Source organism: Contarinia nasturtii, unplaced genomic scaffold (genome assembly GCF_009176525.2).
Source record: "Contarinia nasturtii isolate CC-2019 unplaced genomic scaffold, AAFC_CNas_1.1 Cnas_scaffold_78, whole genome shotgun sequence".
In the NCBI taxonomy this organism is placed as follows: domain Eukaryota; kingdom Metazoa; phylum Arthropoda; class Insecta; order Diptera; family Cecidomyiidae; genus Contarinia; species Contarinia nasturtii.
In genome coordinates, this window is record NW_022197436.1 from 4,944,962 (window position 1) to 5,011,592 (window position 66,631).

At 33.8% G+C, this 66,631-nt stretch overlaps 7 protein-coding genes and 1 long non-coding RNA gene across 29 annotated transcripts in view; 1 reads left to right on the plus strand and 7 right to left on the minus strand.

The window, feature by feature from the left end:
• The window catches only part of LOC116343692 (cation-independent mannose-6-phosphate receptor), a 64,490-nt gene extending 59,637 nt beyond the window's left edge, over positions 1 to 4,853 (minus strand). For 2 of the 3 annotated variants that reach the window (XR_004201357.1, XM_031771936.1), the window contains exons 1-10: positions 4,344 to 4,853; positions 3,474 to 3,684; positions 3,206 to 3,369; positions 2,637 to 3,068; positions 2,454 to 2,572; positions 1,985 to 2,357; positions 1,763 to 1,891; positions 906 to 1,019; positions 128 to 283; positions 1 to 59 (exon numbers count right to left, since the gene is read on the minus strand). The exon at positions 1 to 59 is cut by the window's left edge and continues 118 nt beyond it. Coding sequence is in view for 2 of the 3 variants with exons in the window: in XM_031771936.1 (XP_031627796.1) it covers positions 1 to 59; positions 128 to 283; positions 906 to 1,019; positions 1,763 to 1,891; positions 1,985 to 2,357; positions 2,454 to 2,572; positions 2,637 to 3,068; positions 3,206 to 3,369; positions 3,474 to 3,684; positions 4,344 to 4,427 (1,841 nt within the window). In the remaining variant the exon portion in view is untranslated. Of the gene's footprint in view, positions 60 to 127; positions 284 to 905; positions 1,020 to 1,762; positions 1,892 to 1,984; positions 2,358 to 2,453; positions 2,573 to 2,636; positions 3,069 to 3,205; positions 3,370 to 3,473; positions 3,685 to 4,245; positions 4,270 to 4,343 lie in introns of those variants that run through there. The other variant, XM_031772050.1, reaches the window with a different exon arrangement.
• A 345-nt stretch (positions 4,854 to 5,198) lies between these two features.
• LOC116343856 (nucleosomal histone kinase 1) lies at positions 5,199 to 7,728 on the minus strand. Its single transcript, XM_031772177.1, has 8 exons — positions 7,249 to 7,728; positions 7,111 to 7,180; positions 6,849 to 7,045; positions 6,573 to 6,785; positions 6,311 to 6,500; positions 6,135 to 6,239; positions 5,657 to 6,034; positions 5,199 to 5,571 (listed from the first exon to the last, which is right to left on the minus strand). The coding sequence occupies exons 1-8, from the start codon at positions 7,501 to 7,503 to the stop codon at positions 5,339 to 5,341; spliced, it is 1,641 nt and encodes a 546-aa protein (XP_031628037.1). The 5' UTR covers positions 7,504 to 7,728; the 3' UTR covers positions 5,199 to 5,338.
• An 881-nt stretch (positions 7,729 to 8,609) lies between these two features.
• Positions 8,610 to 10,782, plus strand: LOC116343932 (histone H2A.V). Its single transcript, XM_031772299.1, has 4 exons — positions 8,610 to 8,797; positions 9,131 to 9,208; positions 9,473 to 9,586; positions 10,507 to 10,782. The coding sequence occupies exons 1-4, from the start codon at positions 8,795 to 8,797 to the stop codon at positions 10,690 to 10,692; spliced, it is 381 nt and encodes a 126-aa protein (XP_031628159.1). The 5' UTR covers positions 8,610 to 8,794; the 3' UTR covers positions 10,693 to 10,782.
• A 1,128-nt stretch (positions 10,783 to 11,910) lies between these two features.
• LOC116344076 (SPARC) lies at positions 11,911 to 15,773 on the minus strand. Of its 2 annotated transcripts, none has more exons than XM_031772504.1 (9): positions 15,638 to 15,773; positions 13,721 to 13,811; positions 13,545 to 13,637; positions 13,185 to 13,275; positions 12,710 to 12,972; positions 12,492 to 12,641; positions 12,282 to 12,429; positions 12,172 to 12,224; positions 11,911 to 12,100 (listed from the first exon to the last, which is right to left on the minus strand). In XM_031772504.1, exons 2-9 carry the CDS (start codon positions 13,787 to 13,789, stop codon positions 12,053 to 12,055), a joined length of 915 nt encoding a protein of 304 aa, XP_031628364.1. In that variant the 5' UTR covers positions 13,790 to 13,811; positions 15,638 to 15,773; the 3' UTR covers positions 11,911 to 12,052. The 2 variants fall into 2 exon arrangements, with proteins under 2 accessions (XP_031628364.1, XP_031628441.1); XM_031772581.1 differs by lacking the exon at positions 15,638 to 15,773 and adding an exon at positions 13,880 to 14,109.
• Positions 15,774 to 21,016: 5,243 nt separating this feature from the next.
• LOC116344973 (ras GTPase-activating protein-binding protein 2) lies at positions 21,017 to 26,356 on the minus strand. Of its 4 annotated transcripts, none has more exons than XM_031774177.1 (7): positions 26,042 to 26,356; positions 24,698 to 25,274; positions 23,955 to 24,069; positions 23,603 to 23,857; positions 23,337 to 23,522; positions 22,978 to 23,216; positions 21,017 to 22,893 (listed from the first exon to the last, which is right to left on the minus strand). In XM_031774177.1, the coding sequence occupies exons 2-7, from the start codon at positions 25,193 to 25,195 to the stop codon at positions 22,567 to 22,569; spliced, it is 1,620 nt and encodes a 539-aa protein (XP_031630037.1). In that variant the 5' UTR covers positions 25,196 to 25,274; positions 26,042 to 26,356; the 3' UTR covers positions 21,017 to 22,566. The 4 variants fall into 4 exon arrangements, with proteins under 4 accessions (XP_031630037.1, XP_031629773.1, XP_031629955.1 ...); XM_031773913.1 differs by having other exon boundaries at positions 23,955 to 24,129; positions 26,042 to 26,353; XM_031774095.1 differs by lacking the exon at positions 26,042 to 26,356 and adding an exon at positions 25,812 to 25,918 and having other exon boundaries at positions 23,955 to 24,129.
• A 3,011-nt stretch (positions 26,357 to 29,367) lies between these two features.
• LOC116336830 lies at positions 29,368 to 31,799 on the minus strand. Of its 8 annotated transcripts, none has more exons than XR_004200749.1 (8): positions 31,507 to 31,798; positions 31,137 to 31,212; positions 30,742 to 31,059; positions 30,535 to 30,659; positions 30,412 to 30,443; positions 30,155 to 30,285; positions 29,966 to 30,095; positions 29,368 to 29,895 (listed from the first exon to the last, which is right to left on the minus strand). It is a non-coding gene; the product is annotated as an uncharacterized LOC116336830 (long non-coding RNA). The 8 variants fall into 8 exon arrangements; XR_004200747.1 differs by having other exon boundaries at positions 29,966 to 30,285; positions 30,742 to 30,859; positions 30,942 to 31,059; positions 31,507 to 31,796; XR_004200753.1 differs by having other exon boundaries at positions 29,966 to 30,285; positions 30,942 to 31,059; positions 31,507 to 31,799.
• A 2,558-nt stretch (positions 31,800 to 34,357) lies between these two features.
• Positions 34,358 to 37,135, minus strand: LOC116336809. 3 transcript variants are annotated; one of them, XM_031760957.1, is made up of 6 exons: positions 36,715 to 37,135; positions 36,471 to 36,658; positions 36,153 to 36,403; positions 35,640 to 35,808; positions 34,776 to 35,293; positions 34,358 to 34,702 (listed from the first exon to the last, which is right to left on the minus strand). In XM_031760957.1, the coding sequence occupies exons 1-5, from the start codon at positions 37,034 to 37,036 to the stop codon at positions 35,273 to 35,275; spliced, it is 951 nt and encodes a 316-aa protein (XP_031616817.1). In that variant the 5' UTR covers positions 37,037 to 37,135; the 3' UTR covers positions 34,358 to 34,702; positions 34,776 to 35,272. The 3 variants fall into 3 exon arrangements, with proteins under 3 accessions (XP_031616817.1, XP_031616833.1, XP_031616825.1); XM_031760965.1 differs by lacking the exons at positions 34,358 to 34,702; positions 34,776 to 35,293; positions 35,640 to 35,808 and adding an exon at positions 35,859 to 36,028 and having other exon boundaries at positions 36,091 to 36,403; XM_031760973.1 differs by lacking the exons at positions 35,640 to 35,808; positions 36,153 to 36,403; positions 36,471 to 36,658; positions 36,715 to 37,135 and adding an exon at positions 35,348 to 35,390.
• A 2,146-nt stretch (positions 37,136 to 39,281) lies between these two features.
• On the minus strand, positions 39,282 to 60,665 carry LOC116338030 (talin-2). Of its 7 annotated transcripts, none has more exons than XM_031763066.1 (16): positions 60,512 to 60,661; positions 53,132 to 53,286; positions 52,632 to 53,030; positions 51,960 to 52,151; positions 51,760 to 51,838; positions 51,009 to 51,512; positions 50,823 to 50,911; positions 49,692 to 49,780; positions 46,811 to 49,403; positions 46,171 to 46,719; positions 44,544 to 46,076; positions 44,284 to 44,474; positions 43,613 to 43,729; positions 42,934 to 43,449; positions 41,536 to 42,635; positions 39,282 to 40,350 (listed from the first exon to the last, which is right to left on the minus strand). In XM_031763066.1, the coding sequence occupies exons 2-16, from the start codon at positions 53,265 to 53,267 to the stop codon at positions 40,152 to 40,154; spliced, it is 8,286 nt and encodes a 2,761-aa protein (XP_031618926.1). In that variant the 5' UTR covers positions 53,268 to 53,286; positions 60,512 to 60,661; the 3' UTR covers positions 39,282 to 40,151. The 7 variants fall into 7 exon arrangements, with proteins under 7 accessions (XP_031618926.1, XP_031618958.1, XP_031618967.1 ...); XM_031763098.1 differs by having other exon boundaries at positions 60,497 to 60,661; XM_031763107.1 differs by lacking the exon at positions 60,512 to 60,661 and adding an exon at positions 58,750 to 58,920.
• Between the last annotated feature and the right edge of the window lie 5,966 nt (positions 60,666 to 66,631).

The window sequence follows — 66,631 nt, forward strand, 5'->3', positions numbered from 1 at the left end:
GTGGCCCATTCAAATTCGTAGTGACATTCATTTGAAATGCTTTGTAATATTGGTGTTCCCTGTACCACAAAAATTGTCACCAAAATTAAAAATAACAGCCACAATATGACAGTGCAAAATAAAATACCTTTCCCGCTGCTGGATCGCAATAGAATTCAATTTGTGATGATAGTTTTGTTTGTTTGTCCTGTGGACAGACATTTCCATCGAAATATTTCAACTGTGGTCTCGAACCATGTTCCGTACGAACAAATGTTAGCGAAGCACGAGGATATCCCAAACTCTTTTTATCAAAACCACATAACAATTTTAGTTTAATAATAAATTTAAAAAAAAATTGAGATTCAAAAATTAAAAAAAAAAGACTCTAGAACAGTAGTGTGCGAGGAAAATATTTCAAGGGTGGGCTGATTTTTCGAATCCAAAAAAAAAATCGGAAAAAATCCTCTCGGAACCGAAAACCCTAGCAAATTGAAAGAATTCTCCTCAATTTTCTACATTGATGAGCTAAAAAAAAGGTCTTTACTTTTTGAATCAAAAACTCTAGCAAATTCGAATAAATTTCTCATCCAAATCACAACCCCCCCTCCGCCCACTACTGCTCTAGAATGAATAACCAATCAATATTCCATTCAATTTCAATGAAAATACGTCCAATTCACATATTTAAAAAAAAACTGCATAAAATTGAGAAATTCTCTAAATTTGAATTTTATATTTATGCAACGTAGAACAAAACGCGACCGACACATCTTCAAAGAAAATTCAATGAAACAAATCCAAAATGAACGAAATAAAAAAAAAATTGACGTGAATTAACGACAAAAATTGACGAACAAAAAATTGACGGAAAAACTGAACAGAGAAAAACCACCAAATCAAATGATTGATTAAAATACACTTACTTGCTCTTGTTCTGGATTTTTTGTGCCATTTGTTATTGCACGACATGCTGCAGAATTGGCATTGCAGCTGAGTCCGTATTGTGGCACGAGTGGTTTGCAAACATTCAAATAATACTGAAAAAGAACAGGACACAATGAATTTGAGGAACGACAAAAAAAAATCAAACCATTTAAGCAAATAATAGCATCAATCGCTGTGCGAGCTCCATTGAAGTATATTGTTCAGTAGACTATGCTATTCTCATGATTTGTTTAATGTAAATCTCGCATTGTGAACATAGCGATACTCATTCTCGATTGTGAGATATGCGTATAACAAAAAAGACCGTGCCGATATCATAGACAAATTTAAGTGAGATTTATAATTGAAATCCGAATAAAACGTGGTTTGGTATAATCTCGGCCGTTTATTTAAACCATGATACCAAATGAAGTTCACAGATTTGCTATTGATTATTATTCATTTGACTAAGCAAGACATTGAAGATGTAAACGAATGTCGATGCGAATAAATATACTTCATTTCGTATATTTTACGTATGAATAGGAAAAGTTTATATTTTGCGAAAAAACTGCCATTCTCTACAAAATCCAATCTCAATTTGAATGACATCGATATAGGTCACATCTACACACGTAAACCATATCAAAGAACAATATTTCTCTTTTATCACAATTCCATTCATAAGTGAAACAATCAATGGTAAATAAAGCAAAAGTATGTTGACAATTGCTTTTGAAACTTTTTGACGATGAGGCAGGACCTACGGCCTTTAATACATTCATTTTTATCGTCTCTAAAAAATTCTCTTTTAATTTAAAATTCTCGGCCGAATGCTTGCCACACAAAAACTTACCAATATTCCATTTGGTTGCTTTGATTTAATTGTATCATTTATTCGTGCCAAGTAATTATGTGTGCTACTTTTAAGTGGAGTTAAGTCAATCTCTTCATCAGTGTATATATTATGAGCTTTGCATTGAATCTAAAAATAAATTTTGGTATTTTTAAAATATACGTACTTTATTTTTCGAATAAAAAAAAACACATTTTCAAATGCCAAATAGTTTTTGCTCACATCATTTCTGCACACCAATTCCGTTGGAAATTGAATAAGAAGCGTACAGTTCGTGTCTTCAATAACCTTTGGGCCAGCTTCGATTCTCTCGTGTTCACATGCAAATTCAATTTTTGTTGTCCATTGTTGTGTATCACAAGCCGAACCACTTTTATACAAAATATATGGTGCTTCGTTTTTCTCTTCCGACAATTGAAGTTCACTATTAACGATTCCAAGCGATGCGGATTGGCCTTTTTGGTCACCAGTCACCAAACAAGCACCGGCTTTACCATTGCATGGTTCTTTTGGTTCTGAGCATACGCCAAAAACATATGTCTGATTTCCATGTTGTACTCGATACGATTGACCACTCAATGCATTCAAATCATAACTGCAAATCAAAACATCAATCAAGATAAATATTGTTTAAAATTGAAAAAAAAAAATGCGAAGAAAAATATATATATATTGAAATGTGCAGTCTTACACAAATCCAGTAATTGGATCAATTGTACGGCATGGAGTTACTTGGTTACATGCCAGTGAGGTAATCCATGTAAAACTATGTTCACAATCTCGTTCGCCAGTATATTCGGGTTGACCCAACTGAAATTGAAATCATTTTGTATATAACACAACAACCACATTTACATTCAATGTCTGAGTATACCTCAATCATCTCGTCGCATACAAAATTGATGATGGATGTAATATATTTATTGGTTGTTGCATTGCATTTCTCATCCGATGTGAATTTCATAAATAGTTTTCCATTTTCATACGTTGGATCGGTGACCGTTGTACCATAATTTTTGAAACGCTTTTTCACATCTGGTTTGGATTTATTGTCTAGACATACGCTGACATTTGGTGGACACATTTCATTGTGACCGTATAGTGTTGGTTTGCAAATATTTATGAGAAATTCGGTCTGATTTGGTCCGAGAACCTTGTGATTGTAGTCACTCAATTGCATCAAATTGAATGTGTGGTTGGTTTTTGGATCTTTTGCTGTGCATGTATTTGTACTCAATGGTCCTGACAATGGATGGCATGCATATCTTGTTCTCCAAATCACTACAAACGCACATTGGTCCTGGCTCTATTAAATTGCAGAAGAAGAAAATATGAAGCAAAACAAAAATGAAGAAAAAAAAACCGAACAATTTTTTTAAGAAATGAAAACAACGCGATTAAGAAATATTTTTTTGCGCAAATAAAATTACTGTTTCAACTTACATATGGCATCAGAATAGTTGGGCTTGAAATATGCGATGAATAATCACAAGTCGTTATAATAAGGAGACTAAATGTTTCATTTGTATCTTTATCACAAACATCACCGGTAAAATTGAAGTAGATGCGACCATTTGTGTAAATTGGTTCTGCATCAAGTTGAGTGCCTATTTTGCAAAAAAAGAAGACAAAAAAAACCACATATTGATAGAAATTGTAAACAAACACCATATATTGTTTCTATAGTTTCAAACGAGTTTAAAAAATTTACCGAATTTAAGTTGTTTGCCGTTTCGAGTAAGACATGCCGCCGATTTAGCACCCGCACATACTTTGGTCAAGTTGCCACAAACATTAAATTCAATAAAATCTTGACCTTCGCCGTTTATCCTTAAACCAAGCTCCGAATGCAGTTTGCTTAGATCGAATTGTGTTCCATATACGGGCTCGGTTAGTTTACATTGACTACCCTTGACATCACCCTGCAAAAGCAAACATACACAATCCAATAAGAATAAAAAGCGAAAGTGGAAAAAGCCACACTGCGATGGAGATGCCCAATATAATTTTAACACATTGTAATGACGTGACTTTGTTTACACATTGAAATTATATTTAGTCAGTGCTGTAGCGGTGTTTTTTGTATCGATTGTTCTACGTCAAGACAAAATAAAAAAAAAAGTCAAATGAAAATATGGAATCGCAAGACAGTGCAAGGAAAAATTACTCTTGGTCTACTACGTTGTATTATGATAGCACATTAAAATTCGATTAATTCCAATTGAATGATTTTCATCATTTGACATTTATCATTTCATTACACCACAACGCAATTTCTGCATTTCCATTTAGTCGCTGTCTTTTTTCTTTTCGCCTAGTATTGTTTATAAAAGGTGCCCGCTTATAATTTCGTTCTTGATGTCAATTGATAAGATATAAAAAAATCTCAATTGCGCAAATATGGAAAATATATTTCACATGAATTCCACACTTTTGAGAAAACACTTATGAAATTGGTTTGAATAAATGAATAATTCACCCACATTTTTCATCTTTAAATTCGGTCACATGAACTACTTTTAGTTTTGGAAAAACCGTGCCGATTCAAAAAGAAAACAAGTGGTCACGACCGACAACTTACAGAATGATCCTCATAAAATGTTACGTCAGCAATCACAATCAGTTTCAATAAAATATAACTATAAATCACACTTTTTAACATCATCTTAAAAATATAAATAGAAAAGCGCTTTCAATTGAACTAGCATTGAATCACAAAGGTTTTTCTTTGACTTGACTAATGTGTCTTGTTTTCCTATTATTATAACTGCGTTCTATTTGGCTGATTGCGACTTGTGTGTATCTTCTAGACTCTAGCACTCCTTTTGAAATGTTTGTTTTTTTCGCGTTTATTTTTTTATTTTTATTTTCACTTGAATGTATGTTATCAACTCGACTGTGAGTAAGCGCGCTCTTATATTTTGCACACACATATGTGTCACCTGTCACATCGAATTTCGGTATATATATTAAATATGTGTATAGGTTTGGAGTTGTTTTTTTTATCTTTAAACAATTGCCGCTTTCAAGCCGTTCGCTTTAACAATGTTTTCAATTTCTAACGAAATACACGAAGTGCGATATGGTTTTTGGCATGTCATTATTCTGACAGTCATTGATGAATGTTCATGTGTGACTCGCTTCATACTCAATACAAACAAACACATATTGTGCGGCGCGAATAGAACGAAACACGAACGAAAACAACAACAATAATAACTTGTAAACAAATATCAAAGGAGACTGACAATTGTGTGTAATTCAATCTTAATTACTATGATGTCTTTGACTGCGATTACAAATACTGGTTTCAATGGCACACCGAAAATGCATCCGACCAAAATAAAATCTCTTAAGCAATTATAATTTCCGAAATTGTGAAATGAAAAATCAATATAAATGCAATTTTATTCACTGAATTTCAATTTATTTTTCGCTTTATTAAACATGTATACAGCAAATCGAATTTCGAATTTTTTTTTTCTTCTTTATTTTAACCAATGAACAATAAAAACAAGCACTAAAATCAACCTTAAATGAATGTATTGTGAGTTTCAATATGGTATTTAATGTGTGCTATTTTGTTCGTGGACTTGTGCGTGGTGCACGTTTGTATACTTTTGTCGTTTGAACCATGAAACTTTTGTCACTCGGTGGAATTTCGTCGGTTGATTGAAAGCTTTGATTTGGACTGTCCACTGGTTCCGGTTTTGGTGGTTTATTCTTCTTCCGTTTTACGCTGACTACAACATTCGCATCAAAACTGATATCTAAATCCAAATTTATGTTGTACGTCTTATTAGTTGTACCTGAAAATGATCAGAAAAAGGCAATTGTATAGGATTGTTGTGTTATACCAATAGTAGGAAAGTAAAGGAGATAATTTCTGTTTACCTTTCTCTTTGTTGACATGATTGTTTACAACGACTGATGAATTTGTAGTGGTTGTTGTTCGACCCGATGACGCTTTTGTGGATCGAACTTGTGTTGATACTTTGCCTTTGTCGACCAACTTTGTGTTGGTACGTACTTTTTTCGATGGCGATGGTGAATCCTCGCTTGAGTCAATAACTACATCACGTTTACGTGAATTTTTTCCTTTTGGTGATATATTTTCGGCATTATCTAATGCTTTGGCAGCCGATTTTCCGGACGGTCGACCAACTTTTGGTCGTGATTCCTTAACAGGACTGGCCGCAGCTGCTGATGCTCTTTTAGATGCTGCTGACGATGATGATGTCTTGAATTCCAAATCACCAGTATTGGTTTTACCTAAACCGGACCGGAAAAAATGCAATTATATAGGAGTTTTGAAAGAAAAATTAATAGAAGGTCTCAATGATATAAATGTGAATATTAAGAGATGTTTTACCGAGCGTTTTTAGGCCGTCGACGAAAATTTTGCGACACTTTTCATAGTCTGGTTTTTCATCATATTTCAGTTTTGAAACGTATTTCAAATAGACAGTGATTGGTTCTGGAAATGAAATTCGAAAAAAAAATCATTAAAACTGAATTATGATAAAAAATGAATTTGTTTTTTTTTACCTGTGCATTGTTGGCTGGCAAAACAACTTTTAAGTCGTGTTTCAATGTTTGACATCAACTCTTCTTTTGCCTGTTGCACTTTAATTGGTGTTCCAAGTAATTTATTCTTTTCCCATGGTAATTCACCGCCTGCCCATTGAATCACATTGTAGGCCAGAATTTCGAAATCGCCACGCATCGTTGGAACACCCTGATTCAGAAGAAAGATCACCATGTCAAATGTAAAAGTGTTACGAAGTAGAACAAAAAATGTGTCTATTACCTGATGGGCATCGCGTGATGTATATTCGATTGTTCCGTTGTGCATTTTCTTCGGATCCGGTTTAAAATCTTTAGTTGTGAAATGTGATGCCAAACCAAAATCAACTAAATATGCTTGATGGCCACCATTCTTTCCCAAACCAAGCAGCATATTTGTGGCCTTCAAGTCCGCATGGACATAAGTGCAATCGTGAATGTATTCATACACATCGATCTATCAAGCAAAAAAAACAATATGAAAAAACTGTCAATTTGTTGGTTAGATCATTATCAATACCATTTGAATGGCCAATCGGTAGACAGTGTGCAATGGCATCTTTCGATCATTTTTCAAAAACAAACTCCATATATCTGAACCAAATCGTGGCATAACAACGAAACGATGCTTCTTCTCATTTAGATCGTGTGATCCATGTCCAACAAAATGTGGCATTCCGAGCGCTTTCAGATTTCGTTTCTTCTTGAATGCTTCGACTGTAAATCAGAATAATTTTTTACATTTTTTGCTATTTTTTTAAATTATATAAATCAAATCTTACTGTCTGCTGGTTTTGCGTTGCGCATATAGAAATGCATTTCAACAAAGAGTGGCCCATTTCCATGTGGTTCCTATAAATTCGATATAGTTTTATAAAAAAATTCCAATAATTTAATTTTTCAGCCAATTCAATGCATACCACTTTAACAACATATTGATAATCTTCATATTTTTTAGTTGATTCATTGGCTTTGCAAGCACAATAAATTTCACCAAAACCACCGACACCAATTGACGGTCCAATTTTCCATTGTTGCTTCGATAAATCGGTAAAAACCATTCCCAGTGGAATGCTCTCAGGCATTTGGTATGCATTCGCTTTTCGTTTAACGGCTGGTTTTTTATTTGGCGCCTTTGACGCTGTTGTCGCTTTTGATGTAGATGCCTTTGGCATTATTGTCTATATATATGCTATAACAACTCTTGAAAATGAAAATCATCAACCAAACAACCAACGAAATGATTAACTATTTGAATAGCAAATGGCACAAGAAATATAACGATATTATTGATAATTGAATGCACACAAACAAAACAAAATTTTCAAAACAATTTTTTATGAAATTAAAACGTTTGAATCATATTTTGGTTGATGATCTTATTTTAACCGTATGAATATGAATAGCTTGACATAAATGCCGCTCAATGCTGTATAATGTCAATGCAGAATACAATCGAAAAAATACACCAATGGATGCGTTTAGTTCGCGCCAAAATTATACGTTAAATATTGTGCAATCGACATTTAGTTCAGGAATTTTTCAACGAATTTTGTTGGATATTTGTTGTTTTTTCTAACAAATATTTACTAATAGATACTTTAATGTCAGTATATGCATTGAAAATTAATTTAAATAGATTAATTGGTTGTTTTTCGAAGTCTAGGTCAACAATAAAATGACAACCTAAAAATAAAAACAAAACGGCTGTACTTCATGAATATTTTAACGCATTAAGAATATTTGATTTTTTTTTAAATAAAATTTATTTTTTCCTTTGTCCTATAGATAATTCAATACAACCAAGTACCAAACAATAAAATATTAAACAAATCTAGTTGTTCTAAAGTATATCGAATCTCATACGAACGATTCCTGTACATTACAAACTCAATTTATAATCACATATAATTTGAAAAAGCAGAAAAAGGAGGGCGTATCTGCGTATAATATGCGATTATAAAAAAAAGAATTATGAATATTTTCTTTTTTCGTGACAAAATTACTCATTCTATTTGAATTGCATAATCTTATGAAATAGAAAAAAAAATCCAAATTGATTTCAAAGGATGTCATAAATAACGATAAAAGATTCAACTCATAGATGTGCTATGTTGTTCGACTGTCGACATTGAATGCATTCATCGGATTGTTTTCTTTCGTCTCGTTTGTTTTTACGTTCGTTGCCAACTGAATAATGACGAAATGCCATATGTATCAGACAACACTAATAAGCAAATGTATTTTCGCGGCATCATCTTTTTCAGTGCTTGGGCTTTTTTTCACTTCTATTTAGAACTCGGCAGCGAACAGACTGAAACGCTTTGAGTGTGTGCGATACGAAAATTATATTGTGTGTATATTTTTGGCGAAACAAAATACAGATTTGTAATTTTCTGTGAAACTAATTGAAAGTTATTTCGTTCGAACGTTTTGTAAATCGAGAAAAATTGTAAAAAACTAAAAATGGTAAGTGAATTTTGTTTGGATTCTATTGAATATTTTGGTAATTTATATTTATCGGGAAATGGAAAGCAAGAAGAAGAAAAAAAATGCGCGAAATTGATTTTGTTGGTATAGAATATGAGGGGAATAGATAAAAAAATGAAAAATATATTAATTCGATAGAAATTTTGTGTTTCATTCTAATTGCTAATTGCGCTCCAAAACCGATATGTGTACTCTTAACCTTAATTTACCGCAAAACGGGAAATATTTTTTCTTCGTTGGTATCGAAGGGGCTTGGTAGTAATCATTGAATTGAGTGTGTGTTTATTTAAACGGAGTGTTTCTTCTTTTCAGGCTGGTGGTAAAGCTGGTAAAGATTCAGGAAAATCGAAAGCAAAGGCCGTCTCACGCTCAGCACGTGCAGGACTTCAGGTAATAGTTGCACAATTTTTTGAAAAATTGAGTGAGAAAAGATGATCAATTTTTTTTTATCATACTTTGAGCGCTAATTTCGATTACAACAACAATTTTTTTTTCTCCAATGTTATTATATTTTTGGCGCTCTGTCATATTGTCGCTAGTGCTTACGCTACCATTTTTTGTTGTTGTTTTTTTTTAATTCTACATTTGTGTTTGTATATCAACATATATATACATATTTTTATATATATATGCTCTTTTTTTTTTGCGCTATAGTTCCCTGTCGGAAGAATTCACCGGCATTTAAAAAATCGCACAACCAGCCATGGTCGTGTTGGTGCCACCGCCGCCGTTTACAGTGCCGCTATTTTGGAATATTTAACAGCCGAAGTGAGTAACATTTACAAAGCATTTCTACATCTTAATATTCATAAAAGGTTCAATTGTGCGTTCATAATGGTGTTGATTGCCGCCATTTTGTTTCTTTTTTTTTTAACGATTTGTTTGTGTTTTGTGTGCGCGTTCTTCATAAATTTTTCGGATCGATTCAGTTATTTGTGCCAATTTTATTTACATTACATGTATCGTAGAAAATGTTATCATTCGGGGAAATTGTAATAAACATGGTTCGGTTGTGTGTGTGTGCTTTTTTTTTTGTTTGTCCGTTTTCTCTTCCTTCAATCGCGCGCGCGTGGCATTCTATTCTCTAAATGCATTCATTTTGAGACGTTTTGAGTGTTAAAGCGAAGCGAAGCGATTTGATGTTGTGTGTGAGAAAAAGAGATGCACAAAAACCGTTGGTTCCATTTTCAAATGATTTGGCGTTGTTTTGCTATCCTCTACTCACCCTTCGTCCAAGCGTAAACGAAGTGCGTTACTTTGTTATGTATTCTATGCATGTGTGTGCACGCTCAGGCAATAGAGAATGATGTAAAAGTATGTATGTGTGTGTGTGTACAGTCGCTGTATTGAAATTGTATACGGCTTGCAAGCAATATGTGCTTGTGTAAACTAAGTGCATTTTGCCGCCAAACAATAGTGCTATCGTTCTATCTCCTTCTCACTATCGTCGAATAACACTTTATTTTAAATCGCAATACATGCGTCTGTGCGTGCTCATTGCATCGTTTCAGTAGTTATGTTGCTCATTTTTAATCATTTTGTTTGTTATTTTATAGTTTCTCATAGAGCTAAGAAACGATTCGATAAGGCGGCTTTCAAACAATTTTATGACCATATCGACCGAACTTTAAATAAACGAATTTTAACGGTTTTTTTTTCTCTCCTCTTGATTACGTGTGCCCTTCTAGGTATTGGAATTGGCTGGTAATGCCTCAAAAGATTTGAAGGTAAAGCGTATCACCCCACGTCATTTGCAGTTGGCCATCCGTGGTGACGAAGAATTGGACAGTTTAATCAAAGCAACTATTGCTGGTGGTGGTGTCATTCCACACATCCACAAATCACTCATCGGCAAGAAGGGAGGCCCAGAATAACCAAATTAATCATAATCGACGAATCCCATTACAAACAAACATCCAGAATAATTTCTTTTTTTTTTTTAAATAATTCTACTGCAGAGAAATCACTTAATCGTAGCATTTAAAGAAAACAAAACAACCAACAACTGTTTCATCTTCTGAATCAAATAATTTATTCATTTTTTTTAACGATGATGAGAATCATGAGTCACATTCATTTCAAATTCAAATCAAACAAACAATAACAAAACATTTCTTTTTCTTTTTCAATAGACTTTTCAAAATTCCACTTTTCATATATATAGAAAAAGACAGGCCAGACAAACAACAAACAAAAGAAAAAAAAAAAGAAAGAAAAATAATAATTTTAATAATAATAATAACAAGTGTGTTCTTAGGAAAGGGTTTTCTATTACAGACAATTTTACAAAAAGAAATTTGTTTTCTTACCACATTCTTAAGTTTAATTGCGGAAGAAGTTTTTGATAATTTTCATTATCGACGATTTGTCAGAGAAATTGTTCCCCCATTAGAATCATAAGACATTTAACAATCATTTTTTTTTGCTGTTTTTGAGAAATTAAATGAATAAATAAAAAACTGTTTAATCGTAATTAAATATAGAAAACAAATAAAGAACGGAATGAAAAAAGCGAAACAAAAAAAAAACCTCTACACAATATTAATGTTAAAACATCCGAAAATTCTCTTCAAGACAAGTAAACAACAATCAACAAAATGGTAAATAAAGGCTAATTAATATTGTAATTTGAATACAATAATAGTTCAAATGGTAATTGAATAAATGCGAAGAGAAATTACTGAGAATTAAATAATACACAAGAAAAAAACGTACTGATTTAAATGAAGGAAACAAACAAACTAATAAAGAAAACACACATAATGAAATGGAAAAACAATCGATACACGAGTAGTTCTGATATCGCAACATTCATCTCTTAGATTTAGGGAAAATTTAGCAAATTAAAAAAAAACAAACGATTTTCAGTAATGTCTTGTTTAAAGTTGTGTTAAACTTGTGTGTGCTAATAAAAATACAAAACGAACACTTTTGGCTTAAAGTTATTTTCCAAATCGTACTAATTCGTACAGGCTAATGGGAATTGACACCAAGATGGTAAAATAAATGTGTTTAGGTAAAAAAAGTTTTATAATCAACTTAATCCATTCATTTACTGGATTCCATTTACTCGATGAAAAACAAACAAAGAATTCAACTAATTTATTTATTCGAGTTTATTTAACGAAAATTTATTTAGTTTTTTGGCATATTTGTGTTTGGCATTCACACACATTAAATGTGTTTTGACATGCATCGATGCATTGTCATTTCAACAATGCGTGTATTGAGTATTTATTCGTTGACTTTGCTAATCTCCTCACAACGATACTCCATATCACCCTGAAATTGAAACAATTAAATTCCATCAGTTGATCAAAATAGACATTTATCATTCAATTGATTGTGTGTACCTCGTCTAATTCCAAGCATTTTCCCCATTCTTGAAGCGAAATACGATGATTACCTATCAAAACCAAAAAATTAGTGAGTTGAAAGTTAAAGATTTAAGAAACATGTATACCATCGGGATCACATGACTCCAAAAACGGTGCAATACAATGTTCGAGTGACATCAATGGTGCTCGGATTGGGAACAATTCGTGTAATGACACTGATCGATCATGTGGATGACCATCCAAATCACACCATTTCCAAATAGCAGCATTCACCTTTGGTACGATTATAATGATGAAAATAATGTTAATCAAAGTTTAAAAAGATCTGAATTTACCCATCGACGTGTCATATTGGTTTCAGCTTCGGTTTGTAAAGTTTTGTACTGTGATGGGAATTCATCATTTTGTGCTAAATCATTCATTATGTTGAACAGCCAATCGCGCATACGTCTTGGAAAGTCGCTCATTTCTTCATCAGTACATGTCTGGCAAATTAAAAACATATATACAGTTCATTTGACGTGATTCAACATCATGTTCAGGACTATTTTACCGGAATTTCTTTGCACTCGCCGTAGTAGCTAATATGAATGTGTTTCATTTCAGCCGATTTACAACGTGAATCGTCTGTATCGCAGAGACAACGTTCACGATGGACCTCACAGTCTGAGTTCCATGTTTGATTATGATTTGAGCAGACCATTCGTCGTGGATCAGATTGTTGTGGACATTCTGGAATGCATACACATTTGGCAGTGGTATCTTCGGCTTGACAAACTCTTCCTGCACCACAATGGATTTTTGCGCATGGATCAACTGCAGCAAAATAAAAAAAATGCAAACATAATTCAAGGGATTAAGGTTGATCATTTTTGAAGATTTTCTTTTTTGTTCAAACATTTCTTTAAAAAACACAAATTATAATTTTTTTTTAAATTTTAATTCATAATTTGAGTTTTCAAAATGATCTGTACAAAAAATTGGCCAAAAACAATTGTTAGAAATGGCCACAATTATCATTGACATACGTAGGACTGGTGCGTGATTTTCAATCATTTGAGATGCAAGATCTGCAGCAATTTCAGCAGCCTTTTGGTTCTCGCGTGCCAAATCTTTATGCTGAAAAAGACCAAAAATTATTTTCATTCATTCTTCGCACTTTGTTTTATCTTTTGAACATCATTAAAAGTTGTAACCAATTTGGGTAACTTCTGAGGATTTTTTAACAATGCTGTAATTTGAACTTGTGGGTTTTCACTTTAAAGATTTGAAATAAAATGTGCCACCGCAATTTGCGTTTTCAAAGCGAAAGTCCATGCAAAAAGTTCAAATTATTGCACATTGTCATAAAAATCTCAGAAGTCACCTAAAATGGCCAGCTCTAGTACCTGTTGTTCTTCTTCCAATTCACGTAAAAGTTCTTCGTCACGCTCCAAATCTTCTAAATCATCTTGAGCTAAGTCATCATCCAAGTTGTCAAGCTAAAGATCAAAAAATGAAAATCTTAAAAATAATCATTTGTTGATTTGCCACATTGAAATAATAATATTTAAACGAAAATTACATCGTCTTTGGCAAAAGCTAGAGTTGCACAGAGCAACAAAGCAATCAGTTGAAAATATTTCAACTTCATAGTATCCGCGTTGCGAAATATCCTGTAGAAATAGAGAAACAAATATTATTTACATATAAAAGAGCGAAAAATAAAGCATTTCGTGTTTACAAAACTGGGCTAATGTAATATTTCTTAAGATAAAATTGCGATGAGGAATGTTTCTGTTCTCCGGTGCAATGTACAATTCCGCCAAAATTCCATATTATATACGATACACGTACGAAAAAAAACTGACTGCGAATACGTAGGCCCAGGGATATAAAACAACAGTCTTTAACACATAACAGAATACGACGTAGAAAACATCCGGTCCAGATTTCAATTGTGCATATATATTTATGTTGTTATACTAAAACCACAGCAAAACTTTACAACACTGATCGTCCACATTATCTGATTAGCACAATTTATATGCATATCCTCAGCGTAAACGCGCGCGTGCTTTATTGAAAACAATGAAGCGTGCAATATTTTGATTGTGTTCATTGTGATGCGTTTATGCAGACAATCAAACGCATGAAAATGACTCTTTTCTTAATCGCTGATATAAATAAAGCGCTTCAAAATATAGAGCAATTTCAATTCATTTTTCGCGAGAAATTCATATATTCTCTTGCAAGCAATTTGTTCGTATATATAAGTAAATCTGTAAATTATGCAGAGTGCATTAAATTTACGAGCGAACGAAACAATGTATTCATTTCGGTCTTTTCCATTTCAAAGCGGCGGCAACAACGACAGAAGATGAGTTTTTTTAGTTCATTCGGAAAATATCAGTTTGTATGAAATGAATAATTTTGAATTTATCGCCAGTTTTATGAGACCAAATTCTGAGTACAAGTAGCACACACAAATACACACTAAATTCAATGAAAATTAAAATGTGCTCGACTGCAATCAGCACAATTTTATATTCAAAATGCACATTGTAAATGTGAGCGCTGTTCTTTGTCGAATATGAAGACGGAATGGCAATTCATACACATCGTAGGTGGCTCCAATTTCGGAAATCATCATTTTTTTTTTCTTTTTGAAAAAAGCAACACACATGTTCTTGCGGCTCGATCATATTCGCAATCGTATGCATGCAATGAACAACATATTCTCAATTTTTGTTGCCGTTCATTGCAACTGAAAATAGAATTTTCAGAAAACAAAACATTGGATGAGGTTTTATTTTACGTTTAATCGGACCAAAATTTTGCTGTCAACTATCAAATCACTAGCACCATGACGAAACTCAGTCTATTCTAAGTTGCCGCCAACTAGTGGAAATACGTTTGCTCGGTTGAATACTACCGACAAGAACTCCATAGTCATCCGTAGTGGCGCTAGCTGCGTTACAATTTTGTATTTTATACAGTCTCTTATGTGAGTGATGCAGTGCGCATTTAATTTGAACTCATTGCTTGAGAATCTTCCTTTTGCAAAAAAAAAATTATTAAAATGAAAAAAAAAACTGGATTTGGCCTAAAACCTTTTCTAAGCTTATCAGTTTAGATGAAATTTCAGAACATTGATTAAAAATTTGACCAAAACACATTTGGTCAAGGTTATTATAACTGTTTTGATCATGGAAATAGTGATAATTTCAGATTTTTGGCCACTATTCAGAAGAACATAAAATAAGAATAATATTAAATAGAATCAAATGCCCAAAATTGAATTTCAAGTGTTTTGTCCAATAAAAAAATTTCGGTCATTTTTTTTTATAGGAAAATTGATAACATTCGACCTCAGCTTATTCGAATTTCGAATATTTATTGTAACGTTTGCCTTTATCAATTATAGTGCGGAGTACTAGAAACATACCACAAAATTTGAATCTATGAATTAATTCAAAAAGTTTAAAATTTCAATTCATACCTTTGGTCAGCGAGAAAAAAAAACTTGTTAATTTAACCCTTTTGTTCTCGATTTATTTTCAGTTCACTTTTGTGAAATATATGTTCTGAAATGTACGTCCACTCAGCACTAAGTAACACGATCAACTGATTTAGAGGAAGCAGATATGCCTTCCGTCTGCTGTTAAGAAATCGCGCGCGGTCGCGACTTCGTGTCCGTTTTTTTTTGTTCTTCTATTTCTTTCGGTTGGGTTTCTTTCCTGTTTCGATTTTATTTCTAATTCATACATAAGTTGAAGTCGCTGCGTTAAACTTTACGTTCACTGAATCATGTTCACGCGATATTTCTTCTGATAATGCATCCAAAGACACTGTATGTATCAACTCACTTCGTGAGATGAATTTCAATCAATTTCGTGCTCTTTAAAATGCAAAAAAAAAATCGGTAAATTTTAGGCCAAAAACCGCTTGTGGTAAGAATAAAATATTTAGGTTTTTTTTTTAAATTTTCCTTTATTGATTGTTATTTTATTTGAATTTGTAAAAAGGATCCTTGAGCTATAGACATGCACCCGGAATTGTGATTGGTAACAAAAAAACCACGTTATGTAAAAGGAAATTTATTTCAAAACATTTCTTTTTTTATGAACACATTTGTTTGTTTCGAATAATAATTTTCGTTTGGATGTTTTCTCTTCCCTTTTGCAGCATTTCATTTTCTGAATTGTAAACTATCGACAAACTATTCTATCTTGGCCTTGATTCGTTTCGCTTATCATGTTGCATATGTATGTTGTTTACGTTTTTACTTTGGCTTACTAACATTTGTTACATGCTTTTGTTCATTAAATTTCATGTTGGTTCTTTGCTTCGGACTGACCGAAAAAGCAATTGATATCAATATTATTTTTGTATTTCGCAGTTTGTGATTTTTGTCAAAAAGTTAAGTCAATTTGCTCTATTTTTATTCATCAAAGAAGCGTAAAAAAAGATTCCAAATCCTGTACATATTGTGATAACTTGAATATAGCTCTAGAATCATTTGTTCTTCTTCTAAATTTGAGCTATGAATGTAGAAAATTCAAGAACAGCACATGAAATCCAATTTCAGTTTCAGTACACAAACCGGAAAAGTGAACTCCTTGATAAAACTACTTAAAAAAAAAGAAAAACAAATCCGCAAGTGATTTCTTTGCTCAAAAAATATTGAATTTTTCAATGAAAAGAAATGATCGGGTCAAAATGAAAAATGAAAAATTTCGTAAATGTATTTTGGCACATTCAAATATGAACCAGAGCCAATTCAACGATTTAAACGAATTCTGATACACCTTAGAAACAAAAACAATAAGTTTTTGTGTTAATGGACCAAATTTAATGTGAATGTTCTAATATTTCAAAGGTCACATTTCAAATGTTTCCATATGCAATACTCACACAAGTTGAAGTCATTTAAAGCGATAAAAAAAAAGAAATGATAAATTTTCTATAAATGCATCCGTCATGAGATGAATTTCGCTTGCGTATTCTTTCAAATGGTAAAAATTCCGTAACGATAAAAACGTCAAGTCGCTCTCGGCCACAAAACCATCATCGATTCTCTGCTAAAGGTATCATGATGTCTTGTCCTTTTGGATTGCTACAAAGAATGTATAAAGATAATAAATATCCTATAGCATTAAATAGCTGCTACATGTATAAAATAATGCAAAATTAAACGTTGTGTGAAATTTGAAAATTTATTTCAAGAATTTTGATATATCTCGTCTGATCGATTGTGAATTCGGTCTTTTGGTAAGCAGTTTCGAGTGTTTTTTGGATCTTATTTTAATTTATTTTTTGTGTGTGTGTGTGTGCGTTTTAATGTTTTTTTCTTCTTCTTTGAATGTTTTTAGGTCGACATCAATTTTCTGTCTGTACATTTTCAATTGAATTTTATGAAATGAAATCAGGACACACTTTGGCTTCGATTCGTTTATTTTGTCTATATGTGATGTTTATCAACAAATCAAGGCAAAAGTATAGTAATTATAGATTTTATTTTCGTTCATTAGATAAGTATTTGGCGTTTTTTTCATTCAAAATTCAATCAAGAGAAGATTTTGAAGTCTTATAAAAAAACAAAACTGTACGTAACCTGATTATCAGTCTCGCAATCATTTTTTTTTCTCAGTGTCTCATAAGCAATGAAATCAAATTTCGTTTTTTTATAAATCGGAAAAAATAAATTCTTGCGTTGTTGCAGTGCCACTGTGAAGTGGTAATAATTTAAATACATCATTACATAACATATAGGTATCTTTAAAACAAAAAAAAAACTTTAAGAGCGCCATCCCATTTTGTTGACTATTCTTTTTTTCGTTTGTTTTTATTACATCAACCAAAATTCATATAACAATTACTTTTTAAAAAAATCTACTTAAATCAGAAAGAAAACAAAATTAATACACAGATTCAGAATGATTGCACATTGTGAAACAAAAAATCCGTTTCTAAGTTAAACAACTCGTTTATCACAGCTCCTGTTTAATTCGGATATTGATTTAAATTAGAAGCGATCTTTAAAAATCATTCAGTTACGGGATTTTAATGCGCATTATTGACATAATAACCTGAATAACGTTTCGCAAATTGTATTTTTAGAAAAATTCCATTTTTCTTCGGCCCATCTGGAAATATTCATTTATATGCATTTTTGATACTTCCTTTTTTAACTATAATACATATGAATCGATTAGAATATTCGTGAGCTCAGGAAATTTGTTGCAGTTTAATTTTGACAAATTTCTTGAGGTCAAAAATATTCTAGTTGGTTCATATAGTAGTATTTATATGTTATTTTCTTTTGATATTCAAATATTTGAAGCGAAAGAAGAGGCAAAGTGCGTCAAGTCAGTCTGACATTTGAACCAGACAATATATTGAACTAACTGGTCAGTTGAGCTGACAGTACGTTAGCCAGCTAAATGAGCTGGCTGGTTCTGATTTGAAAAATTGCAACAATTTCAAATTTATAAAATTTTAGAGAACGAGAGCAGACATTATATTGAGATATTCAGCCAGATGAATAAGCTCGGCCAGATATTGTCAGGAGCTAAAATTGAGTGAAAAAAATTGAAGTGAATTGTTATAATTACAATTACATTGCTACAATCACTATAAAAATCACTCCAGTATTGTTTTCACTCCATTTTAGCGCCTGACGATATCTGGCTGAGCCGATTCATTTGGATGCAAATATCCCAATATAATGTCTGAGAGAAAGAGATAGAGAGATATTCCATTGATTTTTGCTATCATCGTTTTACGCGTTATCACCAATTTCTCAACGGTTCTGTATTTGGAAGAAGAACATGTGTTTGTCAAACATTTGAAATTGTATACAGTTCGTTTTTATTACTATTTCGTTCGTATGCAATGAAAATTTAATACTTATTCGTTTGTTCGTTCGTTCATAGCGATTTTTTAATGTTCGTTTTGTATAAAGTGAAATGTAATTAAATTTTCGGTTGTAAATGTATTTGGTTCGGGAATTCATAAAAAATCAGCAAAAAAACTCTATGAATGAACGAAAAACCAAATGAAAAAAATATTCCATTTGTAATGTCTACGAACAAACAAATGTTGTTCACACCAAACACTATTCGAAAGTGCTATACATTTATGTCCGAATGAATCAAAAAAGGTTGCCACAATACAAACGCGAACCTCCGTCAGCGGAAGCAGAAGCGATCGATTTTGATTTCACTGATTTTTGTTGTTGTTGATGTTGTCAGGCAAAAAATGAAGTAAATTATTTGTTAATAGAGTTTTTTTGTTCGTTTCTTTTTTTTTCGCAGTTAGAATTGTCTACATTCATTTAAAAAAGTTATGCTAAGTTATTGGCCTGTGTTTAGGAATTTTACATAATTGATGTTTTTTGTTTTAAATTTTTTTTGTTGCTCAACTAACTACTTACTGTAACATTTTTTTCTCATTGTATTGAGTTTATGTATCAAAAACATTGATTGCTTATGAATAGTTGCCCGGATTAATTGTTGATGTTTTGCTTTATTTTCGGGACATTCTTTAAGCTCAAAATCATGAATGGGAAATTCATATAAGTATGTCGGTGAAGGAGTTGGTTGCTCCAAAACAAAGCAAATATCAACAATCGTACATATGTCACGTATGTTTTATGGCAAATATTCATATGAAATCTGTGCTTTCAACTGCCATTTCTATGGTTTCAATTAAATATAAAATGAATTTTTGGCATATTTTGAATTCATTTGCAAATTTTGCAAACTCGAAAAGATTTCCATGATAAATCTCATGAAACTTTTTACCGCACGAAAGTGAATTGTTAGAAAGAAACTCGAGACTTTGCGATAGAATTTTTGTCATTTATTTGTTTCTTCTTGAATTAAAATTAAAAGAAAAAATCGTTTGATTGTTAACTGAAAGAAAAATAAAAAAAAACGGTGTAAAAAAATCAAAAACTTTTTCAACATAAAATTCAAAACAAAAAGATAAATTTATTAAAAATTAAAAATGTTTCTCTTTTTTTTCTTCTTCTTCGTATTTTGTTTAACAAAATCTCTGCCTAAGAATGTGTATTTTGTATATATATTCCGCACAACACGGAGATATAATAAACATCGACTTTCTATTTCGTTTTAATAAAATTGTCTATTCAAAAAAGAGTGTGTATGAAGTTTTTTTTCTATTTTTTACTTCTTGTTTTTCATTTTGTTGGATGCGGAGTTTTTATTTTCATTATTATTGTATGTTTTTTCTTTTAAATGTAGAGTTATGTATGTGTTTTTCAGTGTAAGTACAGTCGCGTATTAGTTTTCTTTTTTTTTCTTGCATTTTTTTTTCTAGTAATTTGACTGCGAAATATGACTTTAGAGTAGAATGTAATTCGAATATGGTTGCGATTTGCATTGAGAGTGTTTATTTGTTTTGTGTGTGTGTGAATGTGTTTGTGTGTATGATTGGTTTTTATTCACTAAATTTATTTGATAATGGGTTTTTATGTGTCTTTTTGAGTTTTTCTTGTCCTATTTTTCTTATCGACTTGCTGGAAACGCATGGTATTGCAAGTGCAATAATGTAGACAGTATTTAAATTACCATCCTCTCCCGAAAAGAGATATCCACTCGGCATTACCCATGGACTCAGCAGCTCAACAATCTTTTTTTTCTCTTTACAGTTGTAGTTTTTTTTTTTGTTTTCACTTTTATTATTAATATAATAATGTTTTCATTACTTGTTCTTGTTGTTGTACAAAAGAAATCACATATAATCTATTTCTTCAAAAAAAAAAAAACATTTTTTCTTTGAATTATGTTTCACATTTTATTTATGTGATTTTAATCGTTTTCAAAATTCGATTCGAAATAAATCAAAATCTCTATATTTTTAAAGCCTTTGATTATATTCTTCTTCATCTTTTTCTACTACATTTATGTTTTGTTATTAATTTTCATCAACACAAAAACCAAATAATGATTTAAGTTTAGTTTTATTACATAGTTGCTAGTTATTAGTCTCTCCAATTGATGTCTCTTGTAAAAAAATGTTCGCTTGTTCTAATTTCTTTTTTCAGATCGATTTGCGATTCATTGCTATTAATTGAATAATATAAAGTAGATCTTAAATTTCTTTTATCGCCTACGGAAACTTCATTCAGTTCAATAGAACAAATTTATGAATTTTGTTTTTTAATTATTTTTTTTTTTTTTGTAGCTGTCTTTCGGATACATTTTCACCTGAATCATGCAACGATCTATCGCGTTCGGCTGTTTTTTTTTATTAATTCACGTGGTTTATACGAGACACAACATGTTTTCTATAGATTTTTTTTACAAGTCTTTATTTGTTTTTTATTTTTTAGTTTTATTCATTATTATTACTTTCCATTCCTAGTTGTGTGTGTTTTAACTTAAAATTGTTTAAATCATGAAATCATCATTTCTTTTTATTATTTAGGACATGATTCATTTCCTGATTATTGTTTGAACTATGTCTCTTATTTTAGATATTTTAAATGAGATTGAGAGAGATAAGAAAGTGAGAAAAGAAAAAAATAATTAGTTAAAAAAATGCTTAACAAAAAAACAGAAAGAGACTAAAAAAGTGCATCGTTTACAGCATTTTAAATTCACTTTAGAGACAATGACTCAAAGTATTTTCTATCGAATCGAGCGTACAGAGGCCAGCCAAGTACGTGTTTTTTTTGTATTGTGACTGTATGTATTTGAATGTTAATATCTTCAATCTTTCTTCTTCTAAAATTTGATGAAACTAAAATTTACATCCAGAACTAGATTTCCTAGTGGGTATTGATTGGCATTGTTATTACTTTTATCTCAACTTTTGTTTTGCATTGAACCCTATAGTTTTCTTAACTGCTTTTTATCTCCTTCTTCTTCGTCTCGTGAATGATTTTTTTTTAAATTTCGATTTTAGTTGTCTGCCTAAGTTTTGATTCCTTTTTTTCTGTCTGTCTGTGTTCATGTGTGTATGTATGTTTGTTTGTTTTTATTTCATTCATTTCTTTGGAGTTTGTTTTTGTTTCTTGAGTAATGCATATCATCACCAGATCCTTAATTTTATACAATAGTAAGTAGGCTGCTTTCAAAACAAATAAAAAGAAATGAAAATAACATGCGTTTTTCTAGATTTATGTACTTTGTTTTCTTTTTTTGTTTGTTTGGTTGATGTGTTTTCTCTTTATGTTAATTGCAATGTTTTTGTTTTGTTTTGTTTACTAGTTTAAAAAAAAGTATAAGAAAATTAAAATAGAATCTGGTATTTGCGAAGAACACGTAATGCGCTTAAAACACAGAATGTGTTTTACAAAAAGAACAAAAAAAAACATTTGTTGTAAGTGTGTGTGTGTGTGTGTGTGTGTGTGTATCATTATGTACAAAATCTTCGCATGCATTATTTCCTTGGAGCGTTCTAGCGACGTTCGTAGCCACCATTACCAGCTGATGCCGAATTTGATGGGTTGTTATTTCCTCGTGGGCCTTGTTGTCTGTCATTACGATTGAATGGACGATTTCCACCTCCCGGTCGTGCATTTGATGTGCGATTTAAGCCACCAATACCTCGATCGCGATCGCCACTGTTTCTTTGACCACCCGAAATGGTTCGGCCGAGACCACGGTCATTTCGGTCACGGTCATTACGATCAACGTTGTTTGAATTTTCATTACGCATGCGAGCTTTCTTCTCTTCAACATTCAATTTTTGGCCATCAGGAGAATTTTCAGGATAGAACAGAGGCTGCGCATCGAATTAAAAAAAAAAACAACAACATTGAAATAATATAGATTGGCAAACAAAAGAAATAAAGTCGTATACACTTACCATGTTCGATAAGCAATTTTGAACGGATTTTGGATCCTCATAGGTAATGAAACCGTAATTTTGTGGAGCACGTACGCCGGGTATTTTTGGTCCTGGTTTCGAATGAATTCTTAAATCGACAACCGTTCCAAAACGTCCGAACATGACTTTTAACTCATCTTCTGTTGCATGATGAGGTACATTTCCTAAGAATAGCTGGTGGTTGTCACTGAATTGATTTGCATTGCTCGATCTTCGCTCTATCGAAATAATTTAATAAAAAATTAAAATTAAATCGAAAAAATTCCATTTTTGTAGAACTAGGCACTTATAATGAATATATGCACAAAAAAAGAAACACATTTGTATGTTCTACTAACCTCTAATTGGGCCAGTTCGTGCAGATTGTGACCGTGAGTTCAAGGTGTTTGCTGTGTTTTGTGTTCGTCCCGAATTTGCCGATGCTGATGATACAAAGTTGATGCCACTGCTGAAGTTGTCCGATTTGAAGAACTGGGCGTATGTCTTTGGCTCATTCTGGATTGATTTTGACACTTCATCAGCATCTAATCAAAATCAAAAATAAACATTTGCTTAGCATCTTCATAAGCACTTGATCTCTCTTTCTCTCCCTCTGTGTACTTACTGGTATGATTATCGTTGATGTTATTTTGTTCACTCTGAATACCGGCCAATTCATCCTTTGATTCAATATCGGATGTGGTCTGTGCACTCATATCGTTTTGCTGATCGATTTCATTTTGCAATGCGGGTGTTGAAACATTTTCCAAATCGTTCACCGTGGCATTTGGATTACCAGTCACATTAGCCAATTGATCAACCGGGATAATTTGCTGTTGAGCCGACAATGATTGCGATTGGATTTGCAATGGTGTATGAGCTACAAAGCCAAAATCAAATCAATATAAACAAACACTATGGTTGTTGCGACGGATACGGTTGGATTTTAAATTAAAGTAAAGACATTGTTTGCTTACCACCGGTACTGTTGTTAACATTGTTAACGGCAATGTTGTTGTTCGATGGTGTTAAAGTTTGAAGAATCTCGTCGTGCTGAACGACACCGTTCAATTGAGCAGCTGGTTGTGGTTGCTGTTGATAAGATTGAACGTTTCCCAATGGATAGTAAATTGGTTGTTGCGACTGCTGTTGCTATATATATACACAATATTTTCACAAGAACAATTACAATCACAATATTGACGACAATACTACCGAACCATAAAACTATACATATATATGAAGTGTAAAATGTCATTTCTCTTTGAAACCATGATGTATGAGAGTGCAGTTGAGGACAGTGAGGAAGGAGAATTTTGAGGTTAATTTTTCAAAGAGTCATGGTTCGATTTTACCATGAACACCTTTTATTCACAGTAAAATGATATTTTACACTCATTTCTCTGAGTTGAACCAGCATCGATTGCAAAAACAACAAATATAAATAAAAAAGTGGCAATAAAAAAAACTCTTCAAGGTAACATATTTCAATTGAATCCATTCTCAAAATGGCCCCTCATATTTTTTGTGTTTTCCTTTTTTCATGTTTTTCTTTCAAACATGAACTTAAAAATTGACAAATTAAGAAAAGAACAAACTTTATTCATATAAGGAATGCTCTATAATAAAATTGACGAAAAAAACATCATCGACAATAAAATGCACTTTTTTACTCTAAAGCATATTATGCTACAACATGTAAATTCAATATAAATCATACCTGGTTTTCAACGACCAAACCAGTGGCGGTGTCCTGGTCTTGTTCATCGTCATTTTCCGATCGGCTTTCGGCCTCGACTTCATCATCTGATATGAGATCTTGATAGCGAAAAATGTCATTATGAACGTAGTACTTTTTGGGCGATTGAGCTGCCAACACAAAGGTTTGAGTAAAGCGCCGCATTGGTTCTCCATTGTTCGACAATTCACCGGTTACTTGAACGACAACCCCACCGCCAAGAGTCGATTGAGCATCAACCTGACTGATTTTGGCGTGGCAATCCCGAAATCGTAGCTGCTGAATTTTATTATAAATTTGCTTTTGGCCAATAACCATTGTTGCCTCACGATTGTGTGGATCGAGACCGCCATGAACGAAGCTCGAATTATTGTTATAAAAACGATGAAGATGGTCGGGTGCTTTGTTTAACAGGGTGTAGTATTGACGGACGAACTCTCGACCAACCGATTGTGGTGATGGTACAGCTTCCATGATCATTTCTTTTTGCCAGTAACACGTTTTATGTGAGAATGTGTGGATGTGAATTAAGTCGTGAAGATTAAGTTACACGGTTTATCTGCAATAAATATGGATTTATATTTTCTGTATAGAATAAAGACCGATATCCTTATCCAAAGATTGAATATAATTAATGGGAAGGTGCTTTTTGATTATTTCTATTTTTCCATTGTACAAAAACATTCAAAATACAAAAAAAAAATTAAAATAAAGTCTCTAATCGATTTTTCCGATCGAAAACTTTTTTACTGGTGTGAAGTTTAACTGCTTCTAAATGAGCATTGCCGAATCCAATATTTTTATTGCCGAAATACTGGCAACAATTTTATGAAGAAATAAAATATTTTTTTTTGTACATTTTTGAAAACGTATGGATTTTTCATGGCATTTCACCACTGTTGTAATCGGACTAAAACAAAAATGTGCTGTATCTGAATATTATTTCATTTTTTTGTTGTATCTTGATGCGTAGTTTGATTTTGGGTATTTTTTCGTGTGCTTCTCGTTTGGTGGTGTAAAATGAACATATACAATTTGCATGGCCAAAAAATTTTGCATTCGCTTCCCTGGCCTGGTGCAAATTTACCGTGTGTACCAATGATTAGGCGTCGTGTACTATGAATGTTTCTTTTTTAATATTGTGTGTTCTCTGAACGAGGTCTACAACTAGAATATTCCTGACCGTAACTTATATATATACACGTATATATATTCTTTAACACTCTAGCCGAAAAAACACGAGTTTTTAGCAGCGTATCTTTTTTTTGTGTTCCCGTTCATTCACCAAACCGAAGATCACGTTGATTTATTTGTCAAAAAAGTTACCTTAAAATTTTTTCGCAAATTTGTGTATATGAAAATAAAAACTATAAACAAAATGTGATGGAAACTGCAGCGCGTATTTTATTATTCACTCAAATAACTTGCTAACCAAAACGTTGTGAAATGTGTGTTTGTCTTGTATTTGATACGGTTGCGATGAGACAATAGTATATGTAAATCGGTCGTTTCGTATATCGTACAGTTGGTTTTGTGTAGATTAGTATGTAGTGAGTGCGCGCCTCTGCTTTGTAGCAATTCTGTTGTAATATGTGTAAAATACACGAATGTATGAAATAAAAGAAGTAAGAAAAGTCACACGATGAGTTTAACATTGAAATGGCATCCCTGTTTGTCTTTTCAACTCACTCGAATTATACTACAACGCACACACATACACTGAAGCACGCCAGATTACAAACATGCACACACATACAGACACACATTCACGCAAGCATCGGGCACATTTGAAGCGAGGCAGACTCGAAACCCACACGCTGTCCTCACATTTTGTGTGTGCGCTGTTGCTTGTTTTTTTTCTTAGTTTTTGTCTCCCTCATTCTTTCGTATCGCCTCGTTAAAATGAGCTTCGTCTACAATACGTCTATTTGTTTTACGTTTCGAATTTCGTTTTCGAATTCGTAAATTTTTTTTGCCTATAATTTTTTTTTAAAATTGCATTCATTAGGACGGCAGTTTTTTTTTCTGTTGTCTTATAGAAAAATTAGCGATTTATGCGCAAAACTTTCGCCTTTTGATAGATTTTTTTTTTAAATAAAAATGATAAAGCTGGTGCCTGAATATGATGAAATGCGATATTAAAAGTGACGACATTCAACTGGCAAAAAATATTCAGAAATGAAAGCAATATTCATTGCTAGCAATAATGATCAAACATTTTTAACAACATACTATTGTGATCAAAAAGTACACATAATTGATGATTTCAAATGCGCGGGATGAAGAAATCGTGTAAATATTTTTTTTGTGGGTTGGTAGCACTGTCATTTATAACGGTACAAAATATCATGTCAATATATGCATCACATGTTGAGTTACACTTATTGATGTGCATACACAAAATTTCTTTTGGCGATTTTCATAATGACAGATTTTGTTGAGCAAAGAATTTGCATTAAATTTTGTGTGCGGAACGAAATTTCGGCCATAAAAACGTGTGAAATGTTAGAAAAGGCCTTCAGTGATCAATCCATGGCTAGACCAACTATTTATGAGTGGCATAAGAAGTTCAAAGAGGGCAGAGAACGTGTAGAAGATGAAATGCGATCCGGACGACCAACAACGTCAACTAATCAACAACGCGTCAAGGAAATAAAAGATCTTGTGCTAAAAAATCGTCGATTGGCAATTAGAGACCTTGTTGATATTGCTGACATTTCATTTGGGTCGATCCAAAGCATTTTAAAAGATCATTTGGGTCTCAGACGTTGTGCATCTCGATTAGTGCCAAAAACATTGAATTTCATCGAAAAAGAGCGTCGTGTTAATGTGTGTCAAGAAATGCTTTCTGACTATAAATCGTGCATAAAACGGATCATTACGGGAGATGAGACTTGGATCTATGCATACGACCCAGAAACAGCCGATCAATCCGCCGAATATTGTTTGAAAGGTGAAGCCAAACCAAAAAAATCTCGTCAAAGTCGGTCAAAAATCAAGGTTATGTTGACAGTATTTTTCGATTATCGTGGCGTGGTGCATTCCGAATTTCTTCCAAGGGGGCAAACTGTTAACAAGGAATATTATTTGAATGTTATGCACCGTTTGCGTGAAGCAATTCGAAAGAAGCGGCCGGAATTATGGGCAAACAACTCTTGGTTTTTGCATTATGATAATGCACCAGCTCACACTGCATTAATTATTCGTGATCATTTCGCCAAAAATTCAACTCATATCGTTCCGCAACCTCCATATTCGCCTGATTTGGCACCGTGTGACTTCTGGCTCTTCTCTACACTCAAAAAACCGCTCCGTGGACATCGTTTCGAGTCGATTGAAGAGATTGAACGTGAATCGCTACGTGAATTGAAGGCCATACCTGAAAATAGGTTTTCACACTGTTTCGAAGACTGGAAAAAACGTTGGCGTATGTGCATTGCGGCGGAGGGGGAGTACTTCGGAAGCGACGAAATGAATTTAGAAGAATAAATAAAGATTTTTAATTTTTTTAATCAATTATGTGTACTTTTTGATCATAATAGTAGGCCAAATCGAGTATGAATTTTGTGCTACTACCTGTCGCAACTTGTCCAATGAATCGTAAAAAATGTCGGTATTTTAATGGATTCGAATGGAATATATGTTCATATTTAATTGCAACGATATTCATTTGATGTGCTTTCATCTATTCAATGCATAAACATTCGTATCATTGTTGTTGTACGGCTTATCGTTTCATATACAACATTTTTCTAAATGTCGTAAAAAACATGGAGTATAATTCAATAAACGAACACAAATTCAGACACGATGTGTATATTCATTTGTATGGCATATGCACCAAAACAAAGGCGCAAAGAGACCGAATCAAATCGTAACGTATGTTGTATGCACATTTACTTCTTTACACACACAGAGGCAAACTTACGACAAACACATGTACATACGCACAAAATCAGTCAGTGTAGTAGTAAACACGGCCCAGTGCTTGCCGAACATTTCATTAACACAAAGATTTGAATGACATGGTATACCGGCGACAAACAAAAGATATACATCTGAAGGAAAAAATGGCGGCAAACGTATCCGATACGCATACATGTATTCGTTTGTGAGCTATGTCATTACCTGTTTTCTGTTTCGTATCTTCTCGTTTTACATGTGTTTTATTGTCTGCGAAATGAATTTCGTTCGAAAAATGGTGGCGCTGTTATCACTGACTTCTTTTTGCATACGCCATCTTTAATTCGAACTCACTTGGCTCCTTTTTTTGAAATCTTCATGATTAGTGCACGAAATTATGAAATTCTTTTGGAAATGTTCATTTCAAACAGCTTTTTTTCTGTTTTCATTAGATTTTCTCATTGATTTAAAAAAACACTCGATTTCGGGTGCCCATGATACCCATGATAAACGCCCGAAATATCAAAAAAAATCAAATATTTCAGTAAAATTGTTTTTTTTTGCCGTTTCGATGGCAATGACGCTCAAGGTTGGACGTACTCCTTTGGACGTACATCTTCGGAAATACCGATTTATTTTCGATTTATACCTACATATTCAGTGTACAAAATAAATATATTTCATTACAAAAATTAACGTTGAATCTGAAATTTAAAAAATTATTGAGATTTTCAATTAACACATTCAGCTTTCGTCTCAGAATGACCGTATTTTGGTTATTGTTTATTATTTTTTTAAAATTTGATTACAAAATCTTCAGCCTTATCTCGATTGAGATATCAAGATAGATACTATCTTTTATCTTATCTACATTGCAGTACAAAGTTGTTCAGAATGACAAGAGAATCTTTTTAGGAACACTGCCCTCCAAGATGTGATTTTTTTTTAACCTGAAACCCCGAAATTCGGAATCAGTATGCAAAAATACCTTAGATACCTAGAATCTCCAACTTACACTGGAATGTAAATCAAATGTCAACATTTAAGAGTTGAGAATTAGAGAACATAACAATAGATGATTTTAGAAACAAAAATATTCATATTATCTTTAGCTTATCTTTGGCGGTTTGTGAAAAAACAGATAAAAAACGGTAAATTGAGTTAAGTTTCAGTAAAAAATATCTAATATTTTTCTTGTATTTCACCACAGTTAGCGAATTTTTTCATCACACGCTATAAACGTCAAATCGGTATATTCACGAAACAAGGTTCATCTTCTGAAATGAAAACAAAATTGCCATTGAAACACAAAGTATGTGATTCTACGTTCGGTAAAATGTTAATTACTGATTTTTTTAAAATCTTCTTCTTCTGGATTGAATAATAGTTTCAACTAAAATAGAAACATTTTTTTCCATTTTGAAATCCTGACCGCAATTGTTTTAAAGCCATTCATCTCCAATTGACTCTATTTAAACTGCATAAGCCCTGTATATCGAAAGGGATCTTTCTTATAAACGAAAGCTTTGTCCTTACATGGTACTATCGCAATTCCCTCCAAGTCTGGATTATTCTTAATAATACTTGTCACATTCAAAATGTGCTCATCCCGTGTTCGTATATTGCAAATAAAATAACAGGTCGGGGAATGGAACATGTGGAATTGCCTAGGGTTAATCACAAAGAAAAGAATGGAAATAATGGAAACTAATCAATATTTAATGGAACGTAATGGAAGTAATGGAAACATATAATGAAAATCAAATATGTATAGTTTAAAACAAAATGCTTACTATAGAATAGCACTTGGTGCCAAGGCCACTACCTATATCAATTAAAAAAAGAATGGAAAGAAAAAAAATATCACCATTAATATATCAATCGGTCTACAATGAGTGAAACCAAACGACACTTACTCACACACGTAAATTACTCGTAGACGGAGTAAACTACGGGAGACGGCCGAGGAGGATATTCATTTTATTTGTACCGGGGAAGAATACGATTGTGGACCGGCTCATAGTTGGGGCAAACTAGAAAACTGATCGATACAAATCCGATACGATAGAATTAAAATTCATTTCACAATAAAGAAAATGCAATTCCGAGAAAAACACATTTACCGATCCTTTGTATTCATATTCACCGATTTATGGTATTGGTCTATTGCTCGGTGTGTTTGTATGGTTGCCGAAAAGAACACGATAGCGGACCGGTTCATAGTTGGGGCAAACTAGAAAACTGATCGATACAAATCCGATACGATAGAATTAAAATTCATTTCACAATAAAGAAAATGCAATTCCGAAAAAAACACATTTACCGATCCTTTGTATTCATATTCACCGATTTATGGTATTGGTCTATTGCTCGGTGTGTTTGTATGGTTGCCGGAAATAATACGATTGTGGACCGGTTCGTAGTTGGGGCAAACTAAGAAACTGATCAATACAAATTTGATCCGATAGAATTTAGATTCATTTTACAATGAAAAAAACGCAATGCAAAAAAAACTTACCGATCCTTTGTATTCATATTTTCCAGGTTCTGACATCGTTTGTGGTCGGTTTGTGAACGATTCCCATTTGTTGTTCCTGTCAATGAATGAATGTTGAAAACAAAAAAAAAATCTTTAAGAAACCAAAAAAAGAAACATTCAATTGCATATCGTAGTCAAAGTAGGCTTTGAAAAATCATAAGAAACTGCGTCGCACTATTGGCTAACGGTACCCGTAATCCACTGTGCGCAATGATGAAATTCATGATTTAACTTGATTTTGTATTGTGTTCAATGTGTTTCTTTCTATCTCAATCTCATTCTACCATGCAGTCAATTTAAAAAAAATTCGAAAATTCTGTTTAATATTATATTTTAAAATAATACTTACCGAATACTTTTTCTGGAAAAACCGACAAAAATCCAATTCGACAGAATATTTCACTTTCGATGTAAAATGAAAATTTATGCGCAGCAATTTTAGTTCTTACACTGGTGATGGTTCGACACGATGTGACTTGTTGCCGACTTGTTGGGTTGGAATGTCACAGTCAAATAAATTCTCACACCAACACATTCAAATCGGTTTGTCGTTGCAAGTAGCCGATATCGGACAGCGAATGCGTTAGCTACTGTTGATACAGTTTTCGTTTATCCGTTTGCGTCTCCATGTTGTCGTTGTTGTGACGTTGTTCCGATGCAATGCTACTGTGTGTACAGTACAATATTGATTCCTTGTGTGTTGTTCTCTCCACTGCTACTACCACTACCAAATCTCAATTTTTGTCAGCAAAGTGTTTGCTAACGCACCTTCGTTCAATTCATTTGCAAATTGTTTTTAATTTATGTGTGTATATATGTGATCAAACCCTTACTACTTTCTTACATACTAAATAGATATTGATATTGTGATTTTTTGAAATGGATGTAATGGGTGTAATGGAAAAATAATCGAAAGAATGGATAGCATTTTTCAATAATGGAATAGTAATTTTTAAAGTAAGTATACCCTGGGAATTGCTCATGTCAATAAATGATAAATATCATGCGCTTTCAGTACATCACTTGCTTCATAAACCAAATTCAATTTCTTTCCGGCCAGTGTTGATTCAGATGCTTGTTTCATCATATCAGGGCACACACAATATCCGACAATTTGTAGCCATCGTAAGTTGTGGCCAAATTTATTTTGGCATAAGAATCAATTTCAAGAAGACTATGACATAGTCTATGTTTTCCCGTGTAGTATACGGGCGCTAAATGGAAGTCGCAGGCGCTCTTATTTGCGCTTTGGAAGAGGAATGACCGAGAGCGCAAAATATTTTGTCGCGCTATCGAGGATTTCTCTTTAAACATTTTCGCATAAAGACACAGCAACCGAATATGAGTTATGTATACAGTACATACAGTCGATAGAGTCACTTACTAGCATAGCACACAATATGAATAGTATGCACAATGTGCATAGTGTGCTATGATATTGAGCGACTCTGTGGACTGTATGTACTGTATACATAACTCATATTCGGTTGCTGTGTCTTTATGCGAAAATGTTTAAAGAGAAATCCTCGATAGCGCGACAAAATATTTTGCGCTCTCGGTCATTCCTCTTCCAAAGCGCAAATAAGAGCGCCTGCGACTTCCATTTAGCGCCCGTATACTACACGGGTTGTATGAAAAGTCTGTGAAAAATTGATTGCATCTTAAAACTAACATCAGCTTCGGGTTTCTCGTGCCAAAAAACACCCCATTACAAATTCTTTCAGCGTTCAAATTGAAAGAATTTCAATTTAAGGCATTTTTCTCATAAGTGCCTCTTCAGAGTCTAAGTTTTACACCGATAAATCAATGTCGTTGAAAATTTGACCAGATCTATTCCTCGTAGTGTCTAATCATCCCGTAAAGTCAGATTTTGAATTTCATGTCTGAGCACGAAACCATCGTGTCACCAAAATGGTTGAAAAATGATCAAAAAATGTATGGATGTGGGTACTTCATTCGGACCAAAAAAAGTTACACCGGTCAACAGATATTGCTCAAAAACTAATCAGCACGTCTTCTGGTAGTCCCAAATCATCCTGCAAAGTCAGAATTTGAATTGAGTTTTTGGAAGAAGACTTATCGTGTTAACAAAAAAAGGAGTCACAGGACACATCACACACAGCGACGCACATTAATATGCCCCAAAATCATCTCCAATCGTGTTTTCTACATGAAATATGCATAGAAAACATGTTTTGGGGTGACTTTAATTTTTTGGCCTAATACAATACCTTTCCTACACTAGGTGCGCGGAAAAGTAAAAACATATAAATAACGAATAAATTTCGACAGCCATGGAAAACTCCAAAAGAAAAATCAAAAACTTCACACTTACATAAAATAGACAGAACTAGTGATTCCAAACTGATGTGTATGTGATAAGAAGAGCGAAAATGACTATACAAAAAAAAATCGGTTAAAAACAGGGACTGTTCTTTCGAGAAGAAGAAATGGTGAGAAGGAGGGATCCTCATTTTCAATTGAGAAGGTCCTCAGTGCTCTCCACCCCATTCCTCTTCCTCAAAAGAACAATCCCTGAAGAAAAACAAAACAGACAAATGTGGAATAAAAAGGAGAAATGTCACAACTCCAACAAACAAATTGCATTTGATTGTTCAAACAAGTGCAACAGATAAAACAAATTCGAATGAAATGGGAAAATTGGTTGAATGAAGCATTTCATGATGGTAACGGTAATTACTTGTTGTTGGCTCTTTGTCTGAAATGTCGATTTCAAATATGTATTAAATCAACGGAATGAATGCAAAAAGACAACAAAAAATTATTCACAAAAGGAAATATATTGTTTAAAGAAACATTAATGAGCGCAGTGTTATTTATTTCGTTGATATATTTTTGGACTGTTGTAACTTACTTAAAATTTGTTTTTTTTTCAGACTTTTACTTTGAAATTACATGTTTTTTTCTTCACAGTTCAACGAACTATAGAATGGTTATAAATAGGATAAGTTTTTTTGGAGTTTAAATTCTACAGCTGGTCATGTCGTTGATACAATTGTTCTGTGACAATAAACATTTATAAGACAAAGCAGAGTTTTTTGCTAACTAACGTTTTCTCGAAACCAAACTGAACCATCTTTTAGTTCAAAGACTACTCTTCGATCTGAGCAAACGTAGACTAAAAAATATTGTGCAATGGTTTGTTTCATAATAAAAATAAAAAACAGCAATTTTAGCCCTTTTTTCTGATATTTATGCAATTGTTTATGCATTACATATTTGATTCATTATCAAAATGGACATAGCCTAGGCTATTCTTTATTTATGGCATCATTTTATTTTTGTTTAATACGTGCTTCAATTATTGGAAAATCTTCCTCTGTTGCATAGCTTCGAATATATTTTAAATAGACGGTTTTAGTTCCAGCAATTCTGCTTAATTTAATGGGTGCGCCAATTTTTCTCATTTCACATAATCGTAAATTCATTTCATCCACATTTCTTCTCAAAACATATAATGAATTTGTAATTTCATTTGCTGTAAGGCCAACTTCACTCTGCCAAAAATCCAAATGAGTTTTGATCTGCAATAAAACAAACAAACAAAATAAAAAGAAATCCTTATACGATACGACCTGTTTCCATTAAATCATTTACCTTTAAAGCGGAAGATTGTTTTAAATTTGGATACTTTATCAAAGCGTCTTTAAGATCATTTTCACTCAAATCTAGCCGGTTTGAAAGATAGTCCATGCTATTTAATGTGTGAATCATATACGTCGATATTTTATCGAGGCCGATTTTTTTAAGACTTTTGATTCTGTGGTCAATTTGTGCCACGCTATAGTGTTTGAAGACCTTTGAACATGACAAAATAGTTGTACGATCTACGCCATGTTTCAGAAGAACATCTAACGTTGTTTTGAAGACATTTGGCATGGTTTTTAAGAAAACCTCACTTTTTGCAGCAAAACTGGCGGCAACCTCAGTGACTGGTATCTTTAGTTTTGCGCTAAAATAATAAATCGGATGATCATTCCCAATGGCGTTGAAATCAACGAGATCACGCTTGTATTTTTCCAATACAATCGCGTCGGCAATTAGCAGAGGAATGAAGTCTGCAATATTATTCGGTTTCATTTGTTGTACGATATTTATTTTCTCCTTAATTTCATCTAAAAAAACATTTGGAATTTAAATAGCATCACAAAATAAAATTCAATCCATACCAATGGGCATAGTGAGCAAAAATCCATTTTTCCTAATTGAATCGTTGCGGCGAAACAGTAGCTCTTATTTTTCTCCAAATAATACTGCAACATGAAGTTTTTTTCACACGGTTTATTTGTTGTAATACAACAAATAAACTATTCATAAAAAACTTTATGTTGCAGTATTATTTGGAGAAAAATAAGAGCTACTCTTTCGCCGCAACGATTCAATTGTCACTTGGTCGATTTTCATTTCCAATAAATTGCTGACATTCTTTTCTGCCACAACTAGTTCATTTAAGTCATATACATAAGTGTAATACAGCTCAGACGATTCAAAATGGTCACCACCTAATAACGACATCAACGACTCAACAATTGCTTTTTTGTCTGTGTTAAGTTTGTTTATTTGTATCATCATTTCGGCGGATAAGGCAGTCCCTTTTTCGGCTCTTTCCAATTTGTATTTTTCAATTAACCTGAATGCAAAAAGACCAAAGAAATTAATTTTAATTTTGTCATTTATGTTGATTTCATAAAAGATAATTAGCAATAAGCCAATGTTGATACAAGATTGTCCGAGAATAAATGTGAGATTTCTCCCGAGATTTGAATGAAATGTAACAATTGTTCTAGCAACTGTTTCTCAAAGCAGTAAATCAGAGACTGTTTCTCCCTCAGTTGATCATAGCGCTCCTCCTGAAATATAGTTATTACTATGAGAAACAGTCTCTGTTTTTATATGGTGCTGGTAGTGTTACATTTGAATAAAATCTCAGGAGAAGACCAACATTCATTTTCGAGCATATATTTGTTAACATACTCATCGAATATTTCTTGTGACAATTTAAAATGCCACATTTTCACCGGCATTCCAGTAGATAGTACACATTCAGAACGACAAAGCAACCTTTCAGCACTAAGATTCAGAATAGAAACATTGGTTGCCAATTCCATTGGGTTCACGCCATAGTCCGTCAATATTCTGACTTTTTTCTCGAAATTTCGAAATTTTGAAAATGATATATCACGTTTACCATTGGCAATGGACCTTGCAATCACTTGTGGTTCAACCTGCAATTATTGATAAAATATTTGTTGTAAAATATCGAATTTGACTTATTTTGGGGAAATAATGAACCTGAAGACGTTCGCTCAAATAATAAATACGATTTGTGTGTCCATGAATTGCAGGTTTATATTTATCCTTCAATAATCCGCCAACAAGTTCTTGAAGTTTAATTTCATCGAGTGTTAACAACGGTGCAAAATCATCAAGACTCTTCGGCTGCATTGATTTTAACACATCTATCTTCTTGTCCAGTGATTCTAAAATTAATCAATTACAATCATTTCTATAGATATTATTCAATACAAACACGAACCGATATCTATTGTGAGGAGTGATGGATTCTCGAATATTGACTCAGCCGACAGCTGTGAACGAAGATATACCAGTGTATCGGTTTTAATTGCATTAATTTGTCGTAACGCTGGAAAATCACAATATATCTTCGCAGCAATATCTTCCGAACAACATAATTTTCGAGAAAGTTCTGCAATGGCCAGATATTCCTTCGGTTTTGATGAAACGGTCCGTTTTTGTTGATGGATCATGTGCTTCACTTGTAGATATGTTGAAATTACAGGTTGTATGTATCTTTGGTTGTTCAAAACGTAACTTCTGACAATATTTTTTAAGAACATTATTGATTGATTGTTATATTTTGATTAAGAGAAATAGAAGAAGAAAACAGAAGAATTTCCAAATAAGAACTATTTATTGCATCATCCTCCCCGTCAATTTTAAATTCACAACTGTCAAAGTAATTGAATCAGTTGTCAAAATGTACAAATGTCAAGGTTTCAAATTGCTTATAACAGCAGCACCGTTAAAATGAATTTAACATCAATATGTAACTCATCTCTTGCTCAGTTTTACATTTCTAAAATACTTTCTCCTTACACACTCTGGGTGTAGCTAAATAAGAGACCATCGCCAAAAATGATTGCATTAAAACAATGCACCCCGAAAAAATGAAGCTTGTTTAAAAATAGTTTTGAACAGTGTTTCGAATTTTTCAATGCCAATTCATTCAATTATAATTACCATTAAATAATGCAAATTAAAATTTTCAATTACCATTTACATTCAAATTGGGAAATGAATTGAAATTCATTTCAATTGCGTGAAGTTGCAGAGATTGATGCCTTATACGGCATTTGTACATAGCTAACATCAAAAGTGAGGTTAATATTTAAATGCTCACATTCAACAACAACGGTTGCTGTGTCAATAAGTTTAAAAGAAACTCGCGGCAATGAAAACAATTTCAATCTTCACGCTTTTGTATAGTTTTTGAACTTTCGCATACAATACTCACATGAAACATTGTATTTGTCTATATAATTTTCATACAAAATATCGTTTTTGTATTATTATTATTTATTTATTCACCGTCTGATTAAAGACTGATTTTATCACAATTATTTACAATATCATTTGCAATGAAACACTACCCGATCGAATACCAGCCGCCAGTCTTTTCGACTTCGGAGCAGCAGATATGGACTGTGTCCATTGTATATTACTATATTGATAACACAATTTTTCTTAGTATATTTTGCCGAATATTAAATACGAGTAACACTTGCGTTGTATATTGACAATGCGTTATTGACAGTTTATTTTCTTCTTTGCTTGAATCTGGGCATAGCTTCTGATCGGGTTTCCAAGGGATCAAACAAGCACCATGCTCTAGATAACAGGAGGTTTGATATATTTGATACTTCGTTGCATTGACGCACTCCTACTCGGACCAGCATCGATTCAGGAATATTTTGAAACCACGTCAAAGATTCTACAAAAAATTCCATTTTGAAAATGTACCTTACCATCGCTTAAATTCCAATATTGATAATAGGCTCCTTGATTGTTTGATGAAAAAATCTTCGAAAAAATGTGCTCATATAGAACAATTTTATTTTCTTTTTTTTCTTCGAAATAAAACAACTAAATGTTCGTAAATTTGTTAAATTAATATTTTATTTAAAAAAAAAAATCTCGTATTTTTCTCATTGTCGTTTCACATTAAAACACAGAATCATTGAATTTGAAAATCCGCATTGTTAAAATTGTTATTTCTCTGTAAATTTCATGTACAAATTGAATTATATTTTTTTCTCTTGTTTTATTATTATTATTATTCAGTTGAACAACAAATTAATGTTAGGCATGTGTATTAATCGAACAAATCCAGATCATTATTCAAAACATTCCGGTCGAATGAATTCGTTTTTGTTTTTAATAAGTGCAAATGTACAAAATTCTATAATGAGAAAACAATTTATACAGAGTACAGATTCAATTTCTTCCATTTTGCTATTGAATTCAAATTTTTGTATATTGTTAAGTCTCTTTGTTATTTTTTTTGGGAGGAAAAAGAAGAAAATGAGTGGCAACAGTTTAACAAAAATTCGATGTATGAGTTCCTTTATATAATTAAAATCACTATCATCACGTTGCGTCAATTTTTTTTCTCTTTCATATATTATCCTGAACTCATTTGCTATATGCTTCTTTTTAGTGTTCTACGTCTAAGTGGACGAAAATGAAATCCAATCTCTTGTCGTGTATTAAAAAGTTAGGCACTTGTTAAATCAATTTCATTTATACAACTAGAAACTTTTAAGTTTTTCTTTAATTAAAATCATTTTACATTTTTTTTGTATTTATTCATAATGTAGAGAAGAAGAAGAAAAAAAAATAAGAAAAAAAATAATAATAAGAGTAATAATAATATAATAATAAAAAAATGAAGTACAACGTTTGTTCTTGTAAGTCAAGATGTGCGTCAAGCGAGTTCAGTTCAAGAGCTTATGGTTTTCTTTTAGCTGATTAGACTTTTGGCACATTGAAACTCGAATTCAAAAATTATAATAAAAATGGTACTTGAATATTAAGCATAGAATTTATTTCTTAAAAAAATAGAATTCATTTTTAAAAAATACAATTTAAATAATTCTCTTTTTCCCTTTCTATCGGTCGTCCTTGTGTTTTGGATCAATTGTCGTTCAATATAGATTTTATTTGTTTAAAAAACTTTTCTGGCACTTTGTGACTTTTTTTTTCATAATCTTCATCAATGTTTGTTTCTTTTTATTTCCTGCATTTCAAGCTTACAAAAATAGATATATAAATTTCTTTTATTATGTAGTACATAAAATTTGCGTGTTGTCCTCTTTGAATAATAAAAAATAGACGCGTCCACAAATGATTCAATAATTTCAATTTCTTGACTGTCGATTGTTCAATTAAAAAAATAAATACTTTGATATGTTAAATACAATAGTTTTCCATTTTGGTAAGGAAATTCTCTCCGAAGACAAACGATACAAAATTTCTTTTCTTTTTTTCAGAGGAACAACAACTGAGTTAATTTGCGTGTATTTTTTTACAAATAAAAATTCTTCATTGTTGCGTTTTCATTGAATTCTCATTTTTTGGCATTATAGTTTTTCTGCTTTTTCGGCTAATCGTTTGTTCTCTTTTTTTTGGTTAATTAAAACACTGCTAAATTGTGAACGTGTGTTGTTTGTTAAAAAAAAATGTAAATCGTTACGTTTTCATGATTCCTAATATGGAAGTATATATTGTTGATTAGAAAAAAGCATTTTTAATTCGTTTTGATTAAATGTATGTGTTCGTTTTCGTTTTAAGATTTTGATTTTTATCGCTTTGTTTTGTTGGTGCTTTTAATTTGCTATATTTTTTTTAGAAGAAAAACCATTCGACTATGATGCGTGTATGTGTGTGATTGGTTTAGTTCTTTCGCTCAATGGAATTAAAAGATGTTGTTACTTTTTGGCTTCCGGTTACGCGCTTGATACTCGTTGAACTAGCCATGGTAGATACTGATTTGGTGATGCCGCTATTTATAGACATTTGGGACAGGTTTTCTGTCGGCAACTCCATTTGAACGTTCGGCGATAAATTTCTTTGGAAGCATTTGGTTTCATATCTAATCGAAAGGAATTCGTTTCATCAATAATACGATAATTGTATTTGTAATTTGATTTTATATGGCACAATAAATAAATGAAAATTATATAATGAATGGCAATATATCTGTTTGTTGTTTTGTTTTGGTTTTTTTTTTTCATATCAATTACGTTGCACATTTGCTGTCTAATTACTACAGAACCGATTTTTTTTTTTTTAAAAGAGCTTTGAATAGGTGCAAACATTTTCAAGACCAACAACAAAAACCACATTTTTTTAAATGGGAGATAAATGTCTGAATGCGTAACAATATTCAGTATAATGGATGAATGCGAGTATGTAAAATCAAATATTGCGGTTTCCATTCAAAACCGACAGATATAACAATAAATTTAAATTTTGAAAGAAAAAACAAATTTGGATTTGTTAATTTTAAGGCCAACATGTGATTTTCGATTAAACATTCTCGCTTCTTTAAGGCACATATAGAATATAACATGTATATATTGATTTCATTTGAAAATTACATTCAATATTAACAAAAAGCTGGTTTGAAGCTGGTCTAAATGTGTAGAACACAAAATACTGACCAAACAATATTGATTCCATGCAATCCCAACAATTTCTCTTAATTTTACAACAATGACAATTTTCCAAAAAAAAGAAAAAAACGAAAAAATAATGTTTAAGACAATAACCATGAAACCAACATTTGACATGCGCTAATGAGTAAGATCAGAAGCGCAAACATTCTGTCCCATAAATTGCAATCTTCTTCGATTCTACCAAAAGAAAAATGGACACAATGGGGAATCATTTATGCATGTCCATTTTTTGGTTGTCCATAAAATACATACACCAAGAATATTCGGATGCAAATTTCTAAGATTTATATGTGTAAAATGAGTATTACCAATGCCAGTGTTAGAAAGCATTTACATAAAAAAATGTTAGTATGTTTTAACAAAATCAGCTTAAACATTTATCATACAAATCAAATGAAATACATTTAAGCAAAGCGATTGGAAAGCGTTAGTTGATTTCGTATTTCTAGGTTGGTTTCGGATTTTTACGAGAAATTAAAAAAAAACAAGCGGTGACATTTTTTTTTATTTGTTTGTTTTGTCTCCTAAGACGTTCGATTTGTACGTGTATTTTTGTGTGTGTGTGTGTGTGTTTAAATGATCGCGATTAATGATTTTACCTTGTTGTAAAACCCTCGTAGGTTTGTTCTGATTTTGATTGGTCATTCTTATTCGTTTCACTTGAGAATGGTACTTGTTTGAATGTGCTCAATGGAACCACGCCACTTTTGCCAAATGTTTTCTCATGTAAATCTTGTACACAAGCTTCGAGCTGTTTATTTTTTTCGCTGTGATCATGTCTAAAAGTCGATGTTAATAATGGTGACACTGGTGAACCGTATATATTATCTGAGTGATAGGGCCGTGGCGTGGCATTTCCTGTCAGTACGGATCGATTGAAACGTGATGGAACCTCTGGCGGTGGTGGTGGCGGTGGAAGATGGTGTTGTTGATGTTGTTGTTGGTGTTGTGGTTGTCTATTCGGATTGAAAGTGCTGTATAAATTACTACTGTTCGATGAATCATTGAATCGACTATTGCTGTAGACTTGGTAATTTGGCAATGGTGGTGGCGGTGGTGGTACATAATCATCATGATCACTATCGTCCAAACCGTGGATGGCATTTCGATGACGATATTTTGCTTGTCGAATGGCACACAATTTGTTTCTTGCTTCTTCCAATTGTTTTTCCATCTTAATAACTTCGGATCGTGCATTTATTTCCTGAGCCATACCATCAACCATACTTGTGTTTATCTTAAGAATATGCTCTTCTTCCATATCGAGCGCTTGTTGGGCGGCTCGCACCAAATTATCAGTTGATTTAATAACAGCATTGCCAGCCGCTTGCAAACGTCGACCGGTTTCTGAATTTGGATCCGATCGCACTTTGCATGCAATCAAAAGTTGAGCTGTCGATGCAGCTACTTGTTTAGCGGATGATATAAGTACTTCTTCGGTGCCTAAACCTTGAACAAGATTTTGAGCAGCTTCCACTAAACTGTGCGTTGCAGCAGCAACCAATCGGGCGGCCGAAATTAAACCTTCCGACCATTGACCATCGTCTGAGGAAATATGCGGTGAACGTGCCACTTTTCCTTGATCAATTAATTCTCTTTGGGCTGCATTTGCTGCACGTACCAGTGCCGATGATGCAGCCATAATACCACGTGCCGCTTCCAAAATCATTTCATCAAATTGTAGATTATAGTCGGCTTCCTATTCGAAAGAATGAAATTTTGAATGAAATGATTGTACAAGGCGAACAATGAACATTGACATGGAATTAATGAAGAAATATTCATTGAAACAGATGATGGGAATATGATGCAAACAACAGAAACGATAATAATATGTTTGATTCCTGGGTGAAAATTAAAAATAACAACCAAGAATATCAAACATATCTCATCGTAACCATTAACACTCTTGTAGAAGATCCCATTGGAGCCTGCCACTTTCTTCCGCTGTAATAATCTTATAATGATTTAAAGCAAAAAAAAAAAATTTAACGCACCTTTGCTTCAAGTTGTCGACGTGGTCGAAGGTTGGCCAATTTTTTGGCGGCAGCATCAATTGAAGCGGCTGCACCAAGCAGCTCATTTTCAGCAATAACTGTTGGATCCTCGGGATCAACCCAATCGGAACCTTTCAAAAGTTGTGCCATCGCAACTAAATCGGTAACATATTTTGCAACTTGTCTCGATAGATGCATTCGCTCGTCGGCATGACAACCGCGTAAAACACCTTCCAGCAATTCTTTGTATGATGTTGCAACAGCTGTACCAGCATTCAATGTTCGTTGTCGTAGTTCGGGTGTTTCGGCACAATTCCATGCAACTGATCGACACACGGCCAACATTTCCGATATGGAACGGCGACCCAAATTGGCCGCTGCCACGATATCATCTTGAAGATTTGATGCACCAGCTGCAACTGCCTTTGCTGTTGCTAATGTTACATTTCTTGTGACACGAATCAAATCTTCCGGTGTGTTTGGTGGTGTACCAAGCAAAACTGGCGATTTAATCATCTGTTTTTGATTTTGTTAATGGGTACGCGCACGATAGGAATAATACACAAACGAAATACATTTCAATTAATATTAATGCAGATGAACGTGTCATATATATTTGAATAACAAAAAAAAAAATTCGAACAAGAAATAATGCCAAATGTATTGGAAAGAAATTTACCCGAATCTCTTGAGAAATTGCTTCGACAGTTGCTTCCATTGCACGTGTTCCACGTGTATGCTCGTCCTCGACTGCTTTTACAGTTTTTAGAAGTGATGAGACATTGAGAACCATAACCTACATTTTAAGTTGGTAGAAACTTATACTCATCAAACCAAATCTAATAATACTGATGTGTATATGTGTACGTGAACTTGTTTTATGTTTTATTTTGCAAAATTTTAAAAAATCAAAATTTCCAGATGAAAAAAATTCTGAAAAGAGAATCACTTCCGAAATCGCTTCACAAGTAAAAAAAAACAATTGCATAGGCTATTATATTGTTTTCTTGTATTAATTTAGAAGAATTGATTAGGTTGCGGCGGCTAGTTTGAAACTACATACTGCACAATAACCACAAAAAATAATATATAGAAAGTGTATATTCGTCAGAAGGAAAACCCGTACACTGTTAAATCTCAAAGAGATATAAACTACAGACAATGTGCTTCTTGTTATTTTTGTATTGTTTTTATATGTGGTATCATTAGAGAAAAAAAAAATTATATAAAAACTTATCAAATAATAATCAAATAGTCAAGCATTCTTCCACGTAAGCCTAGCAGCATTCACGTTATTAGTACAAATAATCAATAGTAATGACACACAAGCAATATTTTTCTGTTACTTACCCGTGCACTTTCTTTTAGATCTTGCATGCATGGATCGTTAACCGGCTTTCCGGCCGCATTCTTTGTTGTATTGATCAATTCGCCGAGTGCCGATGCAACATCTTTCACCGCATTTATGACCATCACTTGTGATTCAGGTTGATTTGAACCAAGACTGCATGCGCCACGTTTTACAGCATCCGCAAGTTGAACTATAAATTAAAAAAAAAATTATTTCATTTAATCGAATGAATACATGTCAGTGTATGTTCGATACTTACTAATGGTTGTAACCGCATTTTGTGCAGCATTCGAAAGTTGATCTTGTGAACCAGCCGCTCCGGCCACCAACACTTTTGTATCTTCAACCAATGCTTTGGCCGTTTTCAAAATGTGCTCACGATGATCGGCAAAATTGCCATCATTGTCTGAATGCAAAGTGCCGGCCGTTGCAAACATGATTGTTGTATCTAAATCGCCAATGATACCCGATACCGTATTTGCAGCATTAATACATGCTTGTGTTCCTCTTGATCCAGCTTGGAGAGCGGCCAAAACTTGTGACACTTTCTCCGATACACTTCGAGCCGATGATGAAATTTCAGTCAATGAATATGCATCGTCAACTCTTGCACCGCTGCTGGCTTGAATCAATGTACCAATCGATCGTCCCAAATCTTGAACGGATTGTTTGATACGCACTGCCGAATCCGATGAATTGGTTACATGCGATGCACCAATTGAATCATGAGCGAGTTGTGTATAATGATGTGTTATATCAACCGATGGTTGTGCCAATTTCGATGGATCCAATGCAGCCTTGGCATTCATTTCATTTGCCAACCGGGCAATTTCCTTGGCACTTTGTACCATACGTGTTTGATAATCAACAAAACTGGTGCTCACCGTTGCATTGAATACCGATTGACGTTTATCGGTGATGCGTGACATTGCACGATAAATTTGCTCCATTAAACCGCTTACGATGCCACTCTCCGTTGACAATTTCTCAACGGTTGTATTCAATTCTTGGATAATTTCACGTGTATTATCGACAGCATCATCGAGACGACCATGAAGTTGTGTTGCCCGTGGATTACCGCCAGCCTCTCTGGCCACTTCAACCAATTCACGTGAACTTTCAACCACTGATCTCGTTTGATCGATCAACAAAATTTGCTTATTCGAATGAACAATGTGTGAACTAGCACCGATTGCACTCTGTGTCAATGGTACAATGTAACGTGAAATTTCGGTAACAGCATGTCCCAAACTTTCGGCATTACGTTTGGCAGCCGATTTAATTGGTTCAAGTTTATCGAGCAATTCGGCCGATGCGTTCAACATTTGACTGGTGAATCCTTGTAAATTATTGTCTTGACGCTTTGGCAAACCTTGTACACCAATCGAAATGGAAGCTGTATCCAGATCACGTGCACATGTATTGATCGTTTCGAGTACATTATCGCATTGAGCTTGTCCGGGTGCCTTTTCACGAATACTGTCCACTAAATTGCGTACACTATCCGAAACTGGTTTACTACGCAATGATAATTGTTGCCAAACGGCTGGATCTTTTGGAGCGACCGCTAAAGATTTGACGGCTTTAACCATTTCAACGACACCATTGACAACACCACGACCAGCATGCAAAATTGGCTCTTGGGCACGATAACCTTCATCGGATATCTTTGCCGGTATCGAAATGAATTCCGGTTGCGATGCATATTGACACAACGAATTTACAGCTTCCAATAATGGTTCAACGTATTGAGCACGTGACGGTGCACTGTATTCATCTTCCAATGCTTTGACTGCAAAGAAAACGAATTTACACAAGAATTAGATTGTTTTACTCTTTGGACGGGGGACAGATATTTTACTTTTTCAAAAATAAGATTTATTTACCTTGAGCAACTAAATCGGCGGTGGTGTTGGCCACCGATTTTGCACCTTCGATGAATTCATTCTTTGCAACTGGATTCGATGTGTTCAAGCTGGCGCGACGACATACAGTGCACAAAAATGACGTTTGCTTAGCGACGGCTGTCAAAGCAGTAATCTTTTGCTGTTTGGTTGTATTCAAACTGCTAACAATGTCGCAATTTTGACGAATACCCTGATAGGCACGATACAATTGCGTCTGATCAATGATACCTGGACGACCAGATGAGCTGGTTGGATGCGAAACACCAATTAGATAACTTGCTTGTGCGGCTGACTCAATTAAACTGCGAAGTGCCTCCGAAACTTGATTTACTGAATGTCCGAATTCTGTGTCAGCATTCTTGGCCTGATTGCATGTGTCGGATATGGCAATGCCCAATTGACGTGATTTTTCCGTGGCATTTTCAACACATTCATAGTAACCTTGATCGTTTATGGGTTCGGTTGGATTATCCAATAAGGGACGAAGTGCTTCAATCGAACGAATGGCATTGTCGCATTCTTTTTGACCTGCATTAAATGGAAAAACAATACAAGTTTTATTGTAGATTTTGTCATTTTTTTTTTCTTCGCGTTTTGATTTAAAACAAAATATACTTACATGGAGCCGCTTGTGTTGAAACGTCTACCAAATAATTGATGCTATCGGTAACAGTTCGTGATGCTTGTGATAGTTGACCCTTTGCATTGACTTGATTTGGATCGCTTGCAATGGATTTTGCTGTCGACAGTAGAGATACCGATGTAGCCGAAACGCCACGCAATCCATTCATGATGTTAGTTTGTGCAATGGTATCGATTGTTTGACCGGCCATTTCAAGTACACATGATAGTAAATCTTTGTAAACAACGCTATAGTTTTGCGACACAACCGCAAGCCATGGTGGGCTTGAGTATGCTTTGGCCACCTCACCGCTGGCCTCATTCAAATTATTTGCGGCCGTTCTGAGCTCATTTTGGAGTTGACCGTACGACTTATCGGTTGGTGGATATTCGCCCAAATTGATGATTTCACTTAATTCGTTGACATTCCGCAAGGCATCGTCGACTTCACGTTGGCCTGGCAGACATTCAATGCAATTTTGAAGAGCGTTCGTTACATCGCGAGCACATTGATGCAATGTTGGACCATTTTCTGGGTTATCCAATGCTTGTTGTGCCTCTTCCATTACACGAAGCGTATTAATGATGACTTGATCGGCCGATTCGATAATATCAGAATTGCCGCCGGTGGCAATAACACCACGAACATTTTTCGTAAAATCGCCCAATGACAATGCCAAATCACGACCAGCAACACCAGCATACATGCGTTCTTCCTGAGAAATGGCTGCCAAAAGTTGCGAAAGTGCCAACGAAACAGCTTTTGCACTCTTGGTCAATTGCTGTGATGTGTTATCGGATGTTTCATTTGGAAGTGGTCGAAGTTCTTTATTCAAATATGATGTCCGTGTATCATTCAATACATTACGTAGATTGTTAACACAATCAATGGCCGAATCAAGCTCTTGTCCACTACATGCTTCACGTGCACGACGTGCGGCCGAACCCAATTCATTAATTGAATGATTCAAATTCATGGCACTGTCCGAAAGTGTTTGCGATGCAACGTGATTCTTAACGGTTGGATAGAATGCACGGGCCGATGATGCAACATTGTTACCAGCATCGATGAATTGTTCCGAGATTTCAATGAGATTCAATTGTGATTTTGAATCGTTTGGATTGACAATGGAAGTTTTAACACCATTGACCAACGATGGAATATACTCGGTGGCAATGCCACAATCTTGCATCAATTGTTCTTTTGTATGTGAATCGTCACTGTAGGCGATCGCATTGTGTGAAGCCGAAATACATTGTGTCGCATATGATGCAGCATCCTTAGCGCAATTTTCTAAACGTTGAATAATTTGACGCTTAATGGCCGGTGTGTTTGCTTTCGATGTGGTAATATCACGCAATTCTTCGGCAGCGCTACGAAGGTCCGTTTGATGAATTGTGTCATTGGGGCTGCTGGCGCATAGACGTGCCGCTTCCACCATTTTTGCCGTTGCATCGGCCAATTTTTTGGCAGCGGCCAATAAACGATGTTGTTCGCCTGGTTCTTTCTCTTGTTCGGCTTCACTTTTGATCGATTGAATCAATTGAGCGGTGACTTGACCAAGTACACGAGCCTGACGCACCATTTCCTGTGCATCAACGCTTGACACCAGCTTATCGGTTGTTACCAAAATCTTCTCAACTGGATTCTCATCGTCAGTAGCTAAACGTTCTTTCGATGTTTGTTTGAGGTAGTCCAACAAGTCTCCAAGTGATCGTGATACTTCTTTTGCAGCGGCCATTAGGTCACCTTTCAATTGTGGACTCTCGCTGGCAAATTTACATGCATCGACCAAATTCGAAACACTTTTGGCCACTTCACGAGCAGCTGCTTCGAGTGAATCGCGACAACTGGCATTTTGAATGGTTGGTGCAACGACCTTTGTGCATGCAACCAATTGTGATGTGGCCAATGCACATTGACTTGCCGCTCCAATCACTTTGTTACGCTTTTCGTCATCGTCGCATTCGGCCGCAATTGATTTGGCACGAAGAACCAAAGCAGCAGTTGTATTTGCAACGGCTTTAGCTAATGCCAAAAGCATATCGTGAATGTCACGATTTTCGGGTGTTTCTTCGCCAATTGTTGTTAAAACTTTGCCACTTGCTTCGCCAACACGACTGGCAGCATTCAAAAGATTTTGACGTGGTTCTTTGCTTTCGGGTTCAGCCGCTTTCAATAAATCGCTTAATGCATTACACAATTTACGTGCCGTATCCAGCAATTTATTGCCACTATTGTCGTCGTCCATTAATGCGGCCAGCAAACGAACCTCTTTTGTAACTTCGGGTATGCTTTCGGTAATTTGTGAAACAGCTTGACTGATAACTTCATGATCAACGTCATCAGGCTGTGTAGCAGTCACAACTTGGGCCGTGGCAGCATTTACGCTTGCTATATGAACACTGACCGCATGTTTTGATGTGTCCAATCTATTTTCACGCCATTCAATCGAATGCATATCGGGTAGTGGCACTTTGGTTAGCAATTCTTCTTCTGCTATACGAATTGCTTCCTGTCCAGCCGATATGTAACCAAAAAGTCCACGCTGTGGCTCGGAATGCACGGTATTTATTCGTGTTTCTTTAAGCTATAAAAATTTAAAATAAAAATTGTCACAAATCAAGGTTGGTTTTATCATGCCTTAACCAATTATAAACTTATTTCGAATATATTATGTACAATGTCTTAATCTATTCACAGTTATTTATTTACAGTGGATGATTTATTTTATTCAATTTATTCAGCAGTGTATTTTCAGCATCTTATAATTAAGGTCTTGTGTGGGTTTTCAATACTTTTATTGGAAAATATTCTGTACATCGATAAAAGACGTGCTTAATAGACTAAAAATAGAAAAGATTTAAAAGAAACTCACCGTTGGCGGTTGATGTGCCATATTCACTTGGCCAATGAATGCTCCATATTGAATCGATTGAACTTCTTGATGAACGTATGGTCTTTCACCTGAATTCAATATTTTTTTTTTCATTAATTCAGGTACGTAGGGCACTAATAAAGTTTCTGGAATCGGGTATCCCCAGTAGATTCCGATGCAAGTGCTTACGATAGTTAAAAAGTTTCATAATTTAAATGAAAAATTGCATCAGACATCATCTGTCAATTTTTATTCATTGTTTGTTTACACGCGTCGCAAAATTTTGTCTCTGCCAAAAAATGAATTTGAATCGTGGGCATTTTCGTGCAATGATTTTTTATGATTTTCGAGTAGGATTAACTCAACAACAGTGTATCGATCGACTTCATTCTGCTTTTGGCGATAAAGCCCCATCCAAATCAAGTATTTATGACTGGTATAATGAGTTCAAGCGTGGGCGCAATACTCTTCACGACGAGCCTAGAGAAAGTCGTCTAAATACAGCTGTTGTACCTGAACACATCGATGCAGTACGTAACATGATAATGGAAAATCGTCATACGACTTACGTAGAGATAAAGGCATGCCTTGGCATTACTGCCCCTAGCATACATCAAATACTACATGAATATTTACATGTCCGGAAGCTATGTTCCCGTTGGATCCCACATAATTTGAAAAAAGAGGAAAAAGACAATCGTGTGAAATGGTGCAAGGAAATGCTGAAGAAATATGAGAGAGGTGAGTCAAATCGTGTCAACAATATCGTGACAGGTGACGAATCATGGATATATGCCTACAAATCAGAAGGAAAGGGCCAGTCGACTGTTTGGGTCTTTCAGAATGAGGAAAAACCAACAAAAGTTGTTCGTTTTCAATGCCTGAAAAGGTTTTCAACGCCTGAAGAAGCCTGTTTTGAGCTTGTCATCTACAGACTGGAAAAATTGCTTCTCCGATTGGTTTGTGCGCATGAAAAAGTGTATCGATGCTCATGGAGAATACTTTGAAAAACAATAAAGTGATTTTTCAATAATAACTATTGTTTTCTATTGGAGATTCCAGAAACTTTATTAGTGCCCCTCGTATTCTAGAATGCATAAACGCATTCATATTATATTAAATTTTACTCACCATCTGAAGCGCGAATAATGGCCGGTTTGGCCACTGATTCCATAACAACCTTTCCAACACGATTCTCTTCACATTGAAGAAACGTTGCCCTATTGAAATCAAAACAAAGAACAAATTTTTGTTTATAAATTTTATTTCTTCTTTTTTTTTAACGAAACTGAAATAACGGAAGAGAATTGTTCTTACTTTGATGGTGCGACGCTTTCTTCAACCATAGTTGAACCTTCGTCACCTTCAAGTCCAAAGTGGTCTTTGTTTTGTTTTTTCTTTAAAATGATATCGATGTAGCCGGCAATAAGTTGGACAATTTGCTCGGCTTCGGTTGTTTGAACCGAATAGTATTGGTCTGCATAGTCACCAAAATCCAGGGTGAATGTATTTGGTGATGCTCCCCATCGACGAACCGTGGTTAATGGCCATGTTTTCAGAATTTCTTTGGTACGTTCATCCAAACGTAAGACGGAGCTTTTCGTAACGCCCAACAAACGTGGCACCAGCTTATTTTTGCCATGCATCTTTTCTTTGACCAAGAAGAAGGTAACGCCATACGTCGACAATTCACGTGCGGTCTTTGTGTACAAAACTTTTGCATCTAGCTCAGACAAACCGATATGTTTTCGATGTTCGGAAAACACTTTTTTCTCAATATTTTTGACGCGAGAGTACGATTGCGGCAAAAATTCTTTAAGGCTGTAAATATTTATATATTTTTATTTTAAATATCATTTCAGTTTGATGTAAACATGATTATGCAACGAAATTTTGAGACGAAAAAAAAAACAAATAATATCAAGGACCGACAACGAGAAGACATCGTTTCGATTGCTCATCAACTAGTTTCTATATGAATGATTATTTGTTTGTTGTTGTTTTTTTTTCTTCATTCAAATGATAATTTATTTGTTGACATCGTTTTAAATTAGAATTTATTACTCACTCAAGGAATCCTGATTTGTGTTTGCTTTCGATGTAGTCGCCAAATTGAATTTGTGCTTGAATGCCGGCAAACTCGCAAGCTGTAATTCAAATCAGAGATATTGATAAGCAAAAATATGTCCGTGGAATTGACGGAATCGATTTTTTTTTGTTGGTGTGAGTGAAAATGAAATGAATGAATGACATGATATAAAAATGTACCTTTTTCTTGTGTAACCGGATGGGTGCCATCCAAAATTGCATCTCGAGCTTGAACGTATAACAAATTTAGTTGAACGGGATCTCTTGAATCGATATTTTGATCGGAGAAGAAGAATCTACGTTTCAACAAAACGGTTTCCGATTCGTCGATGCCTTGTTCACGTAATGTTTTTCCTATATCAACCCAAACGACTGAAATTTCGAAAAGATAAGAGCACATTATTATTTGCATTCATCGTCCACTTTTAATTCAATATTATATCTTGAGAGTATAGCGACTTTTTAGGCCCAAAAAACTGTTGAAGTTCTGAAAAAGTCAAATGGATTTCCAATCGAACAACTACATATCTCTAATTCGGAATTACATTTGCAAATCGGAATCGTTGTTAGAAGAAGTTAAACAAAATATATAAATCGTTGTGAAAAAATAACTCTCTCATCAATTTAAAAGCAATTTGAGCACTTGCGTGTTATTATTAATCAAAATTGAAGAACTACTTCATGATAAATGCACACTTTAATATTGAGTACATATTCATATATATTCAATATTCTAACCGTGTTTGGAATTTAACTTTTTTATATTTCAAAAAGAAAAACAAAAGTCTACTGTAATTCACTACACAAATGATAAAACAAAAATATCTAATTGTTAATGGTGTTTAAACTCACTTTCATCATCTGTCTTCAGTTTTTTTCTTAAACTTTCCATTTTGGCATCGCGATCTTTTTCCGCAAATTTTCGGCGAAGCGTCAATGTGCCCGTTTTATTGTCCGGCAAATTTTCATTTTGTTGATCGTTTTCCTCGCGCACAAGACCGTATTCCTCGTGATTTGTGATACCGATTTTTGTGCAAATTACAACCATCAATTGTGATACCGGTTGTGAATCATCAACGAGAATGGTTTTAACAGCACCATCCAACATGCGAACACGTAATGTACGCAATTTACGACGATATTCGAGCACATCATGATTGCGAAGCAAATAATAGCCTAAATTTCTACCCGATTCCAACCAAACCCCTTGCTTGTTATCATCATCCGATAGAAAAAGACCATATTCGGAGGCTGTAAATGAATTTCATTTCATTTGTTCACTTAATATTCTTGAAATGCGTTGCATAAACAAAAAAAATTAAACTAAAATAAACAAATTCGAAAGAACTTACGTTTCCCGTGAATGGCTTCAGCGAATTTCTCTCGTATTATTTTGCAAGCATCGAAAACAGTAATTTGTGGATCGAATTGAATTGTTTTAGTAACAGCACCACCCTCAAGGCTAATTTTCAGGGATAGTGTAGCCATTTGTGCCTTTAATCAAAATCTGAAACATTTTTTATTCTTATTAATTTAAATGTCTTTGAATAAATTTATTTTTATTTTTTTTTCTTTGATTGGTTTCCCTCTTCTTCTACTAGATTATCAAAAAACTACATTTGAAAAAAAATTGGAATGACTATATTTCCGATGTATTATGAAACAATAAAAATCGAACTATTTCGAGAGATAAAAAATTATGAATAAGTCAAAATAAACAACAAATCAGCCATGCGTTCGAAACAAATCCGCACATTCACACTACGATTCTTACCGTACCGATTTCACTCGATATTGTGTTCACATTTTCACGCACTTTACGATTTCTTTCGGCTCTTTACGTTAAAGTTACGTTTTAAACTTTGTGAAAATTTGATAAAAAATGTAATTTAATTTCATGATTTCGATATTAAAAAAAATGGTCCGAAATAGGTTTAATATCGAAATATTTTGGAATAAATTTGTTTATCCATTTAGAATGAAATAATTTATCACAACTTTATAAAACGTTGGTGATGGTCTTTTATTGAAACAACTAGTTATTAAAATCAGTTTTACGGCCATGAAAATATGTTAAACTGAACAAGTTAACACTTTGTGATAAACAGAATTCAATATAAAAAAAATTCCATCTCTTTTAAAAGATTCCAAGTGAGAAAAATATATTTATATTTTCTGTTTGGTTTGTTGAAACCGCGGAGCTCGCCGAATTTCGTGTCTATTCACTTGAACGGTTAGGCCTAGAATGACGTGTTTCTAAGGATGATAGTCGGCAAAATATCAAAGTGTATTTTCTATCGGGGCTTTTATTTCCACCGGATTTTTCCCCTTTTTTGGTGATTTTGACGCATCATTTTATGTACGCACCATGCACAGCATATACAGCGTTTCATTTCAGCAAGCAAAGCGATGACATCTTGCGTTCGTTGAACGAGAGGAAAGTGAAAAAAGGGGGAATTTTTTTTCTGAAAAAACGGTACATTATGGCTTTGTTTATTTGCAAGTCTATGTTAAATGTGTGATGCTGCTGCTGATGCTTATTTTGTCCTTCCTCTTTTTCAACAAAAGTTCACAGTACGGCTGCGTGAAATTGGTGCCATATCATGGTATACAATGCAAAGAGCATTTTGCTTTGATTGTGTACATATCGAATCATCTGAAGTACGATATAAAAATACATTACGTTCGATTATTTAATCCGAGAATTCACTTGGAATAGCCTCTTTTGACAAATCATATTCTTTGATTTCGTTTTGTTCTTCTTCAGCAACTTCTGTATCAATTCCACCCCCAAGACCAATTTAATGCCATTCACTTGACAATGCCGAAGCAATTTTTGAAAATCGTTTGATATGCGCTCAAACAATTACACGCACACGTACACACAAATACTCAAAAATTCGCATGCATGCACGCACGCACGCACTAACAAAAGAAACAACAACAAAAACAACAACATCTCGGATGCCTGCCGAGCAAACTTCTATACGTCGTTCACATTTGATTATCTATTAATTGTTTAATTTCAAAAATTAACTATCACTTGTTCGGATTATTCCAATTACATTGAACTTGGGGGGTGAACTTAAGAAAAGCAACGTAATCAGTATAAAGTGAATTGAAAATGAAGATCATCAAGTCATTTGCATTATGGAATAAGATGGCAATGATACTGAAACATTTTCATTCACATTCGATGAATAAACACAAATCAAAAGTAGCGCAAACAAAACAAATTAAAATCATTTTATTCTAGCATGCATGTTGCTTATGGACGGAATCATGCAATTCAGTCAGCAGTCAGTTCCTATCAGCCATTGGGCCACATTGCATTGCATGACATTTGTTGTAATTATTTTGTGTGTGGCCGACACAATTTTCACGACACAATTTGAACTCTGAACTGATAACTTCGGTTAATTTTCATTTCATTGCCAAGTATATGTATATACAAATACATGGGTTCAAAGTGTACATTCCGTACAAATGTGCCCATGCCCATTCAATTGCATGCATTCCTTAAATGCCATAGTAATTAAGCGACCCATACACTTCGATGAGTGAATGGTACTGCAACACAGCGACTTTGAATTAAAGAGCGTCGATTGTCGTTTGTAAAATGATGTAAGTATTCATAACGCAATTTATTAATGAAAGAATTTGTTAGATTCCTGCAAATTACGATTCTTTATTCATTAATGCTGATTACTTGGGCCGCGCTAATGTGCATTTTTACCCTCTTGCGATCTAACGAGCTTTTGTCAAAAATTTATTTATCGCAATTGTTTTCACTACTTTTTTTTATCATTATACTTCGTATGCCGCCTATTTTTTAAAGTGGTGTCGTTTTTTTTAATTCTTCATTCTATTTCGCCTTCGTTTTCGTTTGCTAAAATAATATTTACATAAATTTTATTGGATGTCAAAAATCATAAGCATTTTTGAACCCTTGTACACATGTAAAGAACAGAAGCATCTTTGGTTTCGGTTACTGCTTACTTTGGATATTACTACTGTGGTTGTTGCTATCGCTTCGAACTTTTCGACAAAAGCAGATAGGGAGCGAAACGCATAGATTTATTGTTTGTATTCTAATGGCATCGAATCATAATCATAACCTTTGCTTTCGTCTATTTGTGGGGAGCACACACAAAATAAATTACAGCTAGCGCCGAAAATCCTAGTACATAGGTTCTGAAGTCGCGACACTTTGGCGCCATGTATAGTTTGACAAATATGTAATAAGAATTGTTCTTTTGCTGCTCTTTTTGTTCGGCGTTTTTCCAAAAATGGAGAGAATGGTGCTACTTCTTTTTTTGTTCTCTCGATGCTCGTTTCCCCCATCGTTGCCATCTCATGCCACTTTGAATTGTATGTGTGTGTGTGTGTGTGCGTGCGCGTGTGTGTGTATCTCTCTGTTCACTAAATGCTTTCAATACCATTTTTTTCTCTGTTCGACAAAGAATACGTATCGCTCACATTGTATGAATTGGTGGAAAATTTTCATTCGGAAAACACACACGGTAGATGTGGAGCAAAAACATAGAGAGAGAATAGACGCATTGCCAGTAGCAAGAGTATATTATGATACGTTCACATTCGGCTATTTCGTGTTCGAATATCATCTTAATTATGGTTGGAAGCAAATACATAGATGCGAATGGATGGCAAAGCGCATGCGCCCATCTCGCAAATGATGCTGTATAAATACTTGCTGTATGTATGTCTTTAATAAATTGGGCATTTGTATTTTTATGTAATAATACCATTTTTTTCGCTCTTTTTCACTCTCTTACTCAGTCTGAGTGCTGTGTGTACCATTTTCTACTTTCTCTATGTATGTAACATGTACTAAATGTAGTTCGGAGCCACTTTAACTATTAACTGAAACACACAAACGACCATTTTTTTTAATAAATTAAATCAACTCTGACAAACAAATAAAACAGAGATAAAAAAAAACGTCCAATAAATTATTCAACTTTTCGTTTTAAGTAAATTGCCCGATGGACAACGATCTCAGCAGTATCAACGGCATCGGTAACGACAACAGCATTCCAAGGAAACCACACAAATAGATGCCAAATTTGGTGGTTGTGTTACTCACCGAGAGGGCAGATATCGATAATATCACCGCTTTGTATTGATGCAAAATATGAACATTCACCGAACCAAACCGGAATATTCAGAATTACAGATATTTTAAGATAGATCACCCCAAAATTAAAATTTAAACAAAAGAAAAGTAGTTTCTAACATTTTGATTTGTTTTTATCCGGCAAAATCATCAATCTGAAAAATCTGCATATATTTTGACGGAATTTAAATTGGAATTTGTTTTTTTTTTAAATGAATGAAACATGAGCATTAAGCATTGAACATTGAGCATCACCATAATGGTTTAACTGCTTCAACATGGCACATATTTAAAACGAAAAAAAAAAAACGAAAAAAAAAGAGTTTTACGTATTTGGTGAATGTGATGCTGTGTAAATCGAATCGAAATCGATGCAAGGTTTCACTTAATCTCCCTCTATATCTCTGTTTCTTTCTTTTTCATTGATGTTGTGTTACAACAACCACCTACATCGATACACAAATCTATTGATATTAGTATCCAACGGTTTTTGATACTTTGTAAATATGTCCCATTGGTTTGTGCTAGAAGTGCGTAATTTTATGCCATATTTTAAATTAAAACAATTCAACAAACAGAAATTGAATGGTCAATCTGTGAAGCAGCGTGTCATATTGCGTTTTGCTTATGTTTTTTTTTTTTTTTTTTGGTTTCGTTGAAATGATCGTACGGTTTTGTTCGTTGAAATGCGGCTTAAATAAGTCGATTGATTGTAATGTATATGCGTGCCAAGTTGCCACAGCAAATCATTTATGAGCGTTGTTCCCAATTCGATGTGTCTCCCTTTCGCGCACACACACACACACACACACACACATACAATTCAAAGTGGTCAGATGCCGCGCGCGCGTTTAACGCAAACCATTGCCATTTTGCATGCACCGTTCGCTTCTAAAAAAAAAGTGTTGTCTTCAATGCACGAGATAATGATATATGTAAAATCGATATTTCACGTGGCTACACACAGTTTGACGAGAGAAAGAGCGCTTACTAACGACTTTTTTTGTGTGTGTTTCGTTTGCTTCTATCTATTTTCTGTCACGATTTATATGACGATATGCAATTTGTTGATGCGTCTTTGACGACTTCGATGTTGAATGGGTGATTGCAACATTTTTTTTTCTAAAGCAGGGTGTGCAAAAGAGAGATAGAGAGTGTAAATGTATTTGTGTGTAAATATGATATCTGCGAAGTACAATGAGACCAGAGCATGGAGCAAATAGCACAGATGGCATTTTAATGAAAACTCATATATGCAAACTACTGAATGCTTCTAAATATGTTTAAATGGCATCCATTGTTGATTTTTTTTTATTTCGTCGTTGTTATTTGTTGGTATTTCGAGTTCCTCCTACACCGTACATTATAACCAACACATTACCAAATCACATATTCGTTGAATTACAACAATTTGTGAGTGAATTTTTCTTCATTTCTCTTAAACTTATGAATGAAATATTGAAGCAGTTTTTTTTTATTTTCTTTGAAATAATCGATTTGTACACATTACAAAACATACATACACATGGGCATATGGGCGATAAAAAAAATTCTTCCTGCATTGAAAATGATTTTCGGAAGTTGATATATGCACACGTACACACAACTCAAAAACGGTCAAAAACTAATGTAAACACCAAAAAAAAACTTAAGTGCTTAAAATAAAATACCTGTGACAAACATGTATATATAGCGGAACCAGAGTCAGTCGACGTTTTATTTGACACATTCATCAAAATAGCAAATGTTATGTTTTTTTTAGAAGAAATAAATACACATATATTTTGAATACACCAGAACTGAACAAGAGATAAAAAAGAAAACAAGAAGTACCAGCTTTGCTGACAGCTAAGGAAACAAAATAATAACAGCCGATTTCGGAGAATAAATGTTAACAGAAAGAAAAAGAATCAAAACAAAACAAATTACACCTCGACGAATTTTACATGTATATTGGCTGTGAAATACGGTATGGCTTTATATTCTATTTTTTATTTCTATTTCATTAATGAAACACTAAACACAAGTGATTGCAAAGCAACTTCGACTGAGAATAGACTAGTTAAGAAATCGATTTTACCAGGGAATACACAATTACTTACTACGGCTGTGCCTGTGTGAATGTATGTGTGTGTAAATAAATATGCATGTATGTCTGTATGTGTGTGGAAGTACCAAAGCCATTGTCAATGTGTGTGTGTGTGTGTGTATATTTCATTGAAAAAATAAAAACTGTAGAATCGGTTTGTATACACAGTTTGCAATGTGGGCATTATTCAAAACGGCAAAAATTATCTGAAAAGAATTCGTTATATTGCAATGTATTGTTTGTATTGGACATTTTACTCATTTACACTGTAATTACAACACATTTAAAAGCAATGAGATCATTGGGGTTCATTTCTCATACACATATTTTCAACTGGTAAATTCAATTCAATTTCAAAAAAAAAACCGCTGCCTCGCCTAATTAAACTAAAGCTGGCACCGTGATTGATGGCTATCGACTCTGGGAACGATATGCGTCAGTGTGAATATCGATATGTTTGAAATCGAATTGTGTAAGGGATTTTCATAGTAAGCCATGTCAAAGTGCGCAAGGAAAACAACCGAAAATGAACAAAAAAAAAACACCGAGTTCTTTTTCGTAATGAAAATAAATAGAGAATAACTCTCTGGCGCTCCAAGATTCTTTGCGTACGGGATATTTAACTGTATGTTTAAATGTATGTAGGAGCTTGGGCTTCGGTATGAATACGCTACTATGGATATGAATGGATTCGTCTTATTATAGTGCCAATCGACTGGTTTGTTTGAAGTTTACATATTTCATTTCCTTTAGCCTACAACAGGATTCTATTTTTAAAATTATTCGAGACTTTCAATAAATTTGTGTGTTGTTTTTGTTGGTTCGCTGCTCTCGCTCTCTGTCTTTCTCTTGTTCTTTCTTCATTTTGCTTCTGTTCTGCTCTCATTAGAGGTTTGGTACAAGTACGCGCCAATACGCGAACGCTATTTATTTATGTCAGAGTTTTGATGTGATCTCGTCTCCGCAAATATGAAAATGTGTAGCAAAAGGTGTTGTGTTGTTTGAGGTTTTTAGATTTTTAGGTTTCATATGTCCGTTTTTGTTGCGAATGACATACACACGTCGAAAAGACGTTCCGTATGCGTAATGAATCACACAAAATCAAGAACAAACATACACACACACACTAGCACATCATAAAATCGTATCGAACACATCAAAGCACCATCATCGCGCCGCGCGCCGACTTTGCCTCACCGACATTTGTTGTACTAAATGGTTCGATTATTTTATCATTTCACGCGTTTATTTTTGATTTTTTTTTTTACTATGGAACATTTCGATATTTTTTCATTCTATCTCATTTTTATCTTTTTAATGCCATTCCAATCGTCATATGTTTCTTTTTTCTATTTTTTTTTTTTCAAATTTCAACCATTTTATCATTCATTATGATTCAGATTTATCACACATTTTAGCATTTCTATAGCAATTGGCTAACGATAAAAAAAAAATCTATGTAGAATGCACAAGATGGCTTACGGATCTTACTCTATTGCAACATACCAAAACTCAAGTGGGGACGAAGAGGTGATGATAACGCACGGACAACAACACATATGATTTTTAAAATGCAATTTTTTCCAAAAATCACCACAATTTTTCCATAAATTCACAAACAATTTGTTAAATAATGACAAAAACAACGTTTTCAAATCGATGAAAAAATAAAATGAACGCGAAATGTGTACGTAAAATATATATAAAAAAATTTTACAATTAAAAACAAACACTGAAAATAAAGTCACTTTGTACACTATTGCAGACCGAAAACAAATAAACTTCTGTTGTAACGCAAAATGAATGACACACGCCCTGTGTGTGCAATTACTAAGAATTCATTTCGTCTCGATCGTTTCAACATGTTTTCTCTCTTTTTTACGGTTCGCTACGTGACATCATTTTCATTACATTGAATTGTGGCGTAAATGAGATGGAAATATGTGTTGTATGGTTGTATTTAGATGAGATAATGTCATAAAATTACGAACAACATTACCTACAGCGCCACAAAGCTCAACGCATTGTATTTCAAACAAATGACTTTTCAACATAAAACTACTCAAAATACATTTAGGCGCTTATTTTGTATCGGTTTAAATTCAATCATTTTTTTTAAATAGTCACCTGGGCCATCATGAATATAAATGTGCACCATGCAAATGGTTTGTTTTTATTCAATATTGAATTGAAGACGACGAGAAAATAAACCATTGTATACCATACACGCAATTAGCAGAAATAAAAGCAGGCAAAACATGAAAACGAATCATTTCAATGGATGAATGGATGAGTATCATTTTCAATCATGCTTTTTGACGAAGTATCCTTTTTATATCCATTGTTCTAGATATTGATTTCATATACGTCTTTACACGCTGTAGAATCACCTTTCATATATTTAATCAACCTTTTCTGCATTCATTTGTATTATTTTCTACACATAATATAACTAATTTTGGTCCAGTCGGATAATTCGATTTCATTGGCACGTGAAAAAAGGTTCAGTGAATTTTTTCGAGAAAATGTAATTACTCAATATCATCTGGTTAATTACTATAACCAACTTATGGATATAAATTCATTAATTTAAATGAATTCCAGAGTATTTTTCCTCGATAAATCTTTCATTCTCGAAAAAGTTGGGAGCAAATATGTTAAGTTTGAAATTTGATCCCCTGAAATTATGCGTCGAATTTAGTACAAACCACAAACAATTCAAATTTGAACATCCAATTCACTTCAACCTGACACATCCGAGTGATATTCACACCGGCTACAATGTTGAAATTCGTCAATTTTTAAAAAGAAAAAAAAAACCATCGATTCGGCTTTAAAAAAACGCATAACGATTGAACATTTTGTTGAAAGAAGAAAGATTTTCCAGTAATTTGCTCCAGTAGAAAGTAGGAATTTTCATTCTTTTCAAACATGTTGAATTTATTGGCATATAAATATAATTGAATTTGTCATCAATTTATTTGCGCATTAATTTTTTTTTTGTAGATTCTATAATAGATTAATTGCATTCAATTTCAAAATATGAATTTGTCTTAATTATTATTGTTGAATTCGAAAACATTTGTGAATCGATTGATCTAAAATTTCGCATTTTTGTCACGCGATGTGTTGCAATCAACAAATAATTTGAGAGTATCTCAAACGAAAACCACATGTTTATAGTTTTCTTAGAACAATACTTAGTACGTCAGGAATTCATAACACTGCGTAGAAAGAAGGCAATGATCGCAATATTCTATTAAAACTCACTGACATTTTTTTCATTGCAGATTATTACTTATAAAACGTTTCATCAATGGATCGCAGAGGCTGATCCAAAAATAAGGGTATGAACACCGAAAATTGGTTGAAAAATGCAAGTCTTGACCACAGCAATGAAACGACAACAACAATAACACATATTTTTACTGTCAAAATTTTGATGTCAAATGGTGTCGACATTGGTGACGGTATTTTGAAACAGACTGTGTAATCCATATTCATCGTATATGATCCTATGTAAAGTTCTATACTTGATCTAGTTCACATTGACGGTTCAAATCGTTTATGTCCACTAGCGTGGACATGGACTGTGTGTTTCTTCTGTTACATGTACGTTGTAATGGACAAGTATAGTAACATGGCGTCGTTCAAATAAATTTAAAAATCCGTACACTCGTGTCGACACCATCTAGCACGGTAGTAGGGATTTCATTGCTGTGGTCTTGACGAGCTCATGAACTCTGACACCAAGAAAAAGAATCTAAAAACAGCATTTGATTTGGAATTTAAAGAAAGATGTGGTGAAAAATATATCCAAATATTCCGTCCTTGGAACTGTCAGCGTGGCGAAAATAGATATTCGATTACGGAGGACGATATAAATTTGGAAGACATGAAATTTTGCCTACAATTCCTTCGTCGCTTTGGTCATTTAATCACCAAATTGAAACATTCATTTTTTTGTCGTGCAAATTCCTTGGTTTTTATCGAATTTGGAAAGAGCCACATGGAAACAATGACTGAACTGGAAAATTCATTTGGAAAAGTAGAAATTGTTCGTTTTTATAGTTACACATTGAACAGTCGACTGTCGGATCTCAACACATGCTTTCCAAATTTACGCCAATTAGAATTGTATGACTGTCGAGTATCAACAGAAAGAGGATTCGAAGCTCGTTTTCCCCACTTGGAAAATTTGACTATCAGAGCCGGATCACAATTCGAATTTGATACCAATTATAAAAACATCGAAAAAGAAAATATATCTGAAATATTACGATTGAATCCACAAATTCAGAGCTTGCGTATCTGCAACGGTTACTACGATGTTATAGATGCGAAGTATTATCAAAGCGTCTCCAAATATCTTCTACGGCTACGAAACCTGGAAATTGATGAAAAATTTAATTTTTCAATCTTGACGAGGAAACCGAACAAATTTTTATTTACAATTTGAAAAAAATCGAAATCAGCTACCGTTCCAATGAACCAATTGAAAAAATTCCATTCGAATTTGATGCTCTAGATGAGCTCGTATTAAATTCGTCTGAATTCGTTATAGCGTTGAACTATTCTTTGAGCCACATGATCATTGATTTTGTTGGTAAACAGAAATCACTCACCAAATTAACGTTGAAGTGCTGTGGAAAGGATGGCCAAAGTTATTTGAGCAATCGGAGCAAGTTAAAATTGGCATTAGCATCGTTAATTGAAGCCGACTTCGAATCTTGTACTTTTGAGATTGAAGAAGTGATCAAATTCTTGAACAAGTGTCCATCATTGAAGAAGTTTTCCTTCACATTGGACAAAAGTGACCAATATGACTACTTGAAGCAGCTTCTGGACAACAATAAATGGTACATTTCGCATAAAGATCGCTGTATCGAATTGAAACGTACCGATGAAAATATTCTTTCAGCTACACACAAAGAAATTATACAGTGAAAACTAGATGGCTTGATCTTTTAAGAAGATCCGCATTAAAGAGAATACGTGAGATATAAAGAGATCGTGAGCTACGGTGTCTTGCGAAATATCTTACATATATAGTGCACCGATATAGTATAGATATCGACACTATTTAGTGTTATTTCTATATGTTATGGACACACTGCTTTAGATATCCTTACGAACAAGTTAAAAGTATCTCTAAATTAACCAGATCAATTTTGATCACCTTAAAAACTGTCAAAGACTTAATTAAATATTCTTTCTCTAAGAATAAGATGAAACTAAAAAATTGAATATTGAAATTAATTTACTAGCATTTATTATATAAATAGTGTTGAATTCAATTTGGCAAACTGCATTATACGTCACTCGAAACCTGTGTAATTTACCGTAATATTTTTTCCTCCCTAATTTTCCGTGAAATTAACTTGCCATTTCATTTTTCAAAAAAAAAAACCGCATATGTAGTCGACATTTAGTTGTACACATGAGCAAAAAGAGGTTGACGCAAAAATATAATCGAATGCTGAATTCAGTACATTATATAATGCAGTTGCTAAAAGGATTCGTTATTTTTTCAGTTTGCACTGTTTTTTTTTTTTTTTCATATATTTTGTAAAGAGACAAATTTCTGGCCAGTTTCCAATAAATGTTTTCCAGCATTCTGATTAAATTTCGATTTTTTTTATTTGGATGTGCATTGTTTCAATTTCATTCTGAGTTGTTTGACAAAATGGAATACAAAACCATCAAAATAGTAAAAAAGACCATACTGCTATTGTTTGTGTAATTGAGATGGCGAGGGGTTCGGTTCATTGGCCATTTACTATTTTTAATTTCTTTATCAGCTTTAGTTCGAGGGCCCAAGAATGTTTATACGTAGGGTCTCATTTTTAAGAAGTAACCCCAATCATTAATCTCGCCGATGAATTGTTTAGTATATACATATAGATCGTGAGCCATCAATTCTCCAGATGCAAATATAGAATTAAACTTTTATTATTATTGTTAGCTGAAATATTATATTTAGGCATAGAGCAGAATAATATCCATTAATTCGGGTTGCCATTTTTTCCATTTGCCTCGATGTCTTATGTGTTCCATAAAACTTCTGTCGTTGTTTACAAGCGATTCACTATGTGTTTTGTGTTTATTTAGCAGGAAAAATAAGTTTCGCCAAACTGACAAAGAAATTCGGAATCGAAATATTTTCTCGTGTTTTTTTTTTGTAGTTGAATTTTGACAAACAATAGTCGAGCAGCAAAAGAAGAAAAATAGTTTTTATTGCCTTTAGAAAAAAAAATTGATTCAAATCTATTCACAGATCAGCGAGAGGAAAGAAAAAATAACAACAACTCGGCTACCCTTGCTGAAAAGGAAGCAAACAGAGATAAATATACGCAAGAAAAAGTAGCGAGGCAAAGTGAATGTGCGCGCGAGTAAGCAAGTGAACGAGCGTTCGATTCAAATCTCCCTCAGAATCTCTCATATGGCGCGCGCCCGCTAAGAACCGAAGCAGACAAATTTAAAAAAATTCGAATCCCTCTTTCGAACGATAGAAGATTCGTGCAATAAAATAGTGTAATAAAGAAAACAAGTGGTGCCGAATAGTCGGCAATTGATGCCAATAAATAGTCAAGTTTTTGTTTGCCGCCAGTGAGACGCATGTTTAATTCCGTATCTCTCTTTCTCTCTCTGAAAACTGAAACAGAACAGCAGCATCATCAACGGAAAATATGCATATAACAACAATACACATAATACGCGTTTGGATAGTATAAAGCAAAAACATTTATGTGTATCCAAACAATGGCGAACGAACGAGAGAGAATAAGAGAAAGAGAGAAAACGACCGGAGTACGAGTGAATTCTGTTAAATCTAGCATGCGACCACTACCATATATATATGTACGGTGCCATGGCATGTCACAACATATCCTCGCGCCACTGACATTGGTGTCGCCGCCGCTGCCGCCGCCGCCGTTGTTGATGCCGCCGCCAGTGTAGTCGTGTTTGTTCAATTCAACATCTCCAAAAACTGACTGAATCGAAATCGTTGTATTGTTGCTACTTTTTCTTTCTCTCATCTTATTTATTAAATTAGTATCGGATGAAGACAGTTCGGTTCTCTGTTCATTGTGCTGAGTTGGTTCCGCGACGCGGTCACATTCACGCCAAACTGATAGAAGTTTTTTGATAAAAATGGACTCTCTTTACATCTTTTCCAAAATTTATATACATATCTATGTGTGATTCAAGATCATTCAACGATAACAGCTCGCATTTTTATCGCGACATACATAGTTGATGCGATGTATATTCCGAAAAAGTAAAACTATAAAAATATTCCACTCTTAACGCACCATCGAATAAAATGAAATTGTTCGAATAGGGAGAAAAACCAATTCAACTAATTTTCTCTCATAAATTTCAACGATGTTCATGCGAATTTTATTTGGTCTTATCATCATTATCAACAAAACTTATTCCAACATGCAATTTTTCATCTTCAATGTTCGAAATGAATTGTTTTTTTCCGCCTCAAACTTCAATCTCTTTCAATATCTCATTCTACATCAATCTATCTCTGTATTATATCTTGTCACTCATCACAAACATACACAAACTCTCTCTCTCTCTCTCTCTCTCTCTCTCTCTCTCTCTCTCTCTCTC

Bases quoted from the DNA above. Each gene is read 5' to 3' on its own strand.
- LOC116343932 (XM_031772299.1), top strand. The intron at 9,209-9,472 runs GTAATAGTTGCA...TTTGCGCTATAG, and splicing joins CAGCACGTGCAGGACTTCAG to TTCCCTGTCGGAAGAATTCA. The intron at 9,587-10,506 runs GTGAGTAACATT...GTGCCCTTCTAG, and splicing joins TGGAATATTTAACAGCCGAA to GTATTGGAATTGGCTGGTAA.
- LOC116338030 (XM_031763066.1), bottom strand. From the start codon at position 53,267: ATGGCTACACTATCCCTGAAAATTAGCCTTGAGGGTGGTGCTGTTACT. The intron at 51,513-51,759 runs GTGAGTAATAAA...AAATATTTACAG, and splicing joins CACAAATCAGGATTCCTTGA to CCTTAAAGAATTTTTGCCGC. The intron at 44,475-44,543 runs GTAAGTATCGAA...TTTAATTTATAG, and splicing joins AAATGCGGTTACAACCATTA to TTCAACTTGCGGATGCTGTA.
- LOC116336809 (XM_031760957.1), bottom strand. From the start codon at position 37,036: ATGTTCTTAAAAAATATTGTCAGAAGTTACGTTTTGAACAACCAAAGA. The intron at 36,659-36,714 runs GTTCGTGTTTGT...GATTAATTTTAG, and splicing joins ACTCCTCACAATAGATATCG to AATCACTGGACAAGAAGATA. The intron at 35,294-35,639 runs GTATATGACTTA...ATGTTTTTTTAG, and splicing joins CTGAGCTGTATTACACTTAT to ATGAAATTAAGGAGAAAATA.
- LOC116344973 (XM_031773913.1), bottom strand. From the start codon at position 25,195: ATGATCATGGAAGCTGTACCATCACCACAATCGGTTGGTCGAGAGTTC. The intron at 23,858-23,954 runs GTAAGCAAACAA...TTGGCTTTGTAG, and splicing joins TGTTAACAACAGTACCGGTG to CTCATACACCATTGCAAATC. The intron at 23,217-23,336 runs GTTAGTAGAACA...TTATTTCGATAG, and splicing joins ACGAACTGGCCCAATTAGAG to AGCGAAGATCGAGCAATGCA.
- LOC116344076 (XM_031772504.1), bottom strand. From the start codon at position 13,789: ATGAAGTTGAAATATTTTCAACTGATTGCTTTGTTGCTCTGTGCAACT. The intron at 13,638-13,720 runs GTAATTTTCGTT...TTTGATCTTTAG, and splicing joins TAGCTTTTGCCAAAGACGAT to CTTGACAACTTGGATGATGA. The intron at 12,225-12,281 runs GTATACATGTTT...TGGTTTTGATAG, and splicing joins GGAGTCATGTGATCCCGATG to GTAATCATCGTATTTCGCTT.
- LOC116343856 (XM_031772177.1), bottom strand. From the start codon at position 7,503: ATGCCAAAGGCATCTACATCAAAAGCGACAACAGCGTCAAAGGCGCCA. The intron at 6,501-6,572 runs GTAATAGACACA...CTTCTGAATCAG, and splicing joins CATCACGCGATGCCCATCAG to GGTGTTCCAACGATGCGTGG. The intron at 5,572-5,656 runs GTAAACAGAAAT...GATCATTTTCAG, and splicing joins TCATGTCAACAAAGAGAAAG to GTACAACTAATAAGACGTAC.